The 71,040-nt window shown below is 45.5% G+C and overlaps 4 protein-coding genes across 8 annotated transcripts; 3 read left to right on the forward strand and 1 right to left on the reverse strand.

Moving 5' to 3' along the window:
• Positions 1-10,490: 10,490 nt before the first annotated feature.
• DXO (decapping exoribonuclease) lies at positions 10,491-13,872 on the reverse strand. Its single transcript, XM_040442772.1, has 7 exons — positions 13,806-13,872; positions 12,625-13,009; positions 11,885-12,111; positions 11,309-11,528; positions 11,086-11,221; positions 10,910-11,004; positions 10,491-10,764 (listed from the first exon to the last, which is right to left on the reverse strand). The coding sequence occupies exons 1-7, from the start codon at positions 13,840-13,842 to the stop codon at positions 10,650-10,652; spliced, it is 1,215 nt and encodes a 404-aa protein (XP_040298706.1). The 5' UTR covers positions 13,843-13,872; the 3' UTR covers positions 10,491-10,649.
• A 294-nt stretch (positions 13,873-14,166) lies between these two features.
• Positions 14,167-35,103, forward strand: STK19 (serine/threonine kinase 19). Of its 5 annotated transcripts, none has more exons than XM_040405276.1 (7): positions 14,167-14,228; positions 28,652-28,797; positions 29,064-29,209; positions 32,248-32,483; positions 33,537-33,634; positions 34,525-34,672; positions 34,920-35,103. In XM_040405276.1, the coding sequence occupies exons 1-7, from the start codon at positions 14,191-14,193 to the stop codon at positions 34,963-34,965; spliced, it is 858 nt and encodes a 285-aa protein (XP_040261210.1). In that variant the 5' UTR covers positions 14,167-14,190; the 3' UTR covers positions 34,966-35,103. The 5 variants fall into 5 exon arrangements, with proteins under 5 accessions (XP_040261210.1, XP_040261213.1, XP_040261212.1 ...); XM_040405279.1 differs by lacking the exon at positions 14,167-14,228 and adding an exon at positions 14,281-14,306; XM_040405278.1 differs by lacking the exon at positions 14,167-14,228 and adding an exon at positions 14,509-14,721.
• Positions 35,104-52,340: 17,237 nt separating this feature from the next.
• Positions 52,341-57,532, forward strand: NEU1 (neuraminidase 1). The gene is made up of 6 exons (XM_040405138.1): positions 52,341-52,548; positions 54,263-54,455; positions 55,678-55,940; positions 56,062-56,244; positions 56,327-56,546; positions 56,659-57,532. The coding sequence occupies exons 1-6, from the start codon at positions 52,474-52,476 to the stop codon at positions 56,874-56,876; spliced, it is 1,152 nt and encodes a 383-aa protein (XP_040261072.1). The 5' UTR covers positions 52,341-52,473; the 3' UTR covers positions 56,877-57,532.
• A 7,174-nt stretch (positions 57,533-64,706) lies between these two features.
• Positions 64,707-66,922, forward strand: ATP6V1G2 (ATPase H+ transporting V1 subunit G2). The gene is made up of 3 exons (XM_040405080.1): positions 64,707-64,868; positions 65,009-65,109; positions 66,529-66,922. The coding sequence occupies exons 1-3, from the start codon at positions 64,787-64,789 to the stop codon at positions 66,703-66,705; spliced, it is 360 nt and encodes a 119-aa protein (XP_040261014.1). The 5' UTR covers positions 64,707-64,786; the 3' UTR covers positions 66,706-66,922.
• The last annotated feature ends 4,118 nt before the right edge of the window (positions 66,923-71,040 follow it).

Consider the following 71,040-nt stretch of genomic DNA (forward strand, 5'->3'; position numbering starts at 1 on the left):
GTGCATCAGGGGGTCTTCAAATGTGACATGGCAGCTTAAAATTATCCCAGTGAAATCTGCCCTCCAAAAACCATATGGCGTTCCTTTCCTTCTGCGCCCTGCCGTGTGCCCGTACAGCAGTTTACGACCACATATGGGGCGTTTCTGTAAACTACAGAATCAGGGTAATAAATATTGAGTTGTGTTTGGCTGTTAACTCTTGCTTTGTTAGCAGAATTTTTTTTTTATTAAAATGGAAAATCTGCCAAAAAAGTGAAATTCTGAAATTTCATCTCCATATTGCATTAATTCTTGTGGAACACCTAAAGGGTTAACACAGTTTGTAAAATCAGTTTTGAATACCTTGATTGGTGTAGTTTCTAATATGGGGTCATTTTTGGGTGGTTTGTATTATGTAAGCCTCACAAAGTGACTTCAGACTTGAACTGGTCCTTAAAAAGTGGGTTTTGGAAGTTTTCTGAAAAATTTCAAGATTTGCTTCTAAACTTCTAAGCCTTGTAACATCCCCAAAAAATAAAAAGGCATTCACAAAATGATCCAAACATGAAGTAGACATATGGGGAAAGTAAAGTAGTAACTATTTTTGGAGTTATTACTATTATAAAAGTAGAGAAATTGAAATTTGGATTTTTTTTTTATAATTAAAAATGAAAATTTTTGACTCAATTTTACCACTATCATGAAGTACAATATGTGACGAGAAAACAATCTCAGAATGGCCTGGATAAGTAAAAGCGTTTTAAAGTTATTACCACATAAAGTGTGACATGTCAGATTTGCAAAAAATGGCAAGGTCCTTAAGGGGTTAATGAACGTGAGCTTGTCCACATTGGCTGTGGACAGGCGGCTGCGCTTGTCTGTGATGACGCCCCCTGCCGTGCTAAACACACGTTCAGATAATACACTGGCTGCAGGGCAGGCCAACACCTCCAAGGCGTAAAGGGCAGATAGACCGAAACAACAAATGTTGATCAATGCAAGTGGACAGATTAGCCCTCCTAGGAGAAGGAAGGATAATATAGTACAAATTCCCGAGGAGGAACCTACTTGTTTATTAGAGGAATCTAAGGTGATACCTTCAGTGGGTGAAATCCAGTCTGGAGAGAGTAGCAATATACAACAAAAAGAAGTAGAGATGATCGCCTCCGCTCAGGAGGAGCGGGGACCAAGTTTGCGGGATATATTCCAAGAAATAAAAAAAATTTAACCTTGCAATACAAGACCTCTCTCTCTCGAGACTGGAAATATTAAGGAAACGATAGGACTCATGAGGACAGACCTACAAAAATATAAAGACAGGTTAGCAGAGGTAGAAAAGAGAACGTCTGAGGTAGAGGACCAGCTACAGATAATAGTTAAAGAAAAAAAGCGCATTAAAGGAAGAAAATAGAGAACTGAAAAATAAATTACAGGATCTTGAAAATAGATCCAGGAGGTCCAACCTGAGATGTTTGGGGTTTCCGGAGGGTGTGGAGGGACGGGATCCTAGCGGCTTTATACAAACCTGGCTAAGGGAGCAGATGGGCCAGGACATTTCAGATCATAAAAACTTTATAGAACGAGCCCATAGACTGCCGGCAAGGATCCCCCATCCCAGGGAACGAGACCACGACCAATTATTATCAACTTCCTGTCGGTCAGAGATGAGGAGGAGGTAATACGTAGGTCAAGAAACAAGGGCAAATTAGAACATGCGGGTATGGTAATAATGAAGTCAATTTATTGATATAAAAAAAATGCTGTGCGTAAAAAACGTAAAGTATTCGATGATGTTTCCGGCTAGGTTGAGAGTCGAATGGGAAAATAAGATCTGAGTTTTTTTTTATACAGCTGAGGCGGCGCAAGAATGGATTAAAGAAAAGATAAAAACTTGAGGAAGTTGGGCTGGGGTTTGGTCGGGAGGGAGTAATGCAAGGGAGAGGGCCAGGTTGGTATGTTATCCTGGGCCATTCAGGGAGGGATTAGTAACCTGTGTCTGGCTGGGAGGCACACAAAGGGGGAATACTCTATATATTTCCCTATTTTTTTTCTTTCTCTCTCCTCTGCGCCCCCCTCTGTGCTCCATCTGCGTCCTGCGCGCCCCCCCTCCTGGGTCCACCTAACAGACATTATAGATAATCGCCATAATAGATCGGATGAGACTAATCTCATGGAATATTAGGGGACTTAGTAAGGGAACCAAGAGAGTTGCGGTTTTCGATTCAATACATAGGATCTTGCCGGCCATAGTCTGTCTCCAAGAGACACATCTGACAGATGAGACGTTATTAGGGCTCAACAAGCCATGGATACAACATGCCTTTAATTCGGTATTTTTTCATCTTACGCGAGAGGAGTAAGTATATTGATCCATCGAAATATAGATATTAAAATAGTAAATACAGCTATAGATGAGGAAGGTCGATGTGTATGCATCGACTGCATTCTGGAAGGCAGACCATGGATTATAGCGAATGTATATACCCCCCCTCCTTTTAGACTAGATGTCTTATTAAAAATAAATGAATTTGTGCATAGAGTGGGAGATAAGCCACTTTTAGTTATAGGAGATTTTAATAACGTAATGGATGCCCAGATGTAGATGAAATAATACTCAACTAATTAATACTGGGTTAAAATTAAGAGACATTACATTAGAGTTGGGTTGGATTGACATCTGGAGAGAGATGAATCCTAAGTTAAAAAGATATTCATGCTTTTCCAAGACACATAGGAGTCTATCACGGATTGATTTAGTTTTCACTGATAATAAAGGAGCACAAGAGGTAGAACAGGTTAAGTATGGAAGACGAGGGATCTCGGACCACAATTTAATTATTATAAAGATAAAAACACAAAAAAAAAAATAGAGGGATGAAGATAAGTATAGGCTGGATTAATATATTGGGAGTTCACGACAAGATAAAAAAAGAGATTAGGGAATACTTTGAAATTAATGAGGGCTCAACTAATAATAATATAGTATGGGATGCCGCGAAGGACTTTATAAGAGGGATTGTCACCAAATACACTAGGATATATAGGAAGAGCATAAAGAAAAAGACTATGGATTTTGAAACTGAGGTGGAAAAACTTGAGAAAAGATATATAGACGACCCTATAGCCAAAAATTATAAAGAGTGGATAGACAAAGTAGCCACATTTGAGATGGAGCTGCTCCTAAGGGCTGAAGAACAGAAAGAGAACTATGTAAGGGATAATTTTATACATGCACATATACCGGGCAAGAAGTTGGCAGCATTGGTAGCAACTCCTATTAAAAATAAATATATCCATATTCTGATAGATAAATCTGGCCATAAAATTACGGAACAATCAGCTAAAATAACCCTTCTCAAGGAATACTTTGAGGATATGTACAGTAGTAAGATAAATAAGAGTGGGGGGGGGGGGGGGTGAATAGAAATTTTACTAAAAAACTGTTGTATTTCTATGTTAACAGCTGATCAAAAAGAAAGCTTAGAAGCCCCTATAAATTCGGTAGAGGTAGAGGCAATATTGTCAAGGATAACCAAGAACGAGACCCCAGGAATAGATGGGATCCCATTTGAAGTTTATGTACAATATAAAGAGATACTGATCCCGAAACTTCTTACAATGTGGACCACCTCGCGGGAGATAGGGAAACTCCCAGACTCTGTAAGAGAGGCCTTGATCACACTTATTTTAAAACCTGGTAAAGATTCAACATTACCGGACTCATACCGCCCTATTTCATTAATAAATACAGATAATAAAATACTAGCAAGGATTCTAGAAAAACCGACTCAGAAGAGTGGCTCCGGGGATCATTCATGAGGATCAATCGGGCTTTATGCCAGGTAAAACTACAACTGACAACATAATGAGATACTTTAGGAGTACCCAGTTGGAGCCCACAAATGTTGGAGAACGCATGATTGTAACTATAGATGCATCCAAGGCCTTTGAGTGGCCCTTTCTATTTGCTATATTGATGAGAATGGGATTTGGAGATAATTTTATAGATTGGGTCAGGCTGTTGTATACTGAGGCCTCTGCAAGAGTAATATTGAATGGCGAATATTCGGATAAAATAAGTATCGGCAGAGGGGTCAGGCAGGGTTGTCCCCTGTCCCCCCTGCTTTTCGTTATAGCTATGGAACCCTTAGCCGATCTGATTAGACAAGATAATGAAATTGTTGGTTTCAGGTTTGGGGCCCATGAAGAAAAAATTTCTTTATACGCAGACTATATCATGTTGTTTGTGGGATCACATGGCTCACTTGGGAGGATTTTTCAGGTATTTAAAGATTATAGCAATTATGCGGGACTGAATATAAATTGGTCGAAATCAGCTTGTATTCCGATTGATCCCTTGAATGGTTTTTCTACCGGGTCCACTCGAAATTGAAGAAAGGCAAGAATCGGTTAAGTACCTAGGCATCCAGATAACATCTAATCCTGGGGAGTATGTACAGTTGAATGTACTCCCAAAAATATACGAGATGCGTAAAAGGATAGAGGTTTGGCAAAAAATACACATTTCGTTGGCGGGACGTATCTCACTTGTGAAAATGTGTGTGTTACCCTCCCTGAACTATATATTTTGGAATACCTCGATAATAATCTTGAAGAGAATTTTTCAAATAATAGTCACCTTAATAACTGATCTGATATGGAGAGGGAAATAAACAAGAATAAGAACACAGATATTGAATATCAATGAGAAAGAGGGTGGATTATCGGTTCCCGATTTGGACCTGTATTTTTTGGCTGGTCAGATTAAAAATATGATAATGTGGAGTAAGTCACATAGTTATAAGAGCATGATAGCGGGGGTTAATAAAAACTTGGAAAATTGTAGTATTTTTCAACTACTAGAGGCAGGTTTCTTTTCACAGCAACAAGTCAATAAAACTGCCCCTGTTTGAGTTGTGGAGTAGATCTTGGAATAGGGCAAAGGAATTTTGGTCCCAGAAGGGCCCACATTCAGATACGCTGCTATGGTATAATATTCATTTAAGGGAATTTAAGTCAATAGAACAAAAAGTCTGGTGGAAAAATGGAATCTTTAAACTGGGCCAGATATGGAAAGAGGGAGACATAACTACCTATCAAGATCTTAAAAAGGAATATTTGTTTGGAAACGAAGACTTGAGCTTCTTCTATTATCAATTAAAACAAGCGGTACGAGCAGAGATAGGAAAAGGAACGCAAATCGTCCCCCTCCCAATACCCTTAGCAAATATTAGTAAGTTAGTTCCAGGGAAGAAATAGATTTCTAGGCTATATGGATGCTTACTTCACCAGAAGACAAAAAAAAAAGACCCTAAAGCATAGATGGCAAGAGGTACTTAACCCGCAACAGGAAGAATTTTGGGAAAAGGCTATACGGTCCAAAAATAGCTTATCAAGTAACGTCTCTTACACAATCATGCAATTTAACATACTATATCGTTTATACTACTCCCCTAAGATATTAATGAGATGCTACAAAACTAAACAATTTTATTGTAAAAAATGTGGAGAAGAGGGAGCAGACGATGTCCATATACTTTGGACATGTATAAAAACCCAGCAATTCTGGAGGGTGGTGAATGAAAAAATAAATAGAGAGGTACCATGAGTTTAAAATCCCGAATTGTTTTGAGGTTTGCGTCTTGGGAGTGATGGATAAATTAGATGTTGTTCAAGATCGAGAAGTAGCAGCCAGACTCTTATTGTTTTGCAAGAAAAACCATTGTAGCACACTGGGGAGCTAGGACAATACCAACAGTTAATGAATGGGAGAATTTGACTAGGCTCTCGCTGGCTAGTGAGGAATTTCACCTGGTATCAATCAAGAAAAAAAACATATTTGCCCAAAAATTGCAGAAATGGTTGAGGAAGTAGGTTGGGGGTGTAGGGTAGGGGGGGTGGGTGAGGTGGGGATGCGCGAGAGGAGGAGAAAGAAAAAAAGGGAGAGAAAATATCTCCCCCCCCCTTTTTTTTTCTTCTTTTCCTGCCCCCACCAGCATAAGACAAAGCAACAGGAAGGTACAAGGGGTTATGTGATTATATACGGATGTCTACCACTTATAGTTATATATGGCTGTTTATTACTATATGGTTAATGAATAAGAATAAGTGGGAAAGTTTATTATTATTGATATACTTGTATCTGTTAAAATTAATAACACGTTGTCCTTGTAGCGAGGATCCAGCAGCGTGGCCACCCAGTAATCACCACTGGTTAGAATGTCGGCAACTCGGCGGTCGTTGCGCAGGCACTGCAGCATGTAGTCGCTCATGTGTGCCAGGCTGCCTAGAGACCACGACAAGCTGTCCTCTGTGGGAGGTGTATCGTCTGTGTCCTCTGTATCCCCCCAGCCACGCACCAGTGATGCCATGAGCTGCTTTGGGTGCCACCCTGCTGTGAACACATTTCCTCCTCCTCCAGAACTCTGCCCTGGCTGGACAGTTGTGTACCTGGCCTCTGTTGGTGCAGGAACCCACCCTCTGAGCCACTTATGAATGACTGGCCTGATAACCGTGGAAATGATCCCTCTTCCTCCTGTGCCACATCCTCTTCCATCATCGCCCGAAGCGTCTTTTCAAGGAGGCATAGAAGTGGGATAGTAACGCTGAGGACGGCGTCATTGGCACTGGCCATGTTGGTGGAGTACTCAAAACATCGCAACGCGGCACAAACGTCCCGCTTGGAGGCCCACTCGGTGGTGAAGTGGTGCTGTTCCGCAGAGCGACTCACCCGTGCGTGCTGCAGTTGAAACGCCACTATCGCCTGCTGCTGCTCGCACAGTCTGTCCAGCATGTGCAAGGTGGAGTTCCACCTTGTGGGTACGTCGCATATGAGGCGGTGAGCGGGAAGGCGAGCAGCAGCAGCAGAGTGAAAACGCCGAAAACTCGCACAGACGGCCCGCACTTTCTTCAGCTCTGACATATCGGGGTAATTTTCCAGGAACCTCTGCACCACAAAAATTCAGCACATGCGCCAGGCAAGGGATGTGCATCAAATCGGCTAGGCCCAGAGCTGCTACGAGATTTCGCCCGTTATCGCACACCACCAGGCCAGACTTGAGGCTCACTGGCACCAACCGCTCATCGATCTGTTGTTCAAGGCCCGTCCACAGCTCCTGCGCGGTGTGGGGTTTGTCCCCCAGATAAGTTTCAAAACTGCCTGCTGTCGTTTCCCCCCGGCTGTGCTGAAGTTGGCGGTGAAGGTGTTCCGCTGACCAGATGAGGAGGCGGTAGAGGAGGAAGCGGAGGAGGCAAGGAGAAACGTCCTGCAATCCTCGTTGGCGGAAGGACTGCTATCGCCTCAGGCCCAGCCGCCACTGCATTTATCCAGCGTGCAGTTAGGGAGATATAACGTCCCTGCCCGTGCTTACTGCTCCACGTATCGGTGGTAATGTGGACCTTGCCACAGATGGCGTTGCTCACTGCACACCTGAATTTGTCTGCCACTTAGTTGTGCAGGGCAGGGATGGCTCACCTGGAAAAGTAGTGGCGGCTGGGAACCACATACTGTGGGACAGCCACCGCCATAAGGTTTTTAAAAGTCTCTGTCTCCACCAGACGGAATCACAGCATTTCAAAGGCCAGGAATCGCGGGTGGGTAGGGGGGTACTTCCTCTTTCTCTCCAGTGTTTGGGGAATGGACAGCTGAACGCTTCCATGGGACAGTGTGGAGAAGCTTGGTGACGGTTGTGGTGTTGCTGCCACATCATCTGTTTGTGGTGTGGCAGGTGCCACTTTCCCTCCAGAGGGGAAGGAAGAGGCTGAGACTGCAGCAGAAGAGGGACCAGGAGGAGCCTGAGATCTTTCGTGGTTTTTAAGGTGTTTACTCCACTGCAGCTCGTGCTTTGCATTTAGATGCCTGGTCATGCAGGTTGTGCTCAGGTTTACAACATTTATGCCTTGCTTCAGTCTCTGATTGCACAGCGTGCAAACCACTCGTGTCTTGTCATCAGCACATTGTCTGAAGAACTGCCCAGCCAACTCTGTGCTTCCAGCAGGGGACCGGGTGGGAGACAATGTGAAGGAACTGGATTCAGTGTCAGCCACCCAATCTACTATCGCCTCTACTTGTTCTGGCCTCACCAGTCGTACACCGGTATTCGGGCCTACAAAATAACGCTGAACGTTCTGTTGCCTACTCGCACCTGAGGAAGGTGTTTCACTTGTGCGTGTAGCTGGCACAGATCGACCACGTCCTCTCCCTGCAACAGGAGCTCCACCAACACCAGCAGCACCATGACCGGGGTCACGTCCCTTATTTGATGCTCTCCTCATTCTTTGAGGTCACCCACCGAACTAACAGACAGATTAACTATTGTATTTTTCAATCAGTGGTACAAAGATGGTGCATTGCACCCACAAAAAAAAATCACTATAGGTCACCCACAGAATAAATAGCCAGATGAGATTCCTAACCCTCTCCCTCACTTCAGCTGCTGCTTCCTGTCCCTGCACTAGTCAGAGCTGATGGGCGGTGCTATACGTGATCCAGTTTGTACAGAGGCTGGGTCACATGATGCATCGGCCAATCACAGCCATGCCATTACTAGGCATGGCTGTGATGGCTTCTAAGTGCCCACAGCTTAAAAGCTCGTTTATTGGCTGCCCTGCAGCCTTTCAACAAGCTTTATTAAATGTCCGAACACCGAACTCGAACTTTTACTGCAAAGTTCGGGTTCGGGTACCCGAACTTTGCAGTTCGGGTTCGCTCAACGCTACTTATAACCTCTCCTGTGACTAGGTGATAAATGTCTATTGTGGCTAAACCCCTTGGCTGGCTGTTGGCTATGCATCCCGACTCCCTGTATACATGCTGAGCTGGGTGTGTATGTGTTCCCTGCTGGCGGCCATTTTGAAATTCAAGGCAGATGTCAAAGGAGGATTCAGACCCCCCCTTCCCCATACATGGTCAGCCGATCCCACAGATATTGTCAGGTTTGGCTCCCAGCATGCTTGGACAGTTTACAGCTATAGGCCTCATGCACACGACCGTTGTTGGGTTCAGTGTCCGTTGTTCCGTTTTCCGTGATTTTCTGCGGACCCACTGACTTTCAATGGGTCCGTTGAAAACTCGGAAAATGCACCGTTTGTCATCCGCGTCCGTGATCAGTGTTTCCAGTCCGTCAAAAAAATATGACCTGTCCTATTTTTTTCACGGACAACGGTTCGCGGACCCATTCAAGTCAATGGGTCCGTGAAAAAACACGGAGGCACAAGATTGTCATCCGCGTCCGTGATCCGTGTCTGTTTTTTTCCCTATCATTTTCAAGGCAAACTTTTTTTCACTTTTCATGTCTGGTGATCCTCCAAAAATCAAGGAAGACACACGGGGAAAAAAACGGAATCGGATCACGGAACCCCGTTTTGCAGACCGTAAAAAATACTGTCGTGTGCATGAGGCCATAAGAGCATGTTGGGAGGTGTAATTTTACAACAGCTGGAGGGCCCTAGGTTGGGCATCCCTGATCTAATATGTATGACCAGCTTTAGGCTCCATTCACAGAGGGATTTTGCTACGCCAAAATCTGCCAAAAATTTCTTCTGCTGCTTTTTTTTTTTCAATTTTAATGCCTGGGATCCACTCGTGGCTTAGCACCTTTGTATGGAGCTAAACCGTGAATGGATACTGGCTGTGGCTTGTCCTTTTTTTTTTGGCATGGGCATGGCTTTAAACAGCAGTCAGAACAACCTTCCATTGAAAACAATGTCGGAATCTGAAAACTCGGGGTGTTGGACTTCTCTAAGTCGGCTATAGTAAGAGCCCAGTGCATTGTAGGAAAGAAAAATGGAAAAATTTATGAATAGTTTAGACCCATACAACAGATCACATGGAGACTGCCCCACTATAGTTTATAGACTTTGCCTTAAAGAGCCTCTGTACTTTCACACAATTTAATTTCATTTAATAGAAAATGGGGTAACTAGCAAATTTCTAAATTACTTTAAAAAAAAGCTGTAAAGTCATGGCCACTAGGGGTCTCACTCCCACCTACTTTGCAGTTCACTGCCCATAGTTAGGGTACATCTATTCCTAGTAACAGGAAGACAGCAGAAAGGAAGTGAGATCGTGAGCCTGATAAAAGAACTGCTTCTACACTACTTCTGAACATCACAGGAGCCTCCTTTGTGTCTGTTCTGTGAGCTCCAGAGCTGAAAACATACATAGTGGGAAGGCAAAGGACGTCACAGCAGTACAGTGCTGACAGATTCCACAGAAGAGAATTGCCTCCTGCTTGTGAGAGAAATGCATCTAGCTGTGCAGCTGAAGAGGAGAATATTTAGTCTAAAAAAAAAAACATTAGGGAAGCCCAAAAAGACCGGTTCCTTCACAGTTCTAATTCTACAAAAAAGCACAGCCATTATGCAAACTTTTTTTTTTTTTTAACTCAGGTATGCCTTAAACCTTTGGAGATTGAATTAGGAGGAACCAGTACTTCAAACAAGGCCTCCATAATTGGTATAAGGTGGCTCTACCGCACTAATGAAGATTTGAGCGGATACAAAAATTGGACTAAAAATAGTACATAAATCTCCATTTAATTGATCGGTTACACCGATACGTAAAAAAAGGACCAGCCTCCAGTAATAAATCCATTGCTCGGCCAGCTGACATCTGTAGTATGGCATGAAGGCTCGGCGTCTTCTTCCCTGCTTATTTTCCTGACCACAGCTCAATTCTGTGATAACACCTGCACGTACCACTCTGGGACAACCAAGTGATCCGAATCCGCTTCTACTGTAAAAGTGACATCATGACCCGGCTCCCAGGAGAACACAAAGACAACTCTGGAAAGACAAACAACCTCAGAGATGGTAAAGAAGACATGACCAAGACGAGGAATGAACCCTCCTTCACTTGCTCCTTAGCATCTTCCACCACGTCGATCAGTAGTGTTGCTGCCACACTATCGTCATTGGTGTCATCTCTTACCTGGGGTCATCCGTGGTCACCACTTTCTTGATATGACTGAGGAAGGCATTACAGAAGTTCATACACACGGCCGGATCCCAGCTCTGTCTGTCACCCTGCACCAAGGACAAACAGAATCAGCACAAGTCACGTTATGGAGGTGACAACCAAGGGACGGCCCAACCCTCTCCTATTACCCGAACTAAGTGAGGGATCTCCGATGTCCTGAACTTCTCCAGAGATACAATTCTTCCTTGTGGATTCCGAAATCCTGCGACGATGAGGGGAATCCCGAGCAGGAAGGACTGGCACCACCACTTCAGAAGTTTATACCTGGTGAGAAAAGGAAGGCGTCCATCTTCCACACACTGACCAGATGAATGGATGAGTACTGCATGTAGCATGAGCTATGACCAGCACCTGTGAAAGCTGCGCTCTTGGTGCTGGCTACGCATCTGGGCATTTGTCTTCAGCTCTACGTAGCAGGATGGCGGTGAAGGATTGCTACTGCTGGGGTCTTTGCAGTCCACCTCTCCAGAAACCAAGAAAGAATGGGATGCCAGGCGGCCCAGCAAGACGCTGCAAAATGCCTCGTTGGTGTTCACAACTTCGGACGGGCAAGGAGAGCCATCAGGGGAATCTGGGTAGAAAAACGATGGTGGATACGTCATCCAGAATAGACTGGCAATGCCAACAATGCCCCGTTAATCCCCGAGAACTCCTTAAAGGATTGTCATCTCCTTAGATATGCATCACATGATCCCTCAGAAAAGGATCACGAGACATGCACTCCACAGCTCCTTAGAAGTAGGAGTCATACTCCATCACATGTTCCTTTTAAGAGCTGCTCAGAGGGATCATCCCCCGCTCAGTCTGTACAATAGCACCCACTAATGTACTATCATTAAGGCATCTTAAGGTACGTTTATATTTATGGCTGCCCTGAGAACTTCCTAGGAGCAGGGACAGAAGAGGACATCATGGAAATGGACAGACCTGCACACAGGTGGCTCTCAAACTTGTATCCGGAGTACATGAGCTTCTCCTGCTCCCGCGTCCTCTCTTTCCTCTTCTTGTAAGCAGCTGCCGTCTCCCGCTCGCTGATATACAGGGTGCCCTTAAACAGGGTGACAGCCAGGATCCAGCCTTCTTGGGTTTCATACGGGGTGCAGAGAATCTTGGTTAGGTGACCCCGCCAGCTGACAAAGTCTCGGTCGACCAGTCTGGGGACAGGACGACAAAAAAGGTCATTAGGATAAATCTGCCATTAGACTCCCTATCTGGATACTAACCTCAATGTTTGAGGGCTCTACCCTTTTTTTTTTTCTTAAAGGGATTGTGCAGGATTAGAAAAACATGGCTGAAACAGCTCCACACCTGTCCACGGGTTGTGTCTGGTATTGCAGCTCAGAGCCATTGATGTGACTGGGGCTGAGGTGCCGCACCACCCACACTACAATATGACTGCAACAACCTGTCCATGTGTTAACGGCCTGGCACATTAAGCTATTCATAGGGTATATATCCTGGCCGACTTCTTCTCTAGTGAACTCCTGGTCAGCACAGACAGGGAAATTCATAGGATTCAGATATATTGGGCAGACTAGATGGGCCAAATGGTTCTTATCTGCCGACACATTCTATGTTTCTATGTTTAAATCATGGAAGAATGAGACAGATTCAATCCGTTATTTTACTGCACACCACGAATCCCCTTCTCCTCCCGTGTTACACACCTGCTGGTATCAGAACGTCCATTTGCCCGCAGCAGTCCTCTGTTCTCCTTCACCCACATTAATAGATGCAGCAGTCCCTCTTTCTCATCTTCGTTACGTCGTACATAGCGATCCTCAAATCCGTCCATCAGGTCCCATCCAAGGGAGGCCCCACCGCTATCCATCCCCACGGGGAGACTAAGATAGCGCAGGCGACGGCCGTCACCATGGTAACACCGCTTCTCATCCAGAGAGAAAGAGCCCAGTTCTGAAGGCAGTCTGTAGAAGGGAAAAGAGCCCTGGTGGCAGGAGGGATGTGTTCTTAAAGGAGGAGGGGAGACGTGAGGGATCTTCAACTGTGGCGAGTCTGAGGGGTCCTGTTCAAGGCCTCTTTTATGGGTTCCATCTGAAATACAGAATACGGGACAATATAGTACACCATGGTGGGGTCCGGCCTGACCAAGGGCCTGTGTGGAGTTTGCATGTTCTCCTCGTGTGGGTTTCCTCCAGTTTCCACACAATGGCTAGATGCGGTTTGCATAATTTTTTCACGTGCCTGTTTTTTAGGTGGCCAAAGAATTTTTGCATAAGAGAGTACGCCCCCACGCCTGATTAAATGCCCCCAACATGGCAGACTGACCACCACTGACACCTCCATGGCAATGTGACTACTGATGCACCAGAGTGATTGCCACCTGCACCCAATAAGGCAGACTGACAACCACTAATGCTCCCCATGCCATGCAACGTGACCACTGATACCCCCATGTCAGTGCGACTGGCACAACACCCATCATGGCAGACAGACGACCACCACTGGTGCCCCCGTGCCATACAGACCCACCACTGTTGATGCCCTCATGACAGTATTACTACAACAAGCACTCCCAATGGCTTCGGAACCACCACAGACAGCCCCCGTGGCACCTTGACTGCAACCAAGGCTCCCGTGGCACCATAACCGGCTCTAATGCTCCCCACTGGTACCGTGACCACCAATAACGTGTCCCCCATAGAACTAGGAGCACCACCAATGCCCTCTCATGGCACTGTGACCAGTAGTAGTAAAGTGGAGCTTCATTATAAATGAAAATGTACAGGAAAATACTACCTTCACTTTAACTACAACCCCCAACAGGTGGAATACCCTAAACCCATATAAATACTGATTTCATCCATAGCTATCTCCTAGAGCCTCTCACCTCCTCTGTCTCTGGCTGTAGTCGCAGTTTCATCCATTTTTCCGTGTGTGTCGCTTTAAGAAGTGATGACGTTTAATGAAGGCGCCGGACGGTGTGAAGCTCTCGGCTCCAGTATAGGACGTCTCCATTCACAGGTTTAGTTACAATAGAGAGCGAACAGCGGGTTACAGTTATGTCTCCAGCGGCTGCTTTCCGTATGTGGTGTCTAATAGGCGCTGGTCTCCGGTAAGATGGCCGCTGTGTAGCTCTGGCCCTGAGGTTTAGACGTCGGCTTGTGTGTACGGTTGAGACTAGAATTTGCTCCCGCAATCTGTGTTTGCCAGCACTGCCCACACATGGTCATGTGACCAGTGATGTCACAAACCTCCATTCTAGCATCTACCTTATGTGTACAGCAGTGAGAAGGAGGTGTGTGGACTGGAGGTAGGTACATGACGTGTATGTGACGTGTACCTGTCAAGTGCAAGAACTACAAGGGGGGTGAAGTTCAGCTACAGATGTGTATGTACAACAAGTGATACGCCTGTCCTCCTGCAGAGGGCGCCGCACTGATGTCTGTGGCAGACTGCAGGATCTGACTGTCAGTGTGCCGACCACAGACGACCCTCTGCGGGCATGGCAGCCATATTTGCCATCCCAGCTTTCCCAGATGCAGATAGAACCCCATGTGGAATTAAAATATTGTCTTTTTTTCCCTGTGTAGGAAGCCGGGCGTCTCCCGCCATTACCCGCCTCCTCTTTATGGACCACAAATGAAGCTGACCTGTGACCCCTTCAAATTAAAGAAACAGAGGGAAGAAAATCTGAAATCTGATGCAAGCGCTGATCCGTCACCATATCCGGAGGACACCAACAGCGCCTGTCGTACCGGGCACCAATACAAATTACAGCTCGCACCACTGTAGACAGGTTACTGGTGAGTCATAGTATTATACAGTAGGAGGCAGTATTATAGTAGTTATAGTCTTGTACATAGGAGCAGTATTATAGTAGTTATAGTCTTGTACATAGGAGCAGTATTATAGTAGTTATAGTCTTGTACATAGGAGCAGTATTATAGTAGTTATATTCCTGTACATAGGAGCAGTATTATAGTAGTTATATTCTTGTACATAGGAGGCAGTATTATAGTAGTTATATTCTTGTACATAGGAGCAGTATTATAGTAGTTATATTCTTGTACATAGGAGCAGTATTATAGTAGTTATATTCTTGTACATAGGAGGCAGTATTATAGTAGTTACATTCTTGTACATAGGAGCAGTATTATAGTAGTTATATTCTTGTACATAGGGGGCAGTATTATAGTAGTTATATTCCTGTACATAGGAGCAGTATTATAGTAGTTATATTCTTGTACATAGGAGGCAGTATTATAGTAGTTATATCCCTGTACATAGGAGGCAGTATTATAGTAGTTATATTCTTGTACATAGGAGCAGTATTGTAGTAATATATTCTTGTAGATAGGAGGCAGTATTATAGTAGTTATATTCTTGTAGATAGGAGGCAGTATTATAGTAGTTATATTCTTGTACATAGGAGCAGTATTATAGTAGTTATATTCTTGTACATAGGAGCAGTATTATAGTAGTTATATTCCTGTACATAGGAGCAGTATTATAGTAGTTATATTCTTGTACATAGGAGCAGTATTATAGTAGTTATATTCTTGTACATAGGAGGCAGTATTATAGTAGTTATATTCATGTACATAGGAGGCAGTATTATAGTAGTTATATTCTTGTACATAGGAGCAGTATTATAGTAGTTATATTCTTGTACATAGAAGGCAGTATTATAGTAGTTATATTCTTGTACATAGAAGCAGTATTATAGTAGTTATATTCCTGTACATAGGAGCAGTATTATAGTAGTTATATTCTTATACATAGGAGCAGTATTATAGTAGTTATATTCTTGTACATAGGAGCAGTATTATAGTAGTTATATTCTTGTACATAGGAGCAGTATTATAGTAGTTATATTCTTATACATAGGAGCAGTATTATAGTAGTTATATTCTTGTACATAGGAGCAGTATTATAGTAGTTATATTCTTGTACATAGGAGCAGTATTATAGTAGTTATATTCTTGTACATAGGAGCAGTATTATAGTAGTTATATTCCTGTACATAGGAGGCAGTATTATAGTAGTTATAGTCTTGTACATAGGAGCAGTATTATAGTAGTTATATTCCTGTACATAGGAGCAGTATTATAGTAGTTATATTCCTGTACATAGGGGGCAGTATTATAGTAGTTATATTCTTGTACATAGGAGCAGTATTATAGTAGTTATATTCTTGTACATAGGAGGCAGTATTATAGTAGTTATATTCTTGTACATAGGAGCAGTATTATAGTAGTTATATTCTTGTACATAGGACGCAGTATTATAGTAGTTATAGTCTTGTACATAGGAGGCAGTATTATAGTAGTTATAGTCTTGTACATAGGAGCAGTATTATAGTAGTTATATTCGTGTACATAGGAGCAGTATTATAGTAGTTATATTCTTGTACATAGGAGACAGTATTATAGTAGTTATATTCTTGTACATAGGAGCAGTATTATAGTAGTTATATTCTTGTACATAGGAGGCAGTATTATAGTAGTTATATTCTTGTACATAGGAGCAGTATTATAGTAGTTATATTCTTGTACATAGGAGACAGTATTATAGTAGTTATATTCTTGTACATAGGAGCAGTATTATAGTAGTTATATTCTTGTACATAGGAGCAGTATTATAGTAGTTATATTCTTGTACATAGGAGCAGTATTATAGTAGTTATATTCTTGTACATAGAAGGTAGTATTATAGTAGTTATATTCTTGTACATAGGACGCAGTATTATAGTAGTTATATTCTTGTACATAGGAGCAGTATTATAGTAGTTATATTCTTGTACATATGAGCAGTATTATCGTAGTTATATTCTTGTACATAGGAGGCAGTATTATAGTAGTTATATTCTTGTACATAGGAGCAGTATTATAGCAGTTATATTCCTGTACATAGGAGGCAGTATTATAGCAGTTATATTCTTGTACATAGGAGGCAGTATTATAGTAGTTATATTCTTGTACATAGGAGGCAGTATTATAGCAGTTATATTCTTGTACATAGGAGGCAGTATTATAGCAGTTATATTCCTGTACATAGGAGGCAGTATTATAGTAGTTATATTCTTGTACATAGGAGGCAGTATTATAGTAGTTATATTCTTGTACATAGGAGCAGTATTATAGTAGTTATATTCTTGTACATAGGAGGCAGTATTATAGTAGTTATAGTCTTGTACATAGGAGCAGTATTATAGTAGTTATATTCTTGTACATAGGAGGCAGTATTATAGCAGTTATATTCTTGTACATAGGAGGCAGTATTATAGTAGTTATATTCTTGTACATAGGAGCAGTATTATAGTAGTTATATTCTTGTACATAGGAGGCAGTATTATAGTAGTTATAGTCTTGTACATAGGAGCAGTATTATAGTAGTTATATTCTTGTACATAGGAGGCAGTATTATAGCAGTTATATTCTTGTACATAGGAGGCAGTATTATAGTAGTTATATTCTTGTACATAGGAGCAGTATTATAGTAGTTATATTCTTGTACATAGGAGGCAGTATTATAGTAGTTATAGTCTTGTACATAGGAGCAGTATTATAGTAGTTATATTCTTGTACATAGGAGGCAGTATTATAGTAGTTATATTATTGTACATAGGAGGCAGTATTATAGTAGTTATATTCTTGTACATAGGAGCAGTATTATAGCAGTTATATTCCTGTACATAGGAGGCAGTATTATAGCAGTTATATTCTTGTACATAGGAGGCAGTATTATAGTAGTTATATTCTTGTACATAGGAGGCAGTATTATAGTAGTTATATTCTTGTACATAGGAGGCAGTATTATAGTAGTTATATTCTTGTACATAGGAGCAGTATTATAGCAGTTGTATTCTTGTACATAGGAGGCAGTATTATAGTAGTTATATTATTGTACATAGGAGGCAGTATTATAGTAGTTATATTATTGTACATAGGAGCAGTATTATAGTGGTTATATTCTTGTGCGTAGGAGCAGTATTATAGTAGTTATACACTGCCGAGCAAAAGGGTAACAATGTTTTGAACTTTTGACTTTCAGGCCCTATATCTCACCATCCACTACAGCTTTAAACATGAGACTCGCTTTATAGACAATCATCTCGGCTATCTCATACATAAATTGGACTTGCAGCTATTTAGCATATGATTACCGTATTTTTCGGCCCATAAGATGCGCCTAGGTTTTAGAGGAGCAAAATAAGAAAAAAATATTTTTCATTACATCTCAGGTCAGACCACCAATACGGACCCCCAATATTAATCAGACTTCAGCTCACAGCCCCAATCAGACCCCCAATGTTAATACGACCCCAATCAGACCTCTGATCAGAGCCCAATATAAAGAAGACCCCCCCCCATTCAGACTTCAGATGAGACCCCATGCCTCATATCAGCCCCCTGCTATATCTCATAACCCCCAGCCATATTTCTTTGCCCCAGCCATGTTTGATCAGCCCCCAACCTCAGATCACAAAAAAATAAAATCACTTACCTCTCCTGCTTCTGGAGCTGCTGACTGCCTGCGCTCTGTCTTCCTCCTCCGTCGGCTGTGCTCTGTGAACCGGCGCGCACAGCGTGAGGTCACAGAGCGCCCTCACGTTGTGCGCAGCTCTGCACAGCGGACAGCCGAGGACCAGGAAGCGGTAAGTACAAAGCCTTCTCCGCTTCCTGGTCCTCCGGTACTAATGAGCGCTTCCATAATGGAAGCACTCATTAGTATTTGCCCCATAACACGCAGGGGGAAAAAGTGCGTCTTATGGGGCGAAAAATTCTGCAGATTCCTGTCATGTAGCTGCATTGTTACTGTTTTGCTCCTGGTGGTGGAATAATCTTTTTCTTCTTGTATACTACAAATTACAACCTGTTCTCACATTCCCTAATAGCTCAGCGTGTTATTAGGTTTATTCCTAAGTGAACGGTCACTGGTTTGGATCCAGGAGCAGCCATGAAGAAGATTTCCCAAGAAACGAGAAACAGCATCATCCAGCTCATCGATAGCGGTATCTCGGCCAAGAAAATTGCCAAAATGCACCATGTGAGCGCCATGACAGTTGGAAGAATACGAAATGAAGTCCGTCCATCCATTCCAAAGCCAAGAGGTGGACGTCCAGGCAAAATATCAGAGTCAACAAGTCGGCTCATCACAAGGTCTATCCGTTCCGGCGCGACAAACACGGCAGTGGAGGTGGCTTACATGCTTCATAATAGTGAGATCACAGACGTCCATGCGAGCACCGTGCGACGCGCGTTACACAAGTCCGGAATGGTGGCCCGAAAAAAGGTGAAGAAGCCTCGACTTCAATATCGTCATAAGAAGCGTCGGCTCAAGTTGCAAAAAAGTGACGGTGGAAGATTGGAAACGGGTGATGTAATATGAACTCAAAAGATTTGAGAATGAATAAGCTTATACGATACAACCTGCTCCTAGGAAAGCGGTACATGAACAGTTCAACACCGTCTAGAAGAGGTCATTAAAAAAAACGTAGTCCATGTCAAGAACAAAAAGTTCTTGAACCTGTGTCGGTCCGACACTGCATCTGAATAACTTTCCAATGGTAGCATAGAGGTTCATTGCCGAAGCCAAATAAACGTTGTTAATTCCTGGATCTAATCCTAATTGTTTCTATTTTTCAAGAAATAATATTCAATGCAATGTGTAATAGGGAATGGAAGGCGCTCCCCCGGGTGTATGTGCCGTCTCTCTTCCTGCTCACCATAGATATAGCAGGAGCGAGCAGAAAGATAAGGGAGACGGCGTGTACGCAAGGCGCGTGCCTTCCTCTCATACAGCTGATCGGCGGGGGCACCAGATGTCGGACCCCCACCGATCTGATATTGATAACCTATCCTGAGGATAGGTCATTGATATTAAAAGCCCGGAAAACCTCTTTAAACCAATACTTATACATATACGTTTTACAAGTAATAGAGATTGTCGTCTTCCTCCTTCACACATTAGATAAACAATAGCAATGAATAACATTGTACTATAGATCACAGTGCTTTCCAGTTATGCTTCTTTTTCATTTTGTTCATATCACATTGTGGTGTGAAACCAAATCCTACATGTGATGTAACTTATGGGTGTATTTTTCAGTGCCACACATTTAGATACAAACACCATTAAAATCTCAAGATCCCCACTGTTGTTTTGTGTATTCTGTAGCCTTTTGCATTTTGGTTAGTTTTTCTTGATGTTGAGACAAATAAACTTTTTTTTTTTTTTTTTTCATGAATCCATACATCAGAACACAGGACTTCCCATCTTTCATGGGGGTGTCTTGTAATTAGGGGATGGGCACAAGGGCTGCCTTTGTGTCTGTGACATCCACCATTTCCTCCCCGTTCAGGAGTATAGATCTCTGGTGTTATCAGAAAATTTCACAGTAAACATATAAACACAAACATAGAAACAAACCAATCTGACAATACAAACATGAACGCATGAATGGGCCTATAGGAGACGTTTTATTTAATTCAATAAAGAAAATCTTGGCACCAATAAAAAACTAAAATCTCCCCCAAATTTTTTTTAATTCCTAATGCACATTATTAAAAAAAATATATATATAATATTGTACTCCACATTCACATTTTCATTTATTCTTTTCTTGCTGCAGCATCATTTATTCATTTTCATACACAGCACGTAACAACATACTTATACTTGAAGTACAGACTGCACACACAGCTCTGCTAAGTATTTATCAGTCTCTACTTCAAACACAACTGCAACTTAGTAACATAGTAACATAGTTTATAAGGCCGAAAAAAAGACACCTGTCAATCCAGGTCGGCCTGTTATCCTGCAAATTGATCCAGAGGAAGGCAACTTAAAGCCACACCCATCCCACTGAATGATTTATGACTCTCAGCAACACAGCTTTCCTGGAAACAGATAAACACACCATACCCAGAATTGCTGACAATCTGTATTGCCTATTTCTGCCATTACTTGCAAAAGCCTTTTGGTCTTCAATCAAAATCTTATAACAAGACAGCATACAAGTTATAATAACAAAACATTTTTTGTTAAAACTCAATCACTTTATATGTCACATGGTCTTACTCAATTGGTGGTGCACATATATAAGTTTTCTTTAACCTCTTAGTGACCACCCATAGGCCTTTTTACGGCAAGGGGCCTTAGGCTGGGCCGCCACTTTTTTACGGCGGTCCAGTCTAAGCGCTGCTCGGGTCCCCCGTTTCGCGGGGGCCGGGCTCTCACATGAGAGCCTCGGCCCTGCTCTAACAGCCCGGACCGGCAGGAGTGCCGATCCGGGCTGTTTAACACTTTGCATGCCACGGGCAATGGCGCCTGCCGCATGTAAAGTGCTTACAGAGGGAGCGGACTCCCTCTGTCTCCCATTGGCACCCCACAAATGCGATCGCGGGATGCTGATGTGTGTGAAGGCTGGATGGGGTCTCGTGTAGGCCCTAGACCAGCCTTGAGTAATTTCCAGCAGGCTGCGCCTCTTTGGCAGATTATCACCGACATTAAAATGCAAAGCAATATAGGGATAATGCATTGCATTTTAAAATTAATCAGAATGTTGTCTGTTATAGTCCCCTTGTGGGACTATTAAGTGGTAAAAAAAAACATTTATTCAATAAAAAAAAATCCCATAAAAAAAAATTAAGCTTTTTTTCCATTGAAAATATGCTTTTCAATGAAAAAAAAAAGTGCAAAAAAATCTCCCCCATATGTTTGCCGCGTCCATAACAACCCGGACTACATAAATACCATGTAAATTATCCCCTACGGTGAACGCCGTAAAAAAAAAAAAAAATTACAGAATTGGTAATTTATTCTTAGTTGCCATCGAATTTTTTTTATAACAAGCAATAAAAAAGCTCCATTTACTCCAAAGTCCCGCAAAGTCATCCCGCAAAAATCAAGCCCACACACAACTCCATAGAAAGAAAAATAAAAAAGTTATGGGTCTTGGGAATGCAAAAACATTTTTTTCTTTTTAAAAAAAAGGGGTTTTATTGCAAAAAAGTAGTAAAACGGAAAAAAAATATATATATGTATTTGGTATCACTGTAATCGCGATGACCCAGAGAATAAAGATATTATGTTATTTATACCAAAAAATGAACGCCATACCATTTATAACGTAAAAATGCAGGGCAGTATTGCTGTTTTTCCCATATTTCTCCCAGAAAGAGTTAATAAAAGTTAAAGGGGTATTCCCATCAGCGTTTTTCATACTTACCTGCGACGAGCGCGACGTCCACTTCCTGGTTTCGGCTGGGCTTGATTGACGTCTTCTGCCAGCCGGGCCGCGCTTGCGCAGAAGACTGAAGATTTTTTCCCGGCCGTGCAATGTCCTGAACAAGCACGCCGCCGCGCATGCGCCATGGTGACTTATTCCTGGCCTGTATAATATATAGCCGGCGTGCGCGGCTCTGTACTATACTGGCCAGGAAGAAGTCATCATGGCGCATGCGCAGCGGCGTGCGGGTTCAGGACATTGCGCGGCCGGGAGAAAATCTTCAGTCTTCTGCGCAAGCGCGGCCCGAGGATTCGACAGGCGAGAGGTGGCCGTAACCAGGGGAGACGAAAGACAACAATTAGGTAAGAGGGGACTTATTTTCTCAAAAAGCGTGGGAATTGGGTAATAAAATGTATTTACAAAAATTATCACTGTCAAATCATTAACAGATTTAACAGTGATCCCTGTGATGGGAATACCCCTTTAATCAGAAAGTTGTGTACCCCAAAATGGCGCCATTAAAAACTACAACTTGTCCTGCAAAAACAAGCCCTCATAAAGCTATATAGACGGAAAAAAAAAAAGTTATAACTCTTGGAACGAGATGATGAAAAAAGAAAAACGATTGGTCAGTAAGGCCAAAACAGGCTGGGCACTAAGGGGTTAAGGCTGGGTGCACACCTTACAATTAGCTGCTTGGAAAAAAAAATAAAAGAATAAATATACTTCAATGTTCCTGTGTCTTGTAAAAAGCTACTGCACATCATTTACTAAAACACATCCTACATCCTTACTCCCCCCCCCCCCCCCCCCTCCTCATCATAGTCAGTTTGCCATTGCGTAGAATCCAAAATCCCTTATCTAAGGAATGTTTGGGCCTTGCAAACTATGGGTGTCATTTACTATGCTGAAATATACCTAAATGTAAGGCTACTTTCACACTAGCGTTTTGGCTTTCCGTTTGTGAGATCCGTTCAGGGCTCTCACAAGCGGTCCAAAACGGATCAGTTTTGCCCTAATGCATTCTGAATGGAAAAGGATCCGCTCAGAATGCATCAGTTTGCCTCCGATCAGCCTCTGTTCCGCTCTGGAGGCTGCCTGCAGAGTTTTGCTGTCCGCCTGACGAATCGGAGCCAAACGGATCCGTCCTGACACACAATGTAAGTCAATGGGGACGGATCCGTTTTCTCTGACACAATCTGGAGCAATAGAAAACTGATCCGTCCCCCATTGACTTCCAATGGTGTTCAAGACGATCCCGTCAGGGCTATAGAAGACATAATACAACCGGATCCGTTCACGACGGATGCACGCGCTTGCATTATTGTAACAGAACGGAAAAAAAAACGCAATCTACGACTTTGCCCTCCTCATGCCAGGTCTAAAATTGTGGGTAGGGAAGGGCCACCAGGCCCGTCTCATTCACCATTTTCTACACTTGTCTTAGGCATAGAAAAAGGTCTAAATGTAAGACCGCTCAGAAGCTGTCCTACATTTAGAACTGGCGCTGGATGTGCCAAAGTTATGGAGGGGCCTGTGCCTCTTCATAACTTCACCTGTCCACCGCCAGTTTAGAGCTTTATTAAGACCAGCGTCTAAATATGCCCCTATATGTCTCTTAACGCTGGGAGATGGGAATCAGCCCGCATGCAGCCGTCAGCCCCACTTTCATGACTCTTATCTCTCAAATATTCATCCAACTTTCCTGAGACACATACTTAAGCAAAAAGAGAAAAACAGATCTACACAATCAGATGAGATTTTTGTGGACTTACCTGTAAAATCTCTTTCTTGCAAAGTTCATTGGGGGGACACAGGACCGTAGGTATAGCTGTTGCCACTAGGAGGCGATATTATGCTAGAAAAAGTGTTAGCTCCTCCTGCCAGCTATACCCCCTCCAGCCTGGAGAGAGCTGATCAGTTTGTGCACTAGCAGTAGGAGGAGAAGAATCTAAGACTGATAGAACAACAATCAGGAAGTCCGAACCTAGAACTGACGACCCAACCAGCCACTCAACCACAGCCTCAATGGCAAACAAGGAGAACTCTGGATGGGAGCTGTGTCCCCCAATGAACTCTGCGAGAAAGAGATTTTAGAGGAGAGTCCACAAAAATCTAGTTTTCTCACTGGTATCATTGGGGACACAGGACTGTGGGACTTTCCAAAGCAGTCCACGGGGAGGAAAAAGAAATCACACGCCCATGAAAGTTAGAGCCACGGGAAACTAACACACCACGGCTCGCAAAACCTTACAACCCAGAGTGGCATCAGCTGACGCAAATGTATGCAACCGGTAGAATCTTGTAAAAGTGTGAAACGAAGACCAGGTAGCTGCCTTGCAAAACTGCAAAGCGGAAGCCTGGTGATAACGAGCCCAAGAAGCGCCCACCACCCTGGTCGAGTCAGCCATGACACGTAGAGGCAGTGTCTTGCCCTGGGAGCGATAAGCCTCAGCGATGGCCAAGCGAATCCACCTGGCAATTGTAACCTTGGAAGCTGCCAGAACCTTGCGAGGACCCTCAGGAATGACAAACAGGGAGTCAGTGCGTTGAATCGACTCAGAAACGAACAAGTAAATCCGCAGGGCACGAAACACATCTAGCTAGTGAAGAACCCTTTGCAGAGGATGCGAAGGTGAGGGACAGAAAGAGGGGAGGACGATGTCTTCGTTGATGTGGAAGGCAGAGACCACCTTTAGAAGGAAGGAGAGTACGGGGCGGAGCACTGCCTTATCTTGGTGCTAGATAAGAAAAGGCTCCCTGTAGGAGAGCTCCGCCAATTCCGAGACGTGTCTGATGGAGGTGATTGCCACAAGGAAGGCCACCTTCCAGGAAAGAAGGCGAAGAGGAATATTTCCAAGTGGCTCGAAGGGTGCTGACTGAAGAGTCAAGCACAAGATTCAAATCCGAAGAAGGGAAATGGGGGCAATAAGGAGGAACAGTGTGAGCCACCCCTTGGAGAAAGGTCTTTACCGGAGCCTTTTGCGCTAGAGGTCGCTGGAAAAAGATTAACAGCGCTGAAACTTGCCGTTTTAGGGAACTGAGGCTAAGTCCCAAATCCAGATCCATTTATAACAAAGAAAGGACCATCGGAAGTGAAAACCAGAGTGGAGGGTGGCGATGGTCTGCACAGAAAGGAAGAAAAGACTTTTAAGTCCTGTGGTATATATTGGCCGACGCCGGCTTCCTGGCCTTAATCATGGTGTGGATGACTCCGTCGGAGAATCCCCACCGCTTCAGAATGGCCGTATCAATAGCCACGCCGTCAAACATAGCTGTAACGGGGTTCCGAAGGTGCACTCGGTCCCCCATTACCCGCAGACCTGTTGCTTAGCTTTGGGAATGAGGATCTGTGTTTGACCTCATTCCCAGGGTGGCGTTACTAGCTGGGTGGCTCCCTGCTCCTAAGTCTGCCTTGAGCGCCGAGCTGATCACTCGGTGCTCGACTGGTTGGTCTGTCGGTCATGTGACGCTGGCCACGTCACATGACCCCCACTCCCCACTATAAATACAGGCAGCCTGCTGGCCACAGGTTGCCTGTTAATATAGGTTCCACCTGTGATTTGGTCTTTCCTGGCGTACTTACCTCCTGCTGAATTCCTGACGATCCTCTGCCTGCTCCTTGTGTACTTTGATGCTCTCCTGGTATTTATGACCCCGGCTTCTCCTGACTATTCTCTGCTTGCTCCATTTGTACTTTGTAGCTTTCCTGGTATTGACTCGGTCCGTTCACGTTCTGTTGTTTGTCTGTCTGTCATCCATGCACTTATTCCAAGTAAGGGATTGCCGTCCAGTTGTCCCCTGTCATTAGGACTCGCGAGGCAAGTAGGCAGGGCCAGGGGTAAGGGTGGAGCGCAGTGGTCACTTCCCTTCCCCCTGTGTGTGTGTGTGTACGCGACCGTTATAGTAGCAATTCTAAACGCTGGTGGAAGATGGGTCCCTGAGAGAGAAGGTAGTCTCTGAGCGGAAGAGGCCACGGAGTGTCTGCTAGTAGAAAGATGAGATCTGTGTACCAGGCGCAATGCGGCCAATCCGGGGCGATGAGAATCGTCTGAATGCCCTCCCTCTTGATTTTGCACAGGATCCGGGGCAGAAGAAAAAGAGGGGGGGGGGGGGAGATGTACAGGAGAAAGAAGCCGTCCCATGGGGCTACCAGTGTGTCCACTGTGCATGCCCGGGCAGATGAAGGTGGGAAGCTTGTGTTTTAGACTGGACACCATCAGGTCCACATCCGGGCGGCCCAACTGGAGACAGATTGATTGGAACACCTCTGGGTGCAGAGACCAGTCGCCCAGGTCCTCCCGGCTGAGGAAGTCCGTCGTCCAATTTTCCACCCCCGGAATGTGGACCGCCAATAGAGCTGGCACATGCTTCTCCGCCCACTGTAGAATCTTGGATGACTCTGCCATCATCGCAGGACTGTGGGTTCCCCCTTGATGATTGAGGTACGCCACAGCCGTGGCCTTGTCCGACTGGACCTGGACCAGCAGGCTGCTCAAAAAAGGAGTCCAGTGAAGCAGGGACAGATAGATGGCACGAAGTTCCAGGATGTTGAAGGGCAGTCTGGATTCCAACTGAGACCATTTGCCCTGGACTGCTCGAGGTGGGAAGACTCCACCCCACCCGTGGAGGCTGGCGATAACTGTCCATGAGACCAGGAGAAAGGATTTTCCGGACATCATGGCTGGTGTGGAGAGCCACGACATAACCGCGAATGAAGGATGATGGGACGCTCGCTGGAGAGGGTGGGTATGCAATTGAGCAAATGAAAGTACCTCAAAGGAGGAGTCCATTGTACCCAACACCCGCATGCAAAAACGGAGCGATGGGTGCCTCCGGCGGAGAAGAAGACGAACCGACCGCTGAAGGGACAGGCACTTGTCCGGAGGGAGAAGGACTTTGACCGAGGCAGTGTTGAGGACCATGCCGAGGAAGGTGATCCGCATCCTGGGATGCAGGGATGACTTCTGAAAGTTTGTGAGAGAAAATATAAAAAAGAGGATTATTGGTATCTATATTATGGGTAACGACCCAGAATATAATGCAACAAAAGATGGGGGCCAGGAAGGTGGAATGTGTTCTCCAAGAGAGGTGAATAGCTGGCAAGAGGAGCTAACACTTTTTCTAGCTTAGTGTCGCCTCCTAGTGGCAGCAGCAATACCCATGGTCCTGTGTCCCTAAATCATACGAGTGAGAAATACCACTATCTATGGGTCTATGTCCCTTAAACAAAGAACAGGAAACTATCTGTATACATTTCTTCTTTAACCGATCCTCAAATCCGTCCACCAGGTCCCATCTAGGGGAGGCTCCGCCGCCATCCATCCCCGCGGGTAGACTAAGAGAGCGCAGGCGCCGGCCATCACCATGGTAACAGCACTTCTCGTCCAGAGAGAAAGATCCCAGTTCTGAGGGCATTCTGTAGAAGGGAAAGGAGCCCTGGTGGCAGGAGGGACGTGTTCTTAAAGGAGGAGGGAAGACCTGAAGGATCTTCAACCAGGGTGAATTTGAGGGGTCCTGTTCAAGGCCTCTTTTATGGGTTTTCCCTGAAATACAGAATATGAAACAATATAGTACAGCATGGTGGGGTCCAGCCTGACCAAGGGCCACATCGGGTGGAGTTTGCATGTTCTCCTCGTGTTCACGTGGGTTTCCTTTGGAATTCAGACGGTCAGCCACACAACAGGACACACCCCATGGAACCAGGACCACCACCAATGCCCCCTCATGTCACTGTGACCACCACCAATGCCCCAGTAGTAGTAAAAAGGGTGTTCATTATAAATTAAAATGTACAGGAAAATACTTGCTTCACTTTAACTACAACCCCCAACAGGTGGAAGACTCTAAACCCATATAAATACTCCTTGCCTCCATTGATATCTCCTAGAGCCCCTCACCTCCTCTGGCTGTAGTCACAGTTTCATAAAAAAAAAATTCATGTCTGTCTCTTTAAGAAGTGATGACGTTTAATGCAGGCGCCTGACGGTGTGAAGCTCTCGGCCCCAGTATATGACGTCTCCACTCACAGGTTGTGTTACAATAGAGAGCGAACAGCGGGTTACTGTTATTGTCTCCTGTGGCTGCAGTGTGCGCCGTACACTGGGTGCTTTCCGTACGTGGTGTCTAATAGGCGCTGGTCTCCGGTAAGATGGCCGCCGTGTAATTCTGGCCCTGAGATTTAGACGCCGTTGAGAAGGAGGTGTGTGGACTGGAGGTAGGTACATGACATGTTTATGTGACGTGTACCTGTCAAGTGCAAGAACTTCAAGTCCCAGCCAGACTGAGAACGGCCGGGGGGTGAAGAAGTTCAGCTACAGATGTGTATGTACAACAAGTGATACGCCTGTCCTCCTGCAGAGGGCGCCGCACTGATGTCAGTGTGCAGACCACAGACGACCCAACAAGGGCAGCCATATTTGTTGCCACCCAGCTTTCCCAGACGCAGACAGAACTCCTCATGTCAAATTAAAATATAGTATTTTTTGTTCCCTGTGTAGGAAGCCGGTCGTCTCCCGCCATTACCCCCGCCCCCTCCTCTTTATGGACCGCAAACGCAAGCTGACCTGTGACCCCTTCAAAGTAAAGAAACCGAGGGAAGAAAACCTGAGATCTGATGCAAGCGCGTATCCGTCACCGTATCCAGGTAACGAAGCGACCGGAGGACGCCAACAGCCCCTGTCATACCGGGCACCAATAAAAACGACAGCTCGCCCCGCAACAACGAGCGCTGACACAACGGCGGAAAATAAAACCGCCACAACTGTCAGAATATGGAGACACACAAATGCTTATTTTTTTAATATTAGTAACAACATTTTATTAAGCACAGAATGAAGTCATCGTGTCACAGCGGACGCCGTAAAGAAACCTGCAACCTCCCTGCCTGATTGTCTCGTTATCTCCTCTCAGATTTCACAGAGAATCTCCAGGAGGCCGTCTCCTACCTCTGGGCGCTGTTCCCACGTAAACTCTTCAATGACTCTCTGCCCCCTATGTTCTTGAGACATCAGCTCTACAGTCTCAGCCGAGACCGCACCGCCGTAGACAGGTTACTGGTGAGTCGTAGTATTGTACAGTATTATAGTAGTTATATTCTTGTACATAGGAGGCAGTATTATAGTAGTTATATTCCTGTACATAGGAGCAGTATTATAGTAGTTATATTCTTGTACATAGGAGCAGTATTATAGCAGTTATATTCCTGTACATAGGAGCAGTATTATAGTAGTTATATTCCTGCACATAGGAGCAGTATTATAGTAGTTATATTCTTGTACATAGGAGCAGTATTATTGTAGTTATATTCTTGTACATAGAATGCAGTATTATAGTAGATATATTCTTGTACATAGGAGCAGTATTATAGTAGTTCTATTCTTGTACATAGGAGCAGTATTATAGTAGTTATATTCTTGTACATAGGAGCAGTATTATAGTAGTTATATTCTTCTACATAGGAGCAGTATTATAGTAGTTATATTCTTGTACATAGGAGGCAGTATTATAGTAGTTATATTCTTGTACATAGGAGGCAGTATTATAGTAGTTATATCCTTGTACATAGAAGGCAGTATTATAGTAGTTATATTCTTGTACATAGGAGGCAGTATTATAGCAGTTATATTATTGTACATAGGAGCAGTATTATAGTAGTTATATTCTTGTACATAGGAGCAGTATTATAGTAGTTATATTCTTGTACATAGGAGGCAGTATTATAGTAGTTATATTCTTGTACATAGGAGCAGTATTATAGTAGTTATATTCTTGTACATAGGAGGCAGTATTATAGTAGTTATATTCTTGTACATAGGAGGCAGTATTATAGTAGTTATATTCCTGTACATAGGAGGCAGTATTATAGTAGTTATATTCTTGTACATGGGAGCAGTATTATAGTAGTTATATTCTTGTACATAGGAGGCAGTATTATAGTAGTTATATTCTTGTACATAGGAGGCAGTATTATAGTAGTTATATTCTTGTACATAGGAGGCAGTATTATAGTAGTTATATTCTTGTACATAGGAGGCAGTATTATAGTAGTTATATTCCTGTACATAGGAGGCAGTATTATAGTAGTTATATTCTTGTACATGGGAGCAGTATTATAGTAGTTATATTCTTGTACATGGGAGCAGTATTATAGTAGTTATATTCTGGTACATAGGAGGCAGTATTATAGTAGTTATATTCTTGTACATAGGAGGCAGTATTATAGTAGTTATATTCTTGTACATAGGAGCAGTATTATAGTAGTTATATTCTTGTACATAGGAGGCAGTATTATAGTAGTTATATTCTTGTACATAGGAGCAGTATGTACAGTCATATGCTTGTTTATAGGTGGCAGTATTATAGTAGTTATATTCTTGTACATAGGAGGAGTATTATAGTAGATATATTCTTGTACATAGGAGGAGTATTATAGTAGATATATTCTTGTACATAGGAGCAGTATTATAGTAGTTATATTCTTGTACATAGGTGCAGTATTATAGTAGTTATATTCTTGTACATAGGAGCAGTATTATAGTAGTTATATTCTTGTACATAGGAGGCACTATTATAGTAGTTATATTCTTGTACATATGAGGCAGTATTATAGTAGTTATATTCCTGTACATAGAAGGCAGTATTATAGTAGTTATATTCCTGCACATAGGGGCAGTATTATAGTAGTTATATTCTTGTACATAGGAGGAGTATTATAGTAGGTATATTCTTGTACATAGGAGGCAGTATTATAGTAGTTATATTCCTGTACATAGGAGCAGTATTATAGTAGTTATATTCCTGTACATAGAAGGCAGTATTATAGTAGTTATATTCCTGCACATAGGGGCAGTATTATAGTAGTTATATTCTTGTACATAGGAGGCAGTATTATAGTAGTTATATTCTTGTACATAGGAGGCAGTATTATAGTAGTTATATTCTTGTACATAGGAGCAGTATTATAGTAGTTATATTCTTGTACATAGGAGGCAGTATTATAGTAGTTATATTCCTGCACATAGGAGCAGTATTATAGTAGTTATATTCTTGTACATAGGTGCAGTATTATAGTAGTTATATTCTTGTACATAGGAGCAGTATTATAGTAGTTATATTCTTGTACATAGGAGCAGTATTATAGTAGTTATATTCCTGTACATAGGAGCAGTATTATAGTAGTTATATTCTTCTATATAGGAGCAGTATTATAGTAGTTACATTCTTGTACATAGGAGGCAGTATTATAGTAGTTACATTCTTGTACATAGGAGCAGTATTATAGTAGTTATATTCCTGTACATAGGAGCAGTATTATAGTAGTTATATTCTTCTATATAGGAGCAGTATTATAGTAGTTACATTCTTGTACATAGGAGCAGTATTATAGTAGTTATATTCTTGTACATAGGAGCAGTATTATAGTAGTTATATTCCTGTACATAGGGGCAGTATTATAGTAGTTATATTCCTGTACATAGGAGCAGTATTATAGTAGTTATATTCCTGTACATAGGAGCAGTATTATAGTAGTTATATTCCTGTACATAGGAGCAGTATTATAGTAGTTATATTCATGTACATAGGAGCAGTATTATAGTAGTTATATTCCTGTACATAGGAGTAGTATTATAGTAGTTATATTCTTGTACATAGGAGGCAGTATTACAGTAGTTATATTCTTGTACATAGGAGCAGTATTATAGTAGTTATATTCTTGTACATAGGAGCAGTATTATAGTAGTTATAGTCTTGTACATAGGAGCAGTATTATAGTAGTTATATTCTTGTACATAGGAGCAGTATTATAGTAGTTATATTCTTGTACATAGGAGGCAGTATTATAGTAGTTATATTCCTGCACATAGGAGCAGTATTATAGTAGTTATATTCTTGTACATAGGAGCAGTATTATAGTAGTTATATTATTGTACATAGGAGCAGTATTATAGCAGTTATATTCTTGTACATAGGAGCAGTATGTACAGTCATATGCTTGTTTATAGGTAGCAGTGTTGTTGAAACTACAACTCCCAGTCTATTTTCTGGACTACAGCTCCCGGAATGCTTAATGATAAACTCTCCTATTCTCTCGTAGAGCACTTTACAGCAGACGGGGGAGGTGTGTCTTGTTCAGCCCGGCTTTGATCCAGACTCTTTCCTTGTGGTCAGGAACGAAGATTTTGTGGAGGCCGTCATTAAAAGCATAGATGGAAGTTCTGGAGCCCCTGTCGTCCGCCGTTTCCTGGACTCCAGCTTCTTCACTCCCTCTAAAATAAGCTACAACCGGGAAGAGATGATGGAGAGACACCGGTTTAGCGATGCAGAGATTTCGTAAGGATAGGAGTGTGTGATAGGGTTAATGTAGCAATGGAGTCATCACCAGCTGACAACCTCACGGGTGTGGAAATGATGTCAGTGCTGACAACTCCTCTCACATTGTACTATTTCCTTTTTATGTCATCATTGCATTCTTGGTTTACCTATCAGACCAGGACAATGTGTGATCAGGTGTTGATGAGATCTGCACTGTATAGTATAGCACAGGGATGCCCAACCTGCGGTCCTTCCATCATCTCTGGACGGCCTACAGCTATCAGGGCATGCTGGGAGTTGTAGTTTTGCAACAGCTGAAGGGCCGCAGGTTGGGCATTGCGGGAGATGCCAAGAAAACTTGTCCCCTCGCGGCCTGCTATTGGCTGCTCCCACTGTCGACGGATGTTTTGATCCACGCGACGGGGAGATGCAGCAGAGGCAGCCGTGGGGGCATCAGGAGCGACACGTGTGGCGGGAAGCGGAGTAAGTAAAACCCGGGCATTTTGGGGGGTATTATAGGGGTTGGATAACCCCTTTAAAGAGGACCTTTCACCGCTCCTGACATATCCGTTTTAATAGTTTAATGCGTTCTCCATGTAATAAGAATAGATGCTTCAGAATTGTTATGTCTGTATGTTGTGCCGTTCCTTTTTTACTTCTACTAGAAGTTATGAATGAATTGCCAGCAGTCTGCAGTAAGGGTACAGAGGGGAGGTGGCCAGTTGGGGGTGTGTCCCTGCACAGACTCACTCTATCCAATCAGTGCTGCCATTTCAGACCGTGCAGGTACACACCCACAGCTTGGTACCGCCCCTCTGTACCCTTACTGCAGACTGCTAGTAATTCATTCATAACTTCTAGTAGGAATAATAAAGGAACGGCACAACATAGAGCCGTAAGAATAGATGCTCCAGAATTGTTATTACATGGGGGATGCATGAAGCTATTAAAACAGGCATGCCGGGATCGGTGAGAGGTCCTCTTTAAGTTTCACCATTTTCAACACATATGTAATTGGAGGTGATCAGGTTTTTCTGAGCTTCATCATCTGAATATAGATTTTTCTCTCAGTCAGCTGGTACATGCCGGGCTGCTCACCGTGAGGGATGCCGGGAGCTGGTGGCTGTCCATCCCCGGGGTCGGGAAGTTAAGCAAGCATTTTATAAAAGGTAACGATACATCAGATGCATCGGTGCTGTGAAGCCGTCCTGCCTGTAGACTCCATAGTGCCGTGCCCGTACCAATGCCAGTCCTGTAGTAAGCCCATAGTAGACCCCACTAGACTATGTAGAAGGCTCTTACGTCTCACTCATTGTAACGCCCTAGTACTTGTTTCTGACTGCAGGGATATATCTGCCATAATACAGCCCCAATGCATTCAGGAACCATTGGCGCTTAATGTGAGGCAGTGCTAGTATGGAATATACTAGTGCTAGGTGACCTCCATCTCCTGGAGTTCCCATGTAGTTAAAGGCTATGTACACCTTTTGGGGGCATTTTTGTTATTATTGCATTGTACTTATTTTGAGCTGAAAATACATTTTTTAATTAGTCTTTATTAAGAATATGGAATCCTTTTCTTTGTACAGAACTGATAAGCTCTAGTAGCACCCTTTGGATTTTCTGTCTTTTCCGGCAGACCAGGAGCTGACGGGCTCCTTATCTCTGCTCTCTGACCTTACGAACACTCATTCTAGCTCAGGTCTTATCTTACTGATAAGATTGTGGCTTATTTAAATAAGTGTTTACGTCCTCTCAGTAGTTCAGAGATGAGGGTTATTAGATGCACAAATTGAAAGTACCAGTCGCACAGCTAGAAAAACAAGTTAACCCTTTGTGACAGAACGGCTCAATATTTTAAATAAAGGCCAACTGAAAAAAATCATTTTTAGCCAAAAATGAGTCAAATGCAATCGTAAAAAAAAAAAATCCCTCCGAAGGTGTACATGGCCTTTAATGTAGTTTTGTGAGGGCTGTAGTTGTGCCGATTTCCGTCTGAACTCTCTCCTATTTCCGCCTCTGATGGGTTATCCTCATCTCTATCTCTTGTGCCTCACAGGACAGAAAGCTCTTCTTTCACAGATCAGCCGCTCCCGATATAAAGAAGTCCTCCTCACAGATCTGTCCACTCGGAAGCCTCCTCCCGCCGTGCGGTTAGGAATGGAGTATCACATCCATGACATCATCGGAGCCGGACTTGTAGACTGGTGAGTGGTGAGGCATCTGGGTATACTAAGAGGGCAAAATGTGGAGTCGCCCAGAGGCACCAGTCCGATCTTATCTATTCTGTTATCTTGGGATGAAGTGTAATAGTTGTAGAGGGTTTTCATCCTCCAGACATAAGTAAAAAATGTTTCCATTCACTGACAGCAATGGCTAACGATGAGCTGCATATCAAGGTTTGTGTAATATTCCGAGATCACGTCCTGCTCTAACAGTTTTCCTCCTTTTCAGCGTTCCCACACCCTCCGGGACCCTCCTCCGTCTCTCGGACACATAGCCCCGACCTCTCGCCATCGCTGTGCCTTGTAATTCACGTTCCTGCACCATGAGCCTCATCATACACCGGACATCTCCACCGCGTATTCTGCCAATGAATTTCTGAGGATTGTAATAAATCTCTTTTATTTATTCGTCACATATATGTCTCATGTTTGGCTGCTATGGGGGCCCTGTCGCTGTGATGGGGGGCCCCTGTGGTGCTGGGGATAAACACTGCACCACTCCTCGCACACGTTTCGAGCCCACATCCCAATATTCATCATTCGGAGAAGATCCTTTAGTCACCAGGTCGCACCTCCTGCCACTGACCCAACATCTGCAGTGACGGCTGTGTACCCCTGGCCGCCTGACTGTTCACACATTTTGGTTATTAAAGGGGCGTGCTGAAAAAGAGAAGGTAACACTGACTCTTAGAAAAGTCCCTGAAAAGGGTAGCACATGAATCAGCGAGATAAGTACTTTTGGGGGGGGGGGGGACTATAAACATAGAGGTATGGTCTAAGGTCTGGCCTTGGGTCTGTATGCGGAGAGGATCTGGTGTGGGGTTTCTATTCTGATGGGGGGGGGGGGGGGAGGTCTGGTCTGAGATTGGTATGCAGGGGAGGAATCTGGTCTAGGGGGTCTCTAAATATTGGAAGGTCTGATCTGGGGTCTGTAAATAGTGGGGTCTGGTCTGGAGTCTGGTTTGAACTAGAGTTTGTATAAAGGGTCTGGTCAGGGTTAGTTTGCAAGGGGGCAATGTGGTTTATTGGTCTCTAATAGGGGGCTTGCTAAGGGGGGGGGTCTTGTCCTGGGTTTGTATACGGGGTTGGGGGGGTGGTTGTGGTCTGGGCGTCTGAATACAGGGATGGGATTTGGTTTAGACTCAGAGTCTGTATAAATGGGTGTGGGGTTTCTATTCTGATAGGGGGTCTGGTCTGGCTTCTGTATACATTTCAGATCTGTGTTCTTTATAAGAGGTCAGGGTTAAAGGAGGCAATTTTGCTTATTCCTGTCTTTAGGGCCCCCAAGGAGTATTTGGCTGCCCCGTATTGAGGGTGATACTGCCTTAAAGGGCTTGTCCAATCAAGATAATACCCTCATGGGGCACATGTACCGGTGTCGTCCTGGTGAAGCCTACAGACAGGAGAAGTGTAACGAAAGCTTCGAGTCTCCTCTTTTATGTATTCATTCTGGCTACAAAAAACTGCCTCAAAATGCAAAGTGTGAACTGGGATGGTAAGGCCACACTACACCTTATACCGGGATGGTAAGGCCACACTACACCTTATACCGGGATGGTAAGGCCACACTACACCTTATACCGGGATGGTAAGGCCACACTACACCTTATACCGGGATGATAAGGCCACACTACACCTTATACCGGGATGGTAAGGCCACACTACACCTTATACCGGGATGGTAAGGCCACACTACACCTTATACCGGGATGGTAAGGCCACACTACACCTTATACCGGGATGGTAAGGCCACACTACACCTTATACCGGGATGGTAAGGCCACACTACACCTTATACCGGGATGGTAAGGCCACACTACACCTTATACCGGTCTTCATTAAAGTTGCTCCAGCATCAACACCAGGGTGACAGATGTTAGGGCCCACAGGACTTGGGGTGCTCATGGCGAGCTGGGTACATAGGCTTTATGCTTGTAAATGTGTGCCCGTCACCACATCCAGGTAACGGCAAATCAATACATAACTGCTCCAAGGACGGGCGCTGAGTGTAAACCATCAGACAGCAGAGTAGAAGCGATGGCTACTGATTATATCATGGTCCACCAAGCAGCGGACGCTGACTGATATTTCACCTCCAGGCACTGGTGTCTCTTCCAGATTCTTTCTTACACTTCCTTTTTCTTTTTCTGTGTTGAAATCGATGAATATTGCAGGTTCCTTAAAGGGGTTATCCTAAGATTAATGTTCCAATTGCTCTGCTAAATTTATATCAAGCTGGCAGCTTAGGGGACATGTCCCTTCTGCTGCAGATCGGGGAGAGTCCTTTCTGCTGCAGCTCAGGGGGGTGTCCTTAAAGGGGTATTCCCATCTGAGACAATGGGGGCATATCGCTAGGATATGCCCCCAGATGCGAGTCCCAGAGAACGGAGCGGGGAAGGTGGTGGCCGGAGAAGCCCGGGTTTCCTTGGGTTCGACCACCAAGCGCTCTCCCCATAATAGTTAGTGGGAGCGCATCGTGCTTGCTCAGCCACTGCTCCCATTTATTTCTATGGGGCCGAGGAAATAGCCGAGCCAGCACTTGGTTATGTTCGCGCCCCCATACAAATGAATGGAGGGCGGCTGCGCATGCGCAGTGCGCCCTTCACAACTTTCGAGGCTCTGTTCTCAGTGTAGGTGCGGGGCCCAGAGGTGGGGTACAATGGGGGTATGTCTGAGATGAGAAAACCCTTTTAATGCTGCAGCCCAGGAGGCATGTCCTTTCTGCTGCATCTCAAGGGGGTGTCCTTATTGCTGAAGCCCAGGTATCATGTCCTTTCTGCTGCAGCTCAGGGGGGTGTCCTTGATGCTGAAGCCCAGGTATCATGTCCTTTCTGCTGCAGCTCAGGGGGGTGTCCTTAATGCTGAAGCCCAGGTAGCATGTCCTTTCTGCTGCAGCTCAGGGGGGTGTCCTTGATGCTGAAGCCCAGGTAGCATGTCCTTTCTGCTGCAGCTCAGGGGGGGGGTGTCCTTTCTGCTGCAGCTTTCTCGCTATCACAGCTCATGAGGCAGTTGAAGGATGGAACTGAGCATGTGCATCCACCTCAGCAAAGTGGACAGAGAAAAAAGAGCAAACAGCAGGTGGCGCTATACAGATACATTTTATTACTAAATCTTTAATTACATGCAATTACAAAAGTATTCAGATCCAGGTTCTGGTTTGAAAAATGTAGAATATTTTTTGTGAGACAACCCCTTTAATTCACAAGAGAATTGCTTCATTGCAGTACTTCTGGATGGGCTGTGTATACGCTGACTGTACGTTCATTTGCCTTTTTTCTGTTATTTTATTAGATAACTGTTCCATTAAAAAAAGGGGCGGCTCCTTTCTGTACAATGAGTCATTGTGCGAGTGGCTTAGTACCTTCAAATATAGACATGAATGCTCCTTTTGTAGCAGACGTCGCCCAATGTCCTCATGCGTTAAAGGGGTTCTCCGGGAACAATTCGTTTTTAGAAAACGTCCGCAGCCTGCCTCACTGCGCTGAAGATTCACACTTATGTGCTCCTCGCTGCTCCGCTGGTGTCTCCATGTTCCGATCCCCGACGTGTGTACTTCTGGTACAGCATGGACATGGTCACATGCTCCGCTGCAGCCAATGACTGGCTACAGATGGCTGGGCTTCTGATTTACAAAAAGTGCAAAAAGCTGGAAAACCCCCTTATGACCAAGCGCCATACATGTACGGCACGGGATTAAAGCTCATATTCCTGTAATCTAGCAGTTGTATTGCAAATCCCTGGCTGTCAGCCAGGGACCCACAGGAGAAGGCAGAAGCTCAAAGATGGCTATGCGGTGAATAGAGGAAGCGGCCATCATGTGATCGCTGGCTGGTGGTAGCGGACCCTGATCAGCGCTGCCTGTGTACACTGCCCCCAGAGGCGGCTGGTTTCCCCTGTACCTGAGGCTCTCTTGGATACCCCAGTTACAGTAGAAAAAGTGAGATTTTTTTTTTTTTTTTTAAATGTCAGTGTCCGCCAGAGGTCTTTTAATGACGTCTTGGGGGACTTATGTGCCAAAATAAATAAATAAAAGTAAGTTAAAAAAATATAATAAAACACAAATAAAATTGAAAAAAAGAAGAAAATGCACACGGCAACCAAAACCCCTACACATATTACATATCAAAACGACCAACACAAAATAAGGAAGCCATTTTAGTCATTTATTTTACCTATCTATAAAAAATAAAAAGGTATAAAAAAATGCAATTATTTTGATAATCCAAGAAATGACAAAGTTAGGAGCGGTAAAACCGCGTAGGACAAATCACAAATAGTGTCTGGTCCTTAAAGGGGTTGTCGGACTTCAGCAAATGGCATTTATCATGTAGAGAACGTTAATACAAGGCACCTCCTAGTGTATTGTGATTGTCCGTATTGCTTCCTTTCCAGGCCTGGTCATTAAGGGGTTAAGGTAGAGGTGTGTTTGGTCGGACAGGTTTAGTCAGCACACCATTGTGTTGGACACACATCACTTGTTCTCAGCAGGTTCCTCGGGTTCTGGCGCTGGTGTTGCTTGTTTTCTTTTGCGCTTTCTAATGGCTCTATTTTAGATTGCATACGTTGCAGTGGGAAGCTGTAAAAAAAAATCCTAATGGGGTGGAATTGTGAAAAAAAAAACTATTTTGTCAGTTTACTTTTGCGTTTCTACACTTAAGTTGAAAAAAAATATATATATTCTTTGCGTGGCCATGTTCTGACCCCATAACTTTTTTAAGTTTTCATTTATGGAGTTGTGGGTAGTTATACTGATACCATTTTAGAGTGTTTGTGACTTTTTGATCACCTCTTATTTTTTGGGGAGGTGAAGCGACCAAATATCAGTGAATCATCAGCTACGCCGTTCACTGTATGGCATAATTATTTTTATATTTCAATCGTACGGGCATTTTGAGATGCGATGATGTGAATTTTTTTTTATTTTTAAAATGGGGAATGTGGGTGATGATGAATTTTTATATATTTTCTTATTTTATATTTATTTTTTTTACACTGGGGGATTTAAACATGTGATTGTCTGATCGCGTCTCCCATAGACTGCAATGATGTAGTGGGAGATTCCCTATGTTCCTTTGGAGCTCTGCCCTTGGCTCACAGGAACTTCTCTATGGCAGGCTTTGTAGCCTTCAGAAGGCCAGAGGCTGCCGTAGCAGCTGAACAGCTCTCTCGATCTCGGTGCTGGGCAGCAGTTTTGGCCCCCGGAAGTGAGACTGCTTAGATGCTGTGGTTGCAATTGACTACAGAATCTGAAGGGTTAAATGTCTGTGATTGGTGTTATTGCCAATCACAGACAACGCCTCCCAGTGTCCGTTATGTGAAACATCAGGCACCCACTCAGACAGTCGTTGAGGGGTTAAACCAGGCTAGAAGAAAATAGTTCCAGCACTTGAAATAAAACTCAATGCAATCATTGTATATGTATCTCTCCTCCCAGTATGACATTACACGGTTAGCCAGCGACGGCGAAAATCTAGGACCCATTGAAACTCCTTTTATCCCTACGTCCTATGACAGCACCAGGAGAGAGGATCTGCCTCCCAGGACAGGAAACCCACAGGTATAAATTAAAAGGAGCCTCTCCCTCATTCAGTGCTGTCCTGTCCTGGAAGGACAACCTGCAGGTTTTTTTATTTTGTGACGCTACATAGGGAGTAGTTTCTCCCTGGATTTAAGGCTGGCCGGGCAGAGGTGAGGTCCCCGATACGCACACCTTGAAGACGGCACACTGCATCTGATGGCGGGGGTAGCAAGATGCGATGGAAAGCGCCGGCGGGCAGAAAATGTGTTTAAATACAAGCCCATCCGGGCGGGGACGCGAGTAGAGGATGCGGCGGTACTCACCGGAGGCGCAGCAGGCACGGAGATGCAGTAGAGCAATCCCTGCTTCACCTGGTGGCGTTCGGCGTCTGGCCTCCCCAGCTGACAGGTAAGTAAGAGGGGGACGGAGCTTGGAGGAGCGCTCTTTTTCAAACAGCATAGCGGTAGTGACAAGCATAAAAGTGCCCGGTATATAAGAGGGGGCACTAATGATGTGATCCCATGCTTGATTCAGAAATTTCTTCAGCCCAGTTCAAGCCTACTTTTAGGATCTTTGCGGGGTTCTTCCAGATCCAAGGCCGCAAGAGGTATCCCAGCATGGAGAGCTCTGGTGAGACCCCAAGAGACCCAGTTACCCCTGTATCTGTGGTATGAATGAGGGTATGGGTCTATCTTCAATGTAATGGACTTTTTGGATTGTTTGTTTATCCTGGCCTTATGTTTTTTTTTCTTCCTAGGATAAACCTAAAAAAGCGGCCGCTAAAACGCGCCATAAAGAATGTGGCTTCTGTAAAACAAAACTAGATCCCGCCTATACTAAACCGTTATGTAGAGCATGCATTGAAAATACCATTGCTGAAGAATCCCTCATTATGGTTAGATGCATGAAGAAAATGATTAGGGAAGAAGTCAATAGTACCTTGTTATCCATAGACAGAGAAGTTCTAGAGAAAAGTCTGCTTTAGCATTGCGAGATTCTGATGTTTCCAGTTCTAAAGAATTCCTAGGAAGCGGGGAAGTAGTAGATACAGCTTCATCATCCTCGGATGACGAAGATGGCGGTAGACCATTTTTTCCCATTCAGGATGTAGATGAGCTTGTTAAAGCTGTTAGAGCAACCACGAATTTTGAAGATGCTAAAGAAGTCCGATCTGTTCAGGACATTATGTTTGAGGGGCTACAAACAAAAAAGAAAATATCGAGGCCATGATTAACAGGGAATGGAAACATCCGGATAAACGCAGTTTCATCCCAGGGTCGGGTAAGAGAAAATATCCCTTTGAAGAAGGTGATTGTTCTTTATGGGATAAAGCCCCTAAAATTAATGTCCCCATAGCCAACGTCTCTTGGAGATCCTCACTGCCTTTTGATGATCTCGATAAACTCAAGGAGGCGATGGATAGGAAGGCAGATCGTTTTTTAAGAAGAACTTGGGAGTCCATTGGGGCAGCATTTATGCCTAATATCGCTTCTCCTTTTTCGGCGAGAGCACAAATTCTGTGGATTAAACAACTGGAGAAAGCAGGAGATAGACAAAAGGGTTTTCCATTTTCCTTTCCTCCTTCCTTTCGTAGACAAAATTTTTCCTTTCAAAGGGGCAGGAGGTTTAAGGATAGGCAAAAGAGCCCGGGGAAAAAGAACGATAAGTGGAAATTTTCCATAGCTAGGGGTTTTTGTTCAGGAATCAGCCCTCAGATCCTGCCAGAAAAGATAATCCACAATGACGCCAGGGTGGGAAGAAGATTAAGACATTTCCTCCTAGCGTGGACAAAAATAACAAACAGCAACCGGATCCTTTGATCATTAAAAGAGGGATTCAGGATAGATTTAAAGTGTTCCCCTCCAGAAAAGTTCAGAGTAACCCAAGTAGGACGCTCAGTTCAGGCCTCCTTAGAGAAAGAGGTTTTAAGTCTTCTTCAGAAGGGAGCGCTTATTCCATGTCCAGAAAGAGAAGAAGGTACGGGATACTATTCCACTTTCTTTTTAGTCAAAAAACCAAGTGGAGACTACAGAATGATTATAAAAGTCTCTAAACCGATATCTACAATACAGACGGTTCAAGATGGAGACAATAAAATAAGTAGTGGAGCTCCTCTACAAGGACTGCTTTATGGCGGTATTGGACATCAAAGACGCCTGTTACCATCTTCTAATTTTTCCGGAACACCAGAAATACCTCCGAGTGGCACTAAGATTTCAGGGGAGATTGAGACATTTTCAATTCCAGGATTTCTATGGCCCCGAGAATATTTACGAAACTGGTCTCAGAGATGGCAGCCATATAAGGGAGAAGGACATCCTGTTCGTACCATACTTGGACGACTTCCTGATTGTAGCCCCATCAAGTCAAAAATGTTTATATCATGTTCAGCAGGTGACGCAGATCATGTCGACCCTTGGCTGGATCCTAAACGAGGAGAAGACGAGGCTAGTTCCAGAGAGGAATGGCAGAGCATCACCAGGGATGAAACCCAGCGTCTGGTGATGTCTATGCTTTCCAGACTTCAGGCTGTAATTGACTGCAAAGGATTTGCAACCAAGTATTAAAAAGTGAAAGTTTGATTTATGATTATTATTCTGTCCCATTACTTTTGGTCCCTTAACAAGTAGGAGGCACATATGCAAACTGTTGTAATTCCTGCACCGTTCACCTGATTTGGATGTAAATACCCTAAAATTAAAGCTGACAGTCTGCAGGTAAAGCACCTCTTGTTTGTTTCATTCCAAATCTATTGTGGTGGTGTATAGAGCCAAAAATGTTAGAACTGTGTGGATGTCCCAATATTTATGGACCTGACTCAGAATTATTTATTGTTTGATAATAAGTATTATGTCCAGAAAAAAAGGAGTTTCGATGGGTGCTAGACTTTCCCCGTCGCTGGCTAACCTTGTAATGTCACACTGGGAGGAGAGATACATACAGTAGACAATGATGCAAATCCTTTTGTTCAGATAATAGGCTGGTATGGCAGATACATCGATGATCTGCTCCTGATATGGGAGGGTGATGTGTCTGCTATACCGGCCTTCATTATGTATTTAAAGGGGTTCTGCACTTTGTTTCCTCTGGATAGATCATCAGCATCTGATCGGCGGGGGTCCGACACCCGGGACCCCAGCTGATCAGCTGTTTGAGAAGGCAGCGGCGCTCCGGCCTTCTCACTGTTTACCGCCGGCCCAGACGACTAATATCAATGGCCTGGGCGCGGCTAAGCTCCGTTCAAGATGTGGAAGTCGTTCATGTAAAACATGTAAATATACCGTGACTGTCAAAAGCTTTCATGATTAAAAATATAGCTTGGAGTTTCCAATAAAAAGTTACATTAATTGTAATACAGTGGGTATAGTTCATATTATACGGAGTGCTGACTGCGATTTGATGTACGTAGGCAGTTCTTCTAGGAAATGTAAAACTAGAATATTAGAACACATTACATCATAACTAATCCTTCCTGCCTGGGTACATCAAACACTTTATATCCTCACATGACCGCAGCTTGAAAAGCTTCCAAACATTTGCAATAGAAAAAGTGGTGCCCCCCCCCCCCCCCCCCCCCCCCCCCCCCAGAGGTGGAGATATAAAAAAAATGATTCTACAGAGAGAGAGGCACTCTGGATTTTTAGGCTGAACGCCAAATCTCCAATGGGAAAAGAGCTTATGTATTATTATAAATTTATACTAAAATTAATCAATAATATCAGTATACATGTAGAAGAATAAATAATATATTTTTTTTTCTCATGTTTCAAAGCAAATTCCATTATATGTTGTCAAAAGAGTATTTATACTTTTTATTATTTAAATTTTGACAATATAAACTAAGGAAATTAATTTTATTTCGTATATCCCCCACCCCTGACTTGATTGGGGAGTGTGAAGTGTATTTAAAGCCCGGGAAGGATAGTCTCATTAGGTTACGACTTAAGAACACCTGTTTTCGAAACGCGCCAGCCATGCTGGGGGTGAAGATTTGTGTCCATGTGGGTTATACGCCCCAAGAAGAAATAAAAAGTACAGCTGAGTTTTATTTCAAGTGCTGGGGCTATTTTCTTCTGTTCTCTACAGGAGTGATTTGCTTGGCTCGTTCCGTGCACCGGGCTGTGGATTGTGAGCAGTGGCGTCTCTAGCTTTCAAATTTTGGGGGGGCACACTGGGGGCCAGGACAAAAGTAGGGGGGGCAGCTATAACAACGATACATTTACACAAGTACGCTTACAAATGCTGCGATACTTTACCCAATACCTAAAACCGCAACAGGGAAGAAAAGTCTAGCTGTCTGTGGATGACACTTTTATAGAGAGGGGGATCTGTGGAAGACACTGCTATGGGGGGGGGGGGGGATCTGTGGATGCCACATACCGTATATAGCATCTTATGCTATATGTGTCATCCACAGATCCACCCTATGACAGTGTCATCCCCATTTCTCCCTCCCTATAACAGTGTCATCCACAGATCTCCCTCCCTATGACAGTGTCATCCCCATTTCTCCCTCCCTATAACAGTGTCATCCACAGATCTCCCTCCCCGCCTCTCACAGGAGTGTACATATATAACATAAACATATTTCACATGAACACTTACAGTTACTTGGCTTGGCCCTTGGGGATCTCGGACGCCACTTCAACACTTGGCCGGGGGCTCGGCGGAGCTGATGTTGTGTTTTATCCTAATGAGAAAGATTTCATAATAAGGATTTGGAGAAGGGGCAGAGGGATAGCAGAGCAGGGAGAGGATGGTGCTGCTACTAGGGAGTCATACCATGGGGGAGTAATAAAACCCACCATAATGCCCCCCAGTAGAAATAATTCTCCTTATAATGTGCAAAACATACCCCCTTATGCCCCCAGTTGATCCCCCATAATGTGCCAGTATAAAATACCCCTATATAGTGCCCCAGTAAATGCCTCCATAGTGCTCCTCTCCACCCTTCCTGCTAGTGCCCCCCATAATGTACCAGTATAAAATGTCCCATATATCGTGCCCCAGTAGATGCCCTCAGTGTCCCCCATAATTTGCAAGTATAAAATACCCCTTCTTAGTGCCCCCCGTAGATGACTCCATAGTACTCCTCTCTCCCCTTCTCCATAGTACCCACCATAATGTGTCCCAGTATAAAATGCTACTGTACAGAGCCCCACATATAAAACACCCCTTCTTTGTGGCCTCAGTAGATGCCCCTATAGTGCCCACCAATAATGTGCCAGTAATAAGTGCCCTTAATAACGTGCCACTGCCAGTAACAAGAGCCCCCCAATGTGCCAGTAATAAGCCCCCATCACGTGCCAGTAACAAGAGCCCCCATCACGTGCCAGTAATAAGCCCCCCATCACGTGCCAGTAATAAGCCCCCATCACGTGCCAGTAATAAGCCCCCCCATCACGTGCCAGTAATAAGCCCCCCATCACGTGCCAGTATTAAGCCCCCCCATGTTCCAGTATTAAGTCCCCCCATCATCATGTGCCAGTATTAAGTCCCCCATCATCATGTGCCAGTATTAAGTCCCCCCCATCATCATGTGCCAGTATTAAGTCCCCCCCATCATCATGTGCCAGTATTAAGTCCCCCCCATCATGTGCCAGTATTAAGTCCCCCCCCATCATGTGCCAGTATTAAGTCCCCTCCATCATGTGCCAGTATTAAGTCCCCCCCATCATGTGCCAGTATTAAGTCCCCCCATCATCATGTGCCAGTATTAAGTCCCCCCATCATCATGTGCCAGTATTAAGTCCCCCCATCATCATGTGCCAGTATTAAGTCCCCCCCATCATCATGTGCCAGTATTAAGTCCCCCCCCCATCATGTGCCAGTATTAAGCCCCTCATCATCATGTGCCAGTATTAAGTCCCCCCCATCATCATGTGCCAGTATTAAGTCCCCCCCATCATCATGTGCCAGTATTAAGTCCCCCCCATCATCATGTACCAGTATTAAGTCCCCCCATCATCATGTGCCAGTATAAAGTCCCCCCCCCATCATCATGTGCCAGTATTGTAATAAGCCCCCCCAATGTGCCAGTAACACTATTGTTACTGTGTCCCACGCTGTAATGTAAGGCTCAGGCGGCGCGATGACATCATCGCGCCGCCTGCGCCGGCCTCTGATAGGCTGCCGGCCTAGTGCCTGCAGCCAGGGGCGTACATAAAAATCACTGGGCCCCATAGCAGGAATCTAAATTGGGCCCCCATTCCCCTTTTATAGCCCCTCCCTTTGTTCCATGAACTATTCTTGCTGCTGCGTTTTATAATTTATGCCATCAGGGCCGGATTGGGATTACAAAACAGCCCTGGCACACAAAAGAGGTATAATAGATGCAGTGTGTACAGATGTATATTATATACAGCAGTGTACAGTTATGTGAGGTACGCGGTATAATATATGCAGTGTGTACAGGTATATAGTATATTCCCTAGTGTTCTGATATGTGAGGTACAGGGTATAATATATGCAGTGTGTACAGGTATATAGTATATACAGCAGTGTACTGATATGTGAGGTACAGGGTATAATAGATGCAGTGTGTACAGGTATATAGTATATACAGCAGTGTACTGATATGTGAGGTACGGGGTATGATATATGCAGTGTATACAGGTATACAGTATATACAGTAGTGTAATATGTGAGGTACGAGGTATAATAGATGCAGTGTGTACAGGTATATAGTAAATACAGCAGTGTATTGACACCTCGTACCTCAGATATCAGTACACCGCTGTATATACTATATATCTGTACACACTGCATCTATTATACCTCGTACCTCACATATATAGTATATACAGCAGTGTACTGATATCTGTACACACAGCATCTATTATACCTTGTATCTCACATATCAGTGCACTGCGGTATTGCATGTATAATACTGTGTAATATATGCAGTGTGTGTGCATGTATGTGTGTGTATCTATATATATTACACACAGAGCAGTGTATTGATGTGAGACATAGAAGGTATAATACTGTAGATGCAGTGTTTACAGAAATATGTGGTCAGTTATGCATTATGGTCACTGTGTGTGTGAGGTACATGAGGTTGTGGTCACTGTACCTGTCTGAAGTATTATACATGAGTGAGCAATGAGTAAAAACAGGGCATGGAGGGGGGGTAAATGATGAGAAGTGGAGGACCTCCTCTTACCACTCCATTCCAGTCTGTATGGATCAATGCAGAGCTGCTTGTGAACTTCTAATACTTGCTGTTAGGAGTTGAAGGACCTGTGATGATGTCATCACAGGTCCTGGCAGATATACCTTTGAAACCTAGGAACTACACCATTTTTGGTGCAGTTCCTTTGCTAGATTCTGCAGAACCTGTGATGTTGAAGATGATGTCATCACAGGTCCTGGCAGATGCACTGTTCTAACCTGGGAACTACACTTTACACTGTGCAGTTCCCTTACAGGACCTCTGATGACATCATCAAAGGTCCTTTAGCTTTAGAAAGAAATAAACAGGAGAAATTAGGGGGCGGGGCCTCTCCTCCACTTCGGGGCCCCATAGCCACTGCCTGCAGCCTATCAGAGGAAGGGGAAGGGACAGATTCTGCTCCCTCTACAAGGAGGACAATCCTCTGGCGATAGACGCTCTGTCCATAACATGGAGGTTCAGGCTGGCTTACATATTCCCACCAATTTCCATGATACCAAGGGTAGTGACGAAAATCAAGCAAGACCAGACCCCGATCATTGCGATAATACCACAGGTCCCTGCCTAGATCTGAGGAGACTCAGTCCGACAGCCTGGAGATTGACAGGTCCCTACTAGAAGCTAGAGGGCTTTCTGCGGAGGTCTTGAGAACCATTTCACACTCCAGGGCGGAGTCTACAAACAAAGCTTACTCAAGGATATACAAGATCTTCCTTCAGTGGTGTGCTGATAAAGAGGTTGTACCCTCAGATCCTCCTCTTTCAGCGATTCTACAGTTTCTGCTGGACGGCCTGGACAAGGGTCTAAGCCCGTCAACGCTCAGAGTTCATACCAGTGCGCTTTCTGCCAGTTTAGGCAGACCTTTAGCTCAAGACCCCCTACTCAGGAGGTTCCCTCAAAGGAGCCGAAAGACTAAAACCTAGAATCCTGAGACCTATCCCTGAATGGGATTTATCTGTGGTTTTGAAGGGGCTATCCTCTCCCCCCTTTGAACCCTTGGAAAATGTGGACCTTAGATTTTTATCTTTGAAGGTCACATTTCTAGTGGCCATAACTTCGGCCAAGAGGATTGGAGAACTGCAGGCCTCAGCGGCCGCTGAGCCTTATACCCTCTTCCTCCAGGACGGAGTTCTGTTGAGGTTCCTACCGACCTTTGTCCCCAAGGTACCATTATTTAGAAATACTAATCAGACCATCACCTTACCGGATTTATGTCCCTCTCCCTCATCTCCGGATGAAGAAGGCCTCCATTTCTTGGACATGTTAAGAATTCTCAGAATCTATCTGAACAGAACTGCGGACTTCAGAAGATCCGAACACCTCCTGCTGTCCTTGTCAGGGAAAAACAAAGGTCTAAAGGCCTCTAAACCCTCTTTGAGTAGATGGGTAAAAGAGGCAATCCATGAAGCTTTTCTAGCTATGGGGCTAGACCAGATTTTGGATACAACTGGGATCCGGAACGGATTTTCAAAAATACCGATAGCAACTATAACACACATGTACAATGGAATCGGGGCGATACCACTGAGGAAGGGGACAGCGTCTCCCCGAAACGCGTTTGGTGAGCATCTAGGTAATATCCTGGACTAAAGACCCCAAATCCTATTTGGAGCAAAAGTGCACTTTTTTACAAAGAGAAGGACTTCCTGGATACCTATTGGAAAAGAGTGGACACGTCATCCCGCCAGCGCTCGGAAACAAGCGGCTGCATACCTCATGTAGGAACATCATGTGAGAGGTAGCAGTGAAGAGACACGAGGGACGCTAAAACCGCAGCCGGGACGCCGGCACACCGAGCGGCATAAAAGACTATTTACTGGTCCCATCGAGCAGAGCGCAGGCGGAGGTTTATTCCCTTGTGGGGAAATATACAGGAGGTATAACATTCCTCTAACCAAAGTGACACCGATCACGGTAATTACCGCTGTTGCCATATGAGAAAAGAACAGAGCTACTAAGCTGCACTATACGACATAAAATACAGTGGATTAACTAATAGCCCTCTATCAGAGAACTTATTTTGCCGGCAACTATAAACAGTGGACAATTAGCCCGCAACAGTGTCAGCTGTGGAAATTGTTACACTGTTCTTTTTTGGAAAGTTGCTGTGGAGGAACTATTGGTCTGATTTAAGCCCGGACTGTTAACGCTGGTCTGCAACAGCGTGTAAAGATTGTGGACACTGTCTTGTTGAAAATTGTTCCTTTTTTCAAATATCAGTATACTGAAAGCACTGAACTTTGTGTATCCGGGATATTCTTAATATACGGGACTCCAATCAGTGAAAGTTGGAATAATACATGGAAATTGTTGCTTGAAGGGAATACTATTCAGGGTTGCAGAAACCGGCGGCACCATTGTCTATTGAATCTAACAGCTAGGACCATATAGGTCCAAAGACGTCCAGTGCCATCGGTTCCTGCACCATATTCTTGATGTTTTAAGATTTTATTATATGATTTATTGTATTTACATTGTATTTTATTGAAAATTTATTTGTGACAGGTGACATTACTTCTAATTTAATTTTATCCAATAAACCATGTTTATATTCCATATATGAGTGCCAGTCTAATACAATTTTCCATTTAAAGCTAGAGGCTACCCATGAAAATGCCTTAAAAAAGCGTTTAATCGTGCTAAAAGTGCCAACAGGGAGGACTTAAAGGGATTCTGTCACCAGGTTTCACCCCTGTCAGCTAAACATATGCTGATGTTCAGGGCCTCATCACGATTCCTAATGTGGGCTTATAAATGTGATCCGTAGCCTTATTTTGCTAAAAAACTGGTTTTACTAACCTGTCACTCAAAGAAATAAGGTGCCCAAGGGGATGTCAAGGGATGCAAGGTGCCCGCCGCACCCGCGCGCCTTTCGTGCCCAGCGCCGCCTTTCTGGACTTCTGCGCCGCCTCCTAATCCTCTGTGCCGCCTCTCGCTCTCCCTCCCTCCCCCCTCCTCCTGCTGTAAGATATCGCACGTGCGCACAGGGCTCTGAGAGGCTGGCGCCAGAGTGCAGGTCATACCTGGGTTGAGCGAAGTGCCGGCGCATGTGCACTTCGCTGTAAGAAGCCAAATCGAGAAGTCCGCACGGGCGCATCAGGCAGAGCCCTGTGCGCACGCGCGAGATCTTACAGCAGAAGGAGGGGGAAGGGAGGGAGAGCGAGAGGCGGCACAGAGGATTAGGAGGCGGCGCAGAAGTCTGGAAAGGCGGCGCTGGGCACGAACGGCGGTGGGTGCGGCGGGCAGCTTGCATCCCGTGACATCCCCTTGGGCACCTTATTTATTTGAGTGACAGGTTAGTAAAAGCAGTTTTCTTTTTAGCAAAATAAGGCTACGGATCACATTTAGAAGCCCACATTAGGAATCGTGATGAGGCCCTGAACATCAGCATATGTTTAGCTGACAGGGGTGAAACCTGGTGACAGAATCCCTTTAATATCAAAAAAATATGGAAAAGATCAGATACAGGAGGAAAAAAGGATAAGATGCATAGGTGCTTATGACTGTAACAATCAACAGATAATGGGAATGGTTGGTGATATTAACTTCCTGCTTGTGGCACATTAGTATATGTGAGGGGGGAAACTTTTCAAGATGGGTGGTGACCATGGCGGCCATTTTGAAGTCGGACATTTTCAATCCAACTTTTGTTTTTTCAATAGGAAGAGGGTCATGTGACACATCAAACTTATTGGGAATTTCACAAGAAAAACAATGGTGTGCTTGGTTTTAATGTAACTTTATTCTTTCATGAGTTATTTACAAGTTTCTGACCACTTATAAAATGTGTTCAATGTGCTGCCCATTGTGTTGGATTTTCAATGCAACCCTCTTCTCCCACTCTTCACACACTGATAGCAACACCACAGGAGAAATGCTAGCACAGGCTTCCAGTATCCGTAGTTTCAGGTGCTGCACATCTCGTATCTTCACAGCATAGACGATTGCCTTCAGATGACCCCAAAGATAAAAGTCTAAGGGGGTCACTGGATATGCAAAATTGCTACATGATGATGTGTTTCCCTCTTTATGCACTGAAGCTGGCACGTTCCCTGAGTTTTTCCAGCAAGATGGTGCACCACCACATTATGGGTGTCAGGTCCGAGCATTCCTAGATGAACAGTTTCCTGGAAAGTGGATTGGTCGTCGTGGGCCAGTTGAATGGTCTCCCGATCTGACCCCCCCTCCCTCCCCAGTATTATATTCATTGGTGGCCAGTGTGGCCTCCCCTCTCCCCCCCTCCCTAATTAAAATCACCCCCCCCCCATCATTGGTGGCAGCGGAGAGTTCCGATCGGAGTCCCAGTTTAATCGCTGGGGCTCCGATCGGTTACCATGGCAGCCAAGACGCTACTGCAGTCCTGGCTGCCATGGTTACTTAGCAATTTTAGAAGCATTATACTTACCTGCGATGTCTGTGACCGGCCGGGCGCTCCTCCTACTGGTAAGTGACAGGTCTGTGCGGGAGGGGTGTATTTGCAACTCTGCAATTTACTGCAAGTACGATTTAGTGGCTTAAAGAGTTTTCCGTCACTTTCACATTAAAGGGCTGTCCGCAGGGCCCACACCCCACCCCCACCCAGACAGCTGTTCTGCCGTGGCTCAGGCGCCAGTACATAGTGCCTTGGTTACTGCAGCGCTACCCCTTTGTCATGCCCCTCCCCCTTGCTCATTCCTTTGTATAATAAAGCACCAGTTTAGGATAATATTATGGTAAACAGGGACATGTATATTCCTTAAAATAAAAATATCTTTTTGTGCTAAGCCCTTATAGAAGTAGGAAATAAAACGCATAAGCTCCATGCCCTCCTAGGCCCTAGGCGGTTGTTATTATCATCTGCTGCTGTCTGTCATGTCACTTCCCAATTTATGGAGGTCTCGCCTTCATTACTGCCCACTGCGCCTGCGCACAAAACCTGGTATTGCAGAGGAGCCGTTGGTCACGTGGCCGGCAGCAGTCAGATGACCGGAGCCAGGTCATGTGACTGGAGAGTCCGTCGGCTGTCAGGAAGCTGCACTCAGGGTCCGGAGCGGGACGTGATGTCCGCCGAGCAGCTGCCGCCATAGAAGAAGAAGGAAGGAGGGCAACACTATGGACTGCCGCCCCTCCATAGCCCTGCTGGGGATCTACCTGCTGAGCGTGGGCAGCGGTGCCCCCCTCGCCCAGGTAATGCCGTAAAGGAAAGCTCTGGCTTAGTGTCGTAAAAACCGGAATGCAATGCTATTCCTTCACATAATGCTGGCACCACATGTTACTGTGACAGCTTCTGGATCTCTATTCACTGCCTGCAAGCAGAGATCTGCTGCATGTAGGGTGGTGGGCAGTGCCCAGTTTCAGAATACGTCCCATGGAGATAATAATGTCAGACAATCGCTTATCATGCACTAGTCGCCTCATATAATAGTTACAGTTGCTTCCGAGCTTCCTGTGCCGAAATATACAATTGCTTGAATACCACTTCCACAATACATGATGGCTGCTGCGGTGATTGCACGCGCTATACTGTTAGCTACGGGATGATCGCAGGTCGTGCGCTTCCCATCACCTATTTGTGTTCTATACTATGCAATGCCTGGCATTAGGGTGTGCCCGCTAGGAAGGTCTAGACCAGCGATCTGTAAGCTGCAGCTGTTGTAGAACTACAACTCCCATTCTGCCCTGAGAGCTGCGGCTGGCCGATCACAGAGGGATAACGTGTCACGCGGTAAGAGGAGGCATCTCCGGAGGATGTGAGATGTGGAGATAACGGGTCCCATCATCTGATAGACCAGATAGTGCCGCCCTGTGGTGAGCAGACCCGCCTGACCGGACCCTCGCTGTGTGACTGTAGCCCCCCCCCCCCGGCCTCATCCTATCATGCCGGGGTCTTTAATAGACAGGACAGATGAGCAGCGCCCGTGTGACGCTGATTATTATACAGATTTCATCTCCAGTTTCCACTTACATGTGTCACATGCATTGGCGTAACTAGAAAAGATGGGGCAGATTTTTGACACCGGCCGACCTGTTACATGTGCACTTGGCAGCTGAAGGCGTCTGTGTTGGTCCCATGTTCATATGTGTCCGATGATGTTTTATTATATGCAAATGAGCCTCTAGGAGCAACGGGGGCGTTACCATTACACCTAGAGGCTCTGCTCTCTCTGCAACTGCCACACCCTCTGCACTTTGATTTACAGGGCCAGGTGTGATGACATTTTCAATGCCCAGACCTGTCAATCAAAGTGCAGCAGTTGCAGAGAGAGCAGAGCCTCTAGGTGTAATGGTAACGCCCCCGTTGCTCCTATAAGCTCATTTGCATATAATAAGACATTATTTTTCTCAGTAATGCGGGCACATATGACCATGGAACCAACACAGATGCCTTCAGCTGCCAAGCGCACATGTAACAGGTCGGCCAGTGTCATGGGTACAGAACTGCTGACAGATGCCCTTTAATGGGGTAGCGGTGATCTGGTAAGCGCCATGCCGAGGGTCGGCCTCAGGTTTCTGCTGTGGATTCTGCGGCAAATACGTGTCGTCCCGTTCTCTATGGAGACCAGTCAGTAGTCCCTGGTGATGGTGTCTGGACCCCGGAGTCAGGATCCGAGAGGGCCACTTCACATCTACCTGCCCCAGCCAGTAGGGGGCATAGTATGTCAGCGCCCAGGGTGTGTGGGCAGAGCTGGCACATAGAGAACCGGGGACGCTACATTCGCAAGAAGCGAACGCGTTTGAAACGCTCAGTTTTGGCAGCGCTTGGGAGACTTACGTGAAAGTGAAGGGGGGCGGGGGGGCACATGATATCCACCACTCTGGGAGCCTCTGATAATCCGCCACCGTTCACATCCCGTGGATTCCAGATTAACGGAATTTTTAACTTTTTTTTTTGCACCCGCAGGTAGCCCCAGTAATCACGATGGAGCAGTTGCTGTGGGTCAGCGGACGAATGATTGGGGAGGTGGACACGTACCGCATCCCCCTGATCACCTACACCCCCCGGGGGCATCTCCTGGCATTTTCGGAAGCCCGGAAACATTCCGCCTCTGACTTGGGGGCAAAGTTCATCGCCACGCGGCGCTCACAGGATGGCGGTAACGCAGCGATATACTTGGGGGTGGGGAGGTTAAGGGGGTATTCCTTTCGCTGGTGCAACCCACATACATTGCAGGTTGTAACCAAATACACGGCCTGTACCTGCAACCTAATTATACCAGGGAGCGCAGCGCTGGACCAGTCAGAATATTTTCACGATTATCACTGTTAGTGCTTAATTACATGGAGGAGAAGATCATCACATTTAAATTTTCTTTTGCGGATAACCCCTTTAAGTCACCGAACCACCTTCATAGAGTTGGAGCAGATGTTTGGTGGCTGCATATCGCCATCTGGTGGCCAATAGAGATCACAGCACAAGTGAAGAGGAAGTAAGGCCCTATTCTCACAACCGTATCTTTGGTCCACATCTGATCCGCAATTTTTGCGGAGAGTTATGGGATCCATTCATTTCAATAAGCCTGCATCGTATACTGCCCTGCCAAAAAACCGAACATGTCCTATTCTTGTCCGTTTTGTGGACAAGAATAGGCATTGATACAATGGATCCGCAAAAAAAAGGATGCAACACGGACTTAATCCATACTTAATACATACAGTCATGTGAATGTAGCCTAAAACGGAAAAAGGCTCCTTTGGGCTCATGCACACGAACGTATGTCAGTGTCTGTTCCATTTTTTTTTTTTGCGGATCGGATGCAGAACCATTCAACGGGTCAGCAAAAAAAAGCCGTAAGTTACTTCCGTTTCTGTATGTCCGTTCCTCAAAAGAATAGAACATGTCCTGTTATTGTCCGCATCACGGACAAGGATAGGACTCTTTTATTAGGGGCCGGCCGGTCCGTTCCTCTAAATACAGAATGCACACGGACGCCATCTGTGTTTTTTTTTTTTTGTGGACCGCAAGATACATACGGTTGTGTGCATGAGGCCTTACCCTCAGACATTCCCAGTTTTTGGATGTGATTATATCTTCTGTCTTGTTTTATTTTTAACCCTTTATGCTGTTTATAACCCTGAGGATTTTATTTGATCTAGCGACCTCCGCAGGTGAAACGAGGCATTACGTGCTGACCATTCAAACCAATGGGCGACCTTGTAGGGCACGGCCAGACTGGGTCTCCCAGAAGTCATAGTATAGAGTGGCGCGTCCTGAGAAGGAGACCCCCTTCCCCTCTCCATGACATCCACCCCACCCTTGGTCACATGACTACACGTTCCTATATTTTGCTATTGACGTCTGCCGCTCTGTGTCCACAGGTTACACCTGGGGTCCAACCTCCTTCATTGTGGACGATGGGACGGCCTCGGACGGCCTCAATCTCGGCGCTGTGGTGGTGGATGACGAGACCAAGAACATATTCTTGGTCTACACGTTGTGCGCCCACTACCTCCAGTGCGGGGTCTCCAGTGTCATGGTGACCAACAGCTCGGACGATGGCATCACCTGGAGCACTCCAAGGAACATCTCCCGAGAGATTGGCACCAAAATGTTTTCTCCCGGTCCAGGATATGGCATCCAGGTGAGAAGAGGGGGCTGGTACCGGCACCTCTCCAGGGGTCCGGGGCTCCAGTACAACGAGGCAGGATAATAGATGGACATTGGTTCTTTCTTGTTGTAGAACTTTCTTTTGTTCTCCACAGAAAAAGTTTTCCCCCATGAAGGGGCGTCTCATTGTCTGCGGTCATGGGACGCTGGACGAGGACGGGATCTTCTGTCTTTTAAGCGACGACCATGGGAACAGCTGGAAAAAGGGGGGAAATTTGGAGGGGCTGCCATTCAAGCAACAGAAGAGACAAGGAGACTTCAGCCCGGATGAGTGTCAGGTAACCCATCGGAGAACCACCTCACGCGTTGCCCACAATCATCTCTGCTTCCTCTGACTGCGTCTTCTTCACCCCCTCACAGCCCTATGAGCTCCCAGATGGCACCGTGGTGATAAACGCCCGCAACCAGTACTACTATCACTGCCACTGCCGCATTGTGGCCTTCTCCATGGACGGCTGTGACACTCTTCCTCTGGAAAATGTCCGCTTCGACGAGGGCTTGCCGGACCCAGCGGTGGCAGCCGGCGCGTTATACAAAGGCGGCATCACCTACTTTGTCAACCCAGCCAGTCAGGCGCACAGTAAGATTTTCTGTCGCCGTGTTTTGGTAGAAGGTGTATAGGGGCAGTAGGGATTGTCTGAACTGGAGACCCTCTTAAAATTTTTCCTGTCACTTCTGTCTTCACTTTCCAGGAGTCAATCTCACTCTACGTTGGAGTTTCAACTCTGGGGACTCTTGGGAGCAGGACTCCATCCAAATCTGGCCGGGACCCAGCGGCTACTCAAGCCTCACCACCCTGTCCCGTCACCTGGAGGACAACGAGAACATCTTTATCATCTACGAGAAAGGAAGACGAGACATCACAGAGTCCATCGCCGTGGTGAAGGTCAACCTGTACGGCAACATCTGAGATGAATGGACTCTTTGGGTCATCAGAGTCCTCTTTGTACACTCATTAAAGGGATTGTCCACTTTAATAATCACTTTTTTAGATGGCCTGTTATCAAACATGGAGGTCTAGCTTTCGAGACCTCCGTTAATTAGACACAGCTCCTACAAAGATGCCTCTTGGAGGACCACCATTGCATTGGAGGTGCTGAGTGATATATTCAAGTAGTTCCCCTGATGGAGTGGAGATCCCCTTGAAGTGGACAGTCCCTTTAAGCTCTTAAAGGAATTTCCCACCAAAGACTTTTATGGCATATAAAGTAAACTGTTGGGGATCTGGTCGTCAGGATCCCCTGCTGATCAGGAGAACAAGACTGCCAGGTCCCTGTTCCTGGTGCCCAGTTGGCAAAGTCTTTGGTGAGAAGACCCCTTGAATTGGTTCACTGGTTAAGGCCTCTTTCACACGACCGTATGGCTTTTTCAGTGTTTTGCGAGCAGTTTTTTCCTGATCCGTTTTTTGTTTTGGTTCCGTTTTTCCGTATGACATATACAGTAATTACATAGAAAAAATTGGGCTGGGCATAACATTGTCAATAGATCGTTCTGCAAATACAGAACGGATACGGAAGACATACGGATGCATTTCCGTATATGTTCCGTTTTTTTTTTTTGTTAGTTTTTTTTGCTGACCCATCACGAAACGTGATTTGCGGGCATTAATAGGACATGTTCATCTCTAAACGGAATGCATACGGAACACATTCCGTTTTTTTTGGCGGAACCATTGAAATGAATGATACTGTATAAGGACCGTATACGGAACGGAAAAAACGGTCCGTAAACGAGAAAAAAAAAAACGGTCGTGTGAAAGAAGGCCTAAATCTGGACTTTTATTTTATTAATCAGTCTTTCTCCAGTTTTACAGCTTATTTCCGGCACTAAGCGCTTATTTTCAGTATGGGTGCGGGCCAAAAAATTTAGAAAATACGTATGAACGTTGATTTCTGGTCACCTTTGCGGAAATTTTTTTTAAACCATTTAATTTGAGGTAAAAATGCACACAATGTAACTGCAGAAATCAGTTCACAGATTTGAGTTTTGCAGAGATGTAGCAGAGCTGAGTTTGTCATTTAGCACTTTGTGATGATTGCGGTTTTTCATAGCTATGGTAGAACATCCTACTGCAATACTTATCAAGATCTACCTGCAGTGCAGAATAACACATTGGGCACTGCTACATCTTTATAGACGGTGAATAGATATTATTTTTTATGGTGGGGGCTTATACCGCATAGGACATTAGAGAGACTTTCCCAGCACAATTCTTCGGTGTAGCTAGGCGACCTTGCCACTCGGGACTCAGCCCCCTAGATGGATGGTTACCCAGTGTCCTCAGAGACGCACACTGGTCTCCAACCGATGGCCACCCATAAGCACATCCTGACGTCCTCGACCACTGGGTTATATGGGGAAGTCCAGAAAAACATGGCTGCTCTCTTCAACTGTCTCACACTTCTGCTCCCTTTAAGTGAATAGGACTAAACTGCAATACCACACTCAGCCTGTGGACAGGCGTGGCGCTGTTTCTGGGGGAAAGCAGTCATTTCTCTAATCCTGGACAACCCCTTATTATAAATGTTTACAGGTTGTATGTTGGAGATTATTGAATGGATTTCTCATCTCATAAACTAAAAAAATCCACATCAATTTGTAATTTAATAAATTATTTTTGGAATTTTATTCTTTTAGTCTTTTTTTTTTTTTTGCACTCTGGGATAAAGCAGGTTCTGTACAGTCTCCGCCAAGGGCTCATTGTTTTGTCTCACCAGTGAGTAGTCATCCTCCTCATTACTCCTCGCCCCCCGGAAGCTGAAGGCAAATTTATAGAACATTCCCGATTTCAAAGCTGAGAAATCTGGTATCTGACAACTATGCCTTAAAGGTAATGCAGTCGAATCCATCGCCCCCTGTGTCCTGATCATCTACTGAATTAAAAAAGAAGGGAGACCGGTGGATTCCATACGGCTGCAGGATCAGTTAGTTTGCTTGTTTTTAGTATACATTCATTCTTATGTAAAGAAGCAGAGCTGCAGTGTAAAGCAGGAGACCAGTCTCTGAATCAGACTCTCCACTGTCACTGAGACTGGATCTAATACCATTTTACATCTGTGCTAGGGTTTGCACAAAGCTCCATGTCTCCATGGTTACAGACTACAAACCCTTCCGACGTGATCATGTGGTCACACAGCAAATGATCTGTCCGCTTCTTCTCGCTAATAGAGGGACCGTACATTCATTTCCAAAAAATATTAACACCCCGAGAAAGAAAGGTCAGATTGCTGCAAAACTCGGCATCCACTTAGGGCTCATGCACACGAGCATAATAGCCCCATGGCCCATGCTGCGGGGAGCCTCGTGCACTCCGTTTGCAGATGCAGACCCATTGACATGAATGGGTCTGCAATCCGCAAAATACAGCCGAATGTACATGGCCTATCTTTTGCGGAGCAGAGGCACAGACCCGAAGGCCCACTGAAGCGCTTCCGATCTATGCCTCTGTGAAATCCCATCTTGCAGATTGCGGACCCATTCAAGTCAATGGGTCTGTATCTGCCGCACCGAGTGCCCATATATTGCGGACCGGCCATCTACGGCCCGCGGTACAGGTGCTGAGCCAGGTACGCTCGTGTGCATTAGCCCTTATGTGTCTATGTAGATTATTACAGGTGTGGTCTGATTAGACACTGGGTCTTGCCACAAGAGGGCGTGAAAGTGCTCCCCTCGCTGGCCTATAAAAAAGGCTCTCAGAGACTACTTTCGGGTAGTGTACCTCTTGGAGAGAGATCGTTGACTACTAGACAAGCCTCTATGATGGATGCGATTTTGCCCAGGTGACAGACTTTGAGAGGGGGCATCATTGGACTGAGAGAAGCAGGGTGGTCGTTGAGTTGCCCGTTCTGACCCAGCTGTAGGGAGGTGTTGGAGCGGTGGTTACGTGAGGGCGCACATATGATGAACAGGCTCTGGACGCCCCAGACACCACCAGAGGGTCATTTGATCCACTGTCAATCCGGAGCAGCTCCACAGTTTTGTTGTCCACCATCCAGGCCCAGCTCTTCATTACAACACGGTCACGGCCGGACCATTTCCAGGCATTAAGCAGGAAATTTGCTGTCACTGGGCCCATTACCTGTCCTGTCATTGACAGCCAGCAACGTCGCCTTCATTTATAGTGATGTCATCAACGAGAAACCTGGACTGGAACTGTTCTGTCATTAGTGACAAATCCAGGTTCTGTTAGGGATCCGACGACAGTATGGAGGCCTGGTGGTGAGCGCTTCTATTCTGCCTTTGCCGTGGAGGGGACACCAACTGCTGGTGTGATGATCTGCGGAGCCATCGCATACTCTTAACATAGTACATAAGGCCGAAAAAAGACATCTGTCCATCCAGTTCGGCCTGTTATCCTGCAAGTTGATCCAGAGGACGGCAAAAAAAAACCCTGTGAGGTAGAAGCCAATTTTCCACACTTTACGGGAAAAAATTCCTTCCCGACTCCAATCAGGCAATCAGAATAACTCCCTGGATCAACGACCCCTCTCTAGTAACCATAGCCTGTGATATTATTACACTCCAGAAATACATCCAGGCCCCTCTTGAATTCCTTTATTGTACTCACCATCACCACCTCCTCAGGCAGAGCTCCATAGTCTCACTGCTCTTACCGTAAAGAACCCTTTTCTATGTTTGTGTACAAACCTTCTTTCCTCCAGACGCAGAGGATGTCCCCTCGTCACAGTCACAGTCCTGGGGATAAATAGATGATGGGAGAGATCTCTGTACTGACCCCTGATATATTTATACATAGTAATTAGATCTCCCCTCAGTCGTCTTTTTTTCTAACGTGAATAACCCTAATTTTGATAATCTTTCAGGGTACTGTAGTTGCCCCATTCCAGTTATTACTTTAGTTGCCCTCCTCTGGACCCTCTCCAGCTCTGCTATGTCTGCCTTGTTCACAGGAGCCCAGAACTGTACACAGTACTCCATGTGTGGTCTGAATAATGATTTGTAAAGTAGCAGGACTATGTTCCTGTCATGTGCAATATGTGCAGGACGTCCTGCGGCCACATGTTCTTTTCATGGAAGGGATTCCAACTGATCAGTGGTTTTCACTGGTGCCTTGCAGCGCTGGGGTCCTGGGTTCGAATCCGACCAAGGACAACATCTACATGGAGTTTGTATGTTTTCTCCGTGTTTGCGTGGGTTTTCTCTGTTTTCCTCCCACACATAAGAAGACATTCTGATAGGGACCTTAGATGATGAGCTCCACTGGGGACAGGTTGACTATAATGTCTGTAAAGCGCTGCGGAATATATCAGCGCTATATAAGTGAGTGTAATAAATCAGCAGGATAATGCTCGCCCGCAGCAGGAGATCACACTTCCTTGGCCGCCCGGTCACCAGATTTATCCACAGTCCAGCTTCACCAGCCTACGAGTGTGCAGGATCTCATAGGAGTGGAAGGAGGATCCTGGGAGTTGTAGTATCAGAACTGCTGTAGTGCTGGAGGTTGTAGTGCAGCAGCCTGACTATTCACAGTTTTTTTTTTTTTCCCACTTGGTCGCTCGCAAATTTTTACCCCACAAAAAGTATATGTAATGTATATAAGGCCTCCTGCACACAACCGTATGGCTTTTTCAGTGTTTTGCGGTCCGTTTTTCACGGATCTGTTGTTCCGTTTTTTGTTTCCGTTGTGTTTCTGTTCCGTTGTTCCGTATGGCATATACAGTATACAGTAATTACATAGATAAAATTGGGCTGGGCATAACATTTTCACTAGATGGGTCCGCAAAAACGAAACGGAAACGGAAGACATACGGATGCATTTCCGTATGTGTTCCGTTTTTTTGCGGACCCATTGACTTGATTGGAGCCACGGAACGTGATTTGCGGGCAATAATAGGACATGTTCTATCTTTAAACGGAACCGAAAAACGGAAATACGGAAACGGAATGCATACAGAGTACATTCCGTTTTTTTTTGCGGAACCATTGAAATGAATGGTTCCGTATACGGACGGTATATGGAACGCAAAAAACGGCCAGTAAACGGGGAAAAAAAAACTGTTGTGTGCAGGAGGCCTAAGGCATATGAATCCTAATGTCTAAAGCTGTGATAGCCACGTGGCTGAGGCTCTGGGAACAATTTTCAATCCCGTTTTCGTTATGAAAAAAATTAAAAGAATAATGCAGCGATGATGACCGTGTGTGCGCGTTTCACACCACCACAGACTTCTATAGGCAATGCGGATAATCATGAGTCACTCATAAAGTAGAAAGCCGATAAATGTCACCTAAAAGGATGGACTTCTGAGTTATATATCAGGGAAGAGTGTATATATATATATATATATATATATATATATATATATACACTGCTCAAAAAAATAAAGGGAGCACTTAAACAACACAATGTAACTCCAAGTCAATCACACTTCTGTGAAATCAAACTGTCCACTTAGGAAGCAAAACTGAGTGACAATCAATTTCACATGCTGTTGTGCAAATGGGATAGACAACAGGTGGAAATTATAGGCAATTAGCAAGACACCCCCAATAAAGGAGTGGTTCTGCAGGTGGTGAGCACAGACCACTTCTCAGTTCCTATGCTTCCTGGCTGATGTTTTGGTCACTTTTGAATGCTGGCGGTGCTTTCACTCTAGTGGTAGCATGAGACGGAGTCTACAACCCACACAAGTGGCTCAGGTAGTGCAGCTTATCCAGGATGGCACATCAATGCGAGCTGTGGCAAGAAGGTTTGCTGTGTCTGTCAGCGTAGTGTCCAGAGCATGGAGGCGCTACCAGGAGACAGGCCAGTACATCAGGAGATGTGGAGGAGGCCTTAGGAGGGCAACAACCCAGCAGCAGGACCGCTACCTCCGCCTTTGTGCAAGGAGGAACAGTAGGAGCACTGCCAGAGCCCTGCAAAATGACCTCCAGCAGGCCACAAATGTGCATGTGTCTGCTCAAACGGTCAGAAACAGACTCCATGAGAGTGATATGAGGGCCCGACGTCCACAGGTGGGGGTTGTGCTTACAGCCCAACACCGTGCAGGACATTTGGCATTTTCCAGAAAACACCAAGATTTGCAAATTCGCCACTGGCGCCCTGTGCTCTTCACAGATGAAAGCAGGTTCACACTGAGCACATGTGACAGACGTGACAGAGTCTGGAGACGCCGTGGAGAACGTTCTGCTGCCTGCAACATCCTCCAGCATGACCGGTTTGGCATTGGGTCAGTAATGGTGTGGGGTGGCATTTCTTTGGAGGGCCGCACAGCCCTCCATGTGCTCGCCAGAGGTAGCCTGACTGCCATTAGGTACCGAGATGAGATCCTCAGACCCCTTGTGAGACCATATGCTGGTGCGGTTGGCCCTGGGTTCCTCCTAATGCAAGACAATGCTAGACCTCATGTGGCTGGAGTGTGTCAGCAGTTCCTGCAAGATGAAGGCATTGATCCTATGGACTGGCCCGCCCGTTCCCCAGACCTGAATCCAATTGAGCACATCTGGGACATCATGTCTCGCTCTATCCACCAACGTCACGTTGCACCACAGACTGTCCAGGAGTTGGCAGATGCTTTAGTCCAGGTCTGGGAGGAGATCCCTCAGGAGACCGTCCGCCACCTCATCAGGAGCATGCACAGGCGTTGTAGGGAGGTCATACAGGCACGTGGAGGACACACACACTACTGAGCCTCATTTTGACTTGTTTTAAGGACATTACATCAAAGTTGGATCAGCCTGTAGTGTGTTTTTCCACTTTAATTTTGAGTGTGACTCCAAATCCAGACCTCCATGGGTTAAAAAATTTGATTTCCATTTTTAATTTTTGTGTGATTTTGTTGTCAGCACATTCAACTATGTAAAGAACAAAGTATTTCAGAAGAATATTTAATTAATTCAGATCTAGGATGTGTTATTTCTGTGTTCCCTTTATTTTTTTGAGCAGTGTATATCAGGGAAGAGTATATATATATATCCCTGTATGTAATACTCTTACTGCAGCCTCTGAGCAGGCAGCACAGTGACCTCTCAGCAGACCATAGACTTCTCCTTACAGCAGACTCAACCCTAGGGAGCTGCAGCCCATTTGCTTTCCTATCTGCCCGGCTTATTACTGAATTTGCCCAATCACTGCTTATATATCGCCAACATATTCCGCAGCGCTGCCTCAGTCACCGTCACCAATGGGGCACAGACCAGGTGTTCCCGCTCTGGAGAACCCAGCAGGTTCATCCCATTGATTTTAATAAGAGCGGTGTAATTCCTCCTTTCACCTGTGGTGGCGCTGCAGGGAAACTGAGCACTCGCTCTGTGGTCTCGCTGCAGTGTCTATAGCGGACACATAGTCAATAAAGTTTTATAAGAAATTGAACAAAGAAAAAGCTGCAGCGCGGGGGGGGGGGGGGGGCGCTAATATTTGCTTTATATTTCATGAATGCAAAATTAAATAATACAAGAGAAAGGGAGTCCAGGTGCCGCTACTTAGGCTGCAGTGCAAAAGCAAAACAGGACTACAAGTAGCAGCAGGCACACATATTGACAACCTGCATAAATGTGACATGTACATTTTTGATCAAAAATATGTCCAAAAAAATCACAGCGAAAGTAACTAAAACCTTAATGCAATGTAAATAATTAGAATGTTATATGTTTGCATATGTCCTGGCGCCCCGGGGTGTATCGTATCCATAAGATGGGAGGGAGACGCTGGAGTGGTACCCAGAGCCGGATGTAGAGGATGGAGAGAGGGGGAGGGGGAGGACGATGCTGAGGAGGAGGAGGAGGGGTGTACGTGTGTGACTGCAGTCAGAGCAGAGGACGCACACACATCACATCTCTATTACACATCGCTGCAGCCGCACCATGACCAGCCAGTCCCAGGGGATCCAGCAGCTGCTGCAGGCAGAGAAGAGGGCGGCCGAGAGGGTGTCCGAAGCCCGCAAACGTAAGAGCTCTGCCGAAATCCATCCAGTGGATGTGGCCCTTGTGGGTGACAGCTGGGATGCTCCCCTCCCCCAGGTTATACTACTATGGAGGGAAGCCCCCGCCGCGTGTCTGCGTCTCATCTCCTTCTGTCTCCTGCAGGTAAAGCCCGGAGGCTGAAGCAAGCCAAGGAGGAGGCCCAAGTGGAGATCGAGCAGTACCGGGTGGAACGGGAGAGGGAGTTCCAGAGCCAGCAGCGCACCGTACGTAGTCCGATAAGGCCTGTCACCGGGGACTGTTCACATCTCGCTCTACGTCAAGCGGATACGTTTGCAAACAGAAAAAAAACAAAAACGTATAGAAACGTGTTACTTGACATACCCGTAGACTATGACTGGGCGATGTCGTTGCTTACGTTTCTGCGCTTTTCTGTCCTGCAAAAAAAAAACACGTATAGAATGGTATATATATATATATTTACATTGCTTTGAATGGAAGACGGATGGAAACGTTAGAAGCATCCGTTATTTTCAGATGATGCCTTCAAATCTGCATGTTAAAAAAAAGAAAGGTTTCACAAAAACGTATACATTTATGTTAAAAAAACGTATTGAAACATATGAACATCCATCTGTCGTATAGATTTAAAAAAGGGGTAGATAGCCACGAAATTGCACTCGTTTGTATCCGTTTTTTTAAACGTATCTACTTGACGTACAGCAAAAACGACGTGTGAACAGCCCCTTATACAATACATTATCGCCTTGGCTTTCGCTGCAGCAGACTGGCATTGAGTGTTTGCCTGATGGTAAAGTCCACCTCTGAAGCTGAGATGTACCCCTCTCCAATTTTCTGCCCCCCCCCATAAAAAATTCTATAAAAACAGACACGGCCTAGAATCTTTACATTTCCGATTTTCGCTTCCCTCTTTACCGTTGCGAGGCCATGGAGAATATGGTAATACGCGGGTGGTGGGAGTATACTGGGAACCCCTCTCCATGGGAGGCTAGCCGCTGCCAGCTCCTCCTGGGTATGGGCTCATGCACACGATCGTTGCCCGGCCGTGCCCGTATTGCAGCCCGCAAACAGACCCATTCCCTTGAACGGGTCCACAATCCGGAAGGTCTTCTTCTATTTTTTTTTTGTGGTGCGGACGGATCACGTCTACGGAATCCGCACGGATGTTTCCCACACAGAATGGTCGACCAACGGCCGTGTGAATGAGCCCTAAAGCTGTAGCAAGTGGCATGAACCGATGGTAGAAAGGGGGATGGGGGCTCATTTATTTAGTTTTTTCCTCCCTTTTTGTACACCCCTGTAGAGAATGTGCTCATTCCACATTCCTGATTCTCCAGGATCCTTTCTTTGCCTGGTGATTAGATCTCGGAGACTACAACTGGGGGGGGGAGAATTTTTTTTTTTTTTTTACTATAGATTTTTATTTTTTTATTACACATGAGATCTTCCATTCCTAACCTATGGGGCCCTTGGAGATCGAGGGCCCATCCATTTTGTGGCTGGAGGGTGAGAACCAGTGCAGGACGCCCCGAGCTAGGAGGAAGAAACAAAGCCCAGACCCTTCTATACTGGGAGGCAGAACCCAGTACCATAATGGTGGTGGTGGGGCTTTATACTGGTCTCTTCTCACCTTCTACTTGTTCTGATTGACCTCTTGCCTACAGGCCTTGGGCACCCAGGGGGACCTGTCCTCCGAGATTGAGACCCGGACCCGGCAGACCCTCCAGATGGTCCAGAGCAGTCATGGGAAGAACAAAGAGGCCGTTCTGAGGAGGCTCCTGACCCTGGTGTGCGACATCAAACCCGAACTGCACCCCAACTATCGCTTCACCAACTACTGAGTGCCCCCCACCGCCCCGGTACCCGCTGTGCCCGTGTGTATGTGGAGCGTAATAAGTGTCCATGTGGTGTGTAGCAGGAGGGGCACGTCCTAAAAACATATCACCTTCTGTGAGGTGCGGAGCAGCTGAGAACCCCCTCCTCCCCCGTATCGTTACCCATAATCCTCTCTGTTATGTGATTGTATGACGAACAATAAAGACACAACTTACCGTGTAACCGCCGCCGCCGCTGTTCTGTGTACACGAGATACCTAAAATCACACAGCTGAGGGTTTGTTACAGTGGCATCCAGAGAATTTTTTTTGTTCGAAGCCTCCATCAGTCCCAGATCGTCACTGCTCCAAATATGATGGAAAGGAAAAGCTGTGAGTATTGTTAAAGGGGTAGGTGATAACGGCTATCTCGCCGGGAGTCCGACCTCTGGGACCCCCATAAGAATGGAGGTCTGTGCCCCTCGTTCCCATAGAGATGAACAGAGCGGCAACCGCAAGCTCAAGCGCCATTCTATTTAAAGAGAGGCTTATAGGACCCCCATTTTGGGGTCGGTGGAGGGCCCACCCATCTCGGTCATAGGAATACCCTTTCAAGTATTAAAGGGGTATTCCGGTTATCCACAGAAAAGGCGATAAGTATCAGATTGGTGGGGATCCTACTGCTGTGACCCCCAAAGATCATGAAAACGGGGGCCCCGTACCCCCGCGGAGCCTCCTGAAATGGACGGAGCGGCCGGTGGGAAAAGCGCGACGCCAATACGTTTATTTCTTCAGGAGCGCCAGAGATAACCGAGTGCAGCACTCCGCTCTCTCCAGCGCTCCAAAATAGGAATGAATAGAGTGGCGGAGCGCTTCACAGGGGGGCCTTTGTGAGTGGTGGGGGCCCCAACGGTAGGACCTCCACCAATCTGATAGTTATAACATGGTTGTAACCGGAATACCCCTTTAAGGCTGTGTAGGTTTTTACAACTGACAATGCTTCCAGTCACTGACGTCAAACAGAGATCTTGAAAACGGCAAGGAATTGATACGCAGAAAGTACATTCCAAACCAATATGTGTACAGCCGGGTGCAGGACTAGGCCGGAGCCTGGAAAAGCTGAGCGCCAACCCATCAGCTGTAATATCCGTCATGGTGGTCGTCACCCAACCTTCCCTGGTCACACACTCTAACATGTCGTTGGAGCGCCCTTAGCTTTGATGAGGGCACGCAGCGTTTCCACAAGTTCTGCAAGGTCACAACATTTATTTCTGTCCAGAATTGCATTAATTTCCCCCAAAATCTTGTACTGGGAGATTAGGAAAGTCTTCTCCAGCACATCCTAGAGGGATTCTCTATGGGGTTCAGGGTGGCCGATCCATGGATGAAAATGGCGTCTCCTGCTCCTCTTTAACGACTTGAGCCCGATGAATCCTGGCCTTGTCACCTTGGAATACGCCCAGAAGAAAAAAAACACTGATGGAATAACCTGGGCGTTCGGGATATTCCTGAAGTCGCTGGCCTCATTGTTTGGTCACATAACCTGGACCTGACCAACTGCAGCGGCCCCAGATCCTGGCACGGCCCCCACAGGCTGGCACAGTGGGCACTAGGCACGATGGGGGCCAGCGCTTCCGCCGCCTCTCTTCTTAGGCTACTTTCACACTGGCGTTGTGGTTTTGCGGTATTGAGATCTTCTGCCGGAAAAAAAACTAAAAAAACTTCCGTTTAGTCCTCATGCCTGCTGAATAGGAAGAGATCCGGATGTCGTCCGTTCTGGCAACATTACGGTTTTGTGTCCGGTCAGAAAAAAAACAGATCCGGCACTGAAAACAATGGCAGTCAATGGAGATGGATCCGTTTTTTTAGGAGCCTAAAAAAAAAAATTGATCTGTCAACCATTGAGGCTACTTTCACACCAGCATTTTCCCTTTCCGCTATTGAGATCCGTCATACGATCTCGATAGCGTGGAAAAACGCTTCCGTTTTGTCCCCATTCATTGTCAATGGGGACAAAACTGAACGAAACGGAGTGCACCAGAATGCATTCCGTTCCGTTTGGTTGCGTCCCCATCGCGGACAGAGTAACGTTGCAAGCAGTGGTTTTCTGTCCCGCGATGTGGTGCGGAGCAAAACGGATCCGTCCTGACACACAATGTAAGGCTACATTCGCACTAGCGGCAGGACGGATCCGACAGGCTGTTCACCCCGTCGGATCCGTCCTGCCGCTAGACCGCCGCTCCGTCCCCATTGACCATAATGGGGACGGGTTCAGAGCTCGGGACGCAGCACGGCGAGAGGCCGCCGGACTAAAAAGTCGGACATGCAGTACTTTAGTCCGGCAGCCTTTCGCTGTGCACTGCCGTGCTGCGCCGGCGCTCCGAACCCGTCCCCATTATAGTCAATGGGGACAGAGCGGCAGTCCGGCGGCACAGCAAAATAGCGGCAGGACGGATCCGACAGGGTGAACAGCCTGTCGGATCCGTCCTGCCGCTAGTGTGAAAGTACCCTAAGTCAATGGGGACGGATCCGTTTTCTCCGACACAGATCTGTCCCCTATTGACTTTCAATGGAGTTCATAACGGATGCAGACGGTTGTATTATCAGTAACGGAAGCGTTTTTGATGAACCCTGCCGGATCCAGCAAAAAAACGCTAGTGTGAAAGTAGCCTGACTGGTGTCCGGGATTGCGGGGGCGCACGTAGGCTGCTGCTTTTTCCTATAGTGTGCAAGCACGACCACCACTGATGGATTGCAGGGTGGTCGTAACCATGGAAACTAGCAGTGTATAATGTGATGGAAAAATGAATCCAGCAAAGGAGGCAACATGGAGAATAACAATACATTAGTAAGTGCCTTGTATTACCTTCCTCTACATCAGGGGTGCACAACCTGCGGCCCGGGGGCCACATGCGGCCCTTGATCCCATTCTGTGCAGCCCCCAACCATCTGGTAACAGACATGTATGCCTATGTCTTGTGGCCGCTCACATGTATTTTTCATGTATTTCTCCCATTAGATGGGAGTCGTGGAAGTGTAACTAGACAATAATGGTATATACTGTATGTTCAATATACCATAAATACAATATTTCAGTTGTTAATGGACCTTTAAATTTTAATTTTGGACCTCGTCATTGGTTCAGTCTGGCAATGTGGCCCCCAACCAGGAAACGTTGTGCACCCCTGCTCTACATGATAAATGTGATCGCTGATCACAATCATCCAAGATTTTTTTTCCCGATCACATTCCTTCTCCGAAGATGACGTTTCCTCACTGTCCTCCTAATTTTTAATAACGCGTTGGACGCGTCCTTACTCCGATTTTAGTCGCTTCAGTTGTTTAACAAACGAGAAGCTCCTGACTGCATCAGCAAGGGTTAAATAACGTGTATCACCTGAGGGGGGCTCTGACCTATCTGCTTAGTTAAATCCAGGCGTGGTGTATATGACCGAAGAGGGCGACGGGTTTTTCCCATTTCGTCCTACGGCAGCACAGAATGGGTTAACTTTGTTCTCATCCGATCCTAGGACCGCCCACCTAGATAATAGGTACAGATTAAAATAATTAACTCATTAGTAGTGACCTATAAAGGCTGCTCCCTCCAGAACCTCCTTGTGTTTTTTTATTGTCCTCATCGGAGGATGAAGCCCACCTATGATCCACCTTGGAGATGGCCGTTTGTACCTTGTTGTTTCCAAGGTCCAGGCCGGAGAGTGGTTACAGCCATGTATGGTTCCCTGGCTCCACTCTCGTCCCGCTTACCTCCCACCTGCGTCCCTTCAGCGTCCGGCCATTGGTTTGGCTGTTAAGCGCTGTGCCGCTCAGGTATGCCGGCTATCTTCTACTTCCGGTTTCGCAGGTGGAACGCATCGTGGAACGCAGACGCGGCGGCGTCTGACGTCATAGGCGCACGTCCCACTCTTTTGGGCGCCAAATTCAAACTACAGGTATAAAAAGCGGGACTATGCAGAGCTCAGATGCCCTGGTGCCTAGGCAGCTGAGCTCTAGCGATTTGAAGGTATTTGCCTGTCCTATTGTCAGGCAGTTAACCCCTCATTGCCCTGCTGTTATTTTGAATGATTTATACCTTCATTTTTTATTACAGATGTCCTCCACATCCAGCAAGAGGGCTCGCAAAAGCAGACACAGATTGTGTCAGGGTTGTGACCAACCCCTTACTGATGATTTCCTGCAGGATCTCTGCCTCAGGTGTTTCCAGGACGCACAGGGAACTGCACCTGCTAAGAAGAAACAGAGAGCTGAACCTGCACTCTGCATCTCCTGTCTGCAGCCCTTACTGGAAGACCATACCTCTAACATCTGCGAGCAGTGCTCCCATCCAGACGAAACATCAGATGAC

The sequence above is a fragment of the Bufo bufo genome, chromosome 8 (assembly GCF_905171765.1).
Source record: "Bufo bufo chromosome 8, aBufBuf1.1, whole genome shotgun sequence".
NCBI lineage: Eukaryota > Metazoa > Chordata > Amphibia > Anura > Bufonidae > Bufo > Bufo bufo.

Excerpts from the sequence above, each read along its gene's own strand:
- DXO (XM_040442772.1), bottom strand. The coding sequence starts at position 13,842 with ATGGATGAAACTGCGACTACAGCCAGAGACAGAGGAG. Across the intron at positions 13,010-13,805 it reads TACAGCCAGAGACAGAGGAG|ATGGAACCCATAAAAGAGGC; the intron begins GTGAGAGGCTCT and ends TCTGTATTTCAG. Across the intron at positions 11,222-11,308 it reads CAAGAGCGCAGCTTTCACAG|GTATAAACTTCTGAAGTGGT; the intron begins GTGCTGGTCATA and ends TTTTCTCACCAG.
- NEU1 (XM_040405138.1), top strand. The coding sequence starts at position 52,474 with ATGGACTGCCGCCCCTCCATAGCCCTGCTGGGGATCTACCTGCTGAGC. Across the intron at positions 54,456-55,677 it reads GCGGCGCTCACAGGATGGCG|GTTACACCTGGGGTCCAACC; the intron begins GTAACGCAGCGA and ends CTGTGTCCACAG. Across the intron at positions 56,547-56,658 it reads CCCAGCCAGTCAGGCGCACA|GAGTCAATCTCACTCTACGT; the intron begins GTAAGATTTTCT and ends TTCACTTTCCAG.
- ATP6V1G2 (XM_040405080.1), top strand. The coding sequence starts at position 64,787 with ATGACCAGCCAGTCCCAGGGGATCCAGCAGCTGCTGCAGGCAGAGAAG. Across the intron at positions 64,869-65,008 it reads GGTGTCCGAAGCCCGCAAAC|GTAAAGCCCGGAGGCTGAAG; the intron begins GTAAGAGCTCTG and ends TGTCTCCTGCAG. Across the intron at positions 65,110-66,528 it reads TCCAGAGCCAGCAGCGCACC|GCCTTGGGCACCCAGGGGGA; the intron begins GTACGTAGTCCG and ends TCTTGCCTACAG.
- STK19 (XM_040405276.1), top strand. The coding sequence starts at position 14,191 with ATGTGTACAGCAGTGAGAAGGAGGTGTGTGGACTGGAG. Across the intron at positions 33,635-34,524 it reads AAGCAAGCATTTTATAAAAG|GACAGAAAGCTCTTCTTTCA; the intron begins GTAACGATACAT and ends TGTGCCTCACAG. Across the intron at positions 34,673-34,919 it reads GGAGCCGGACTTGTAGACTG|CGTTCCCACACCCTCCGGGA; the intron begins GTGAGTGGTGAG and ends CCTCCTTTTCAG.